The 72,089-nt window shown below is 46.0% G+C and overlaps 2 protein-coding genes across 2 annotated transcripts in view; both read right to left on the bottom strand.

Moving 5' to 3' along the window:
• LOC144123566 (corticotropin-releasing factor receptor 1-like) overlaps nucleotides 1–9,830 on the bottom strand; it is a 52,830-nt gene extending 43,000 nt beyond the window's left edge. The window contains exons 1-3 of the mRNA XM_077656383.1: nucleotides 9,715–9,830; nucleotides 8,261–8,417; nucleotides 6,894–7,024 (exon numbers count right to left, since the gene is read on the bottom strand). Of these exons, the coding sequence (XP_077512509.1) occupies nucleotides 6,894–7,024; nucleotides 8,261–8,372 (243 nt within the window). The 5' untranslated portion in view covers nucleotides 8,373–8,417; nucleotides 9,715–9,830. The remainder of the gene's footprint in view (nucleotides 1–6,893; nucleotides 7,025–8,260; nucleotides 8,418–9,714) is intronic.
• Nucleotides 9,831–25,070: 15,240 nt separating this feature from the next.
• LOC144124334 (diuretic hormone receptor-like) lies at nucleotides 25,071–49,632 on the bottom strand. Its single transcript, XM_077656968.1, has 3 exons — nucleotides 49,365–49,632; nucleotides 31,201–31,286; nucleotides 25,071–25,181 (listed from the first exon to the last, which is right to left on the bottom strand). Exons 1-3 carry the CDS (start codon nucleotides 49,630–49,632, stop codon nucleotides 25,071–25,073), a joined length of 465 nt encoding a protein of 154 aa, XP_077513094.1.
• Nucleotides 49,633–72,089: the final 22,457 nt, after the last annotated feature.

The raw sequence follows: 72,089 nt of genomic DNA, 5'->3' as shown, positions 1-72,089 counted from the left end.
TACAATACACCGGTGTGGCGTACTCTACGCGATATCGAATGTGCACGTCATTGGCAGGTTGCTCATCGTTCGAGAATAAATCAAAATTGGAAACGTTCGCGTACGTAAAAGATTTTCTTGGACGGAGTCCAAAGTGTTAATTCACTGAGCTATTTGAACTGCATCTGATGCGCATTTATGAACGCTCAAATGGTGACCTGGCCTTGTAGCAAGCGCTCTCTGCTCATATGCCAGCACAAGATTTATTCAATAAAAAAACTTGGAGGGTGCACTTAAGCTTCACCTTAAGAGTTTTATGTGATAGCGCTGATGGGTTAAAGCCCATACATGCGGAATGGGTCATTCTTGACTTAATATTCATAGGGCCCTGGGTGTCCTCATACCACCCCTGGCGCAGTTGTGCAGCGGTAAAGCGAAGCGATGCGCCACTGCTCTGCGATGGCAGGTGCTGCCACCGGTGGGGCTTGAGAGTCCCAGGTCGCTCTTCCCGAGCAACCTCTCGCCACCTGCCACCTGTTCGCTCACAGTCCGGTGGGCAGGTTGTGGTGGCGCCACAACGTCACGTGATCTAGGTGGCCCAGCTAGATTGCTGGAGTGAGAACCTATCATGAAATTTCAAAATAGCACTCCAGCAGTAAACCCTATGGAGAAGTGCCGCAGCAACTCTGTTCTCCCGGAGTGTCCATTGTAAGATACAGCATGTAAGCGGTCGTGTCACCGTTCTCCCGTGTTTTGGAAGCTAAATCGGAAACTGAATTGTTGCTGCATGAAGATCGTTGATTGGCGTACTTTTATTTGTACTATTTTTCGTGAGGAGGTGCCGTGAAGTGTGACGGGATCGTAAAAAATCTTCATTGATCGCCTACACTGAATTCGCTGATAGTACGACTGCCATGCAGTTTTGTTTTTTGCGCCGAATAGTTGTTTCGAACAAAACTTTAGATTTGCTTATTGCGCGATTTACTTAAGGCGCTATAACGCCGCTTTCAAGTTTAAAGTACATGCAGAAAATAATCGGCAAAGGAGCTGCTGTTTGTTTAGCAGCATTACAGGTACTGCTTCATTAAGCGTGCGCACGCTTTTCGCTGCTATTCTAATACCTGAATGCTTATGCTGTATGCAGTCTGGACACCGGACTCAGCGGCTTGCGTCACGCAGTGCCTAGTATGTGTGAGCAAATATGCGTATGTCATTATTAAGTGCTTGCGGAACTTCCTGCCTCGCATGATGTGACAACAACGAAGGCGAACTTTTGCATATAAACATAAAGCATGCGCTTGCCATGTGTTATAAACAAATCTAGTTTTTGTTTTCTTTGCCCACTTTCATTTCTGGCATCACGCTTTTTTTTACATCTCGAGTAAAGGAACGTTCGCTTTACGACCACTGCCAGTGACCTGGAATGCGGTCAAGAGCTCTAAGTCTAAAATCTACACCCGGACAGCAACACTCCGCTTTTCCAAGCCAGTGCACAGGTTGCGCATGGCCTATGACGCAATGCGCAATTTTTTTCTTACAAGACCTGTGCACTCCGTAATTCTGGCTGGGGCTTCACCGTCACTTGAGCGTGTAGTTGTCACCTAATCTTGGAAAGTATGTGGGCCCTGTAGCAAGCTTCTTTATCAAGACTATGCGTTAGGCAGATTGGCACAGTAACCGCACTTTACCTGCCTTCGCGGCGTCCACGCACGGCAGGTGTGTTGCAGCTGCCAAGCTGTGCTTTAAGAGAGCTGCGCTTGATCCCTCAATCGCGACGGCAGCACACTTCAGAAACATCCAGTAGAGACTCGCGTTATTTTCTCTGACTGGGGCAAGCCTCCCGCGTTGCGCCTGATTTTTGCACCCAAAACCTGTTCGGCGGCTATGGCGCTGGTATACGCCTGTGCAGGGAAGTTCTCTTCCAGATTTCTATAACCCGTCCGCTATGCGCGCACACGGTTTTCGCCGCTGTTCTGATCACTGAATGCACAGCTCTCGCAGTACACACGACGACACTGTCATCCGGAAGCATATTGCGTGGCCAGCCCTAACCACCTCTTCGCGTTCTACTAAATCCGACGAATTTGTGGCTCGCTGCTTTAAACTGACGAGCCAAGCAAAGGCTAGTTCCTCCTGAAGCGGGCAGCCATATTGGATTACCAGTACCGCACCTCTGGATCGTGAAAGTTGCGAATGGTTCAGTGAGATGAGTAAAATCAGTGTTGAAGATGAAAGATAAGGGCCCGCCGGATCTAATGAATGGCTTTCAAGATATAAGTCCCCGCTGAGATGCAGAATTGCCCCCCGTCAGCGTGTACCAGGTCAGCATGACGCGCGAAAGTGAAGGTTCTCAACCAAAACACGCACTCCATTCACGCTACAGAGGCCCGTTGTCAATTCACATTGGTGAAATGGCGAAAGAGAAGGCTTTTAACCGATGTGGTGGCTGCTATACATATATTATACTAGGCGGCTCTCGCTACGGGCTTTGACTCAGACTCGTGGAGACTGGAGTGCGATAAAGCCACACAAAAAGATAAACTTTTTCAAGAGGAGGGCTTAGTACAGAAGCTTCTTAGCTTTGAGCCCTTGTGCAAGGTGTTCGGCGTGCTTAGCGGCGAGCGGTTTAAGCAGCCTCTTTGATGAGCAGACCCTGCCGCGTAAATAAATTAACTCCATTTGCTGCTATGTGAGCATGTTCTTTTTGTCGGGCTATGACAAGCATAGTAACGGGATTAAGCCGTGCGAGCTACGGAAACCCACGGGCGCTTTCCGGCACGGATCGACGATGCACGTTTGGGTATGGACCCTGCCTCTGCTTTTGGCGATGCCAAAGAAATTACGTTGTTGCAGGTTGTAGCTGATCTAAAAGCGTAGCATGCCCCCCCCCCCCTTTTTTTTGCTTGTATTTCTACCAGAGAAGCTTTCAGCTAGTTACTCGCTGACAGGGTGCTTCAATGTTATATGAGATCACCGATGCTTCAAGCTTAGTAGCGTTCCCTTGTTTTTTCTCCAAAAAACATTGATGATGCTCCCACAAAAAGTCCCCGGATAAACTTCACCGCGTATTTCAGAATATATCGACGTGAGTGCCGGGTCAAAAGAGCTGCGCTGATTTCATTTGCTTAAATATTCTTAGTAGAGAGAGTAGCTTAAGTTAGGTTGCCTTGCGGGCCCAGGAAGAAAGCAAAATTTTCCTTTACACTGCACTGGGCGAAGAGACGCGTTGTACTCCACAAGGGTGCTCCACTGCATTATTGACGACCGGCACGGTCGCTCTACCTGTGACCTGTAAGCCCCAAGAAGGCGATGTGTGCTCAGAGTTGGAAGCCTATACGCTTCATCAGCGTGCCCCTATACGTCCAGGCTTTTTCAGAAGTGCAGAGCCAGAAGTGCACCTTCCACACCGTAAAACAGCTCTTTCCACGCTGGTCCCAGGAGCAAAGAACCGTGAACAAAGAATCATAGTTCCTAGTTCATGACTTGACTGGACGGTGATAACGATGACGCGATCGCCTTTTAGCGCTGGTTGCATTTCTGCTCTTTTAGTACGACAGAACGTCGAGGGACTGCGAAATGGGCTTAAAGTCGCTAATAAATGTGGACTCATAGTTACTGTGAATGCGTTTGAGCATTCACACTATGAGTACTTAGAACGAAACCGGTGATTTATTATTAATTTTTAAAAACCGTGTTTACCGAAATTCGCTGGCACACTGATGTGCGTTTCATGACGGTTTTTGGAAGTATTTCTCTACACGCTATACGTCACGACTATGGTTATGTCATGGTGAGCGGCAGAGAGCTCGACACTGCTATTCGCTGCTGGCGCGCCATCACGGCTTCACTTCCGTTAGGGGGAGTGTCGTCTCTGTGGCCGCCGCCCAACCTCTCTGCCTTTCTTATTTATTTATTTATTTTTTTTATTTTTATTTATTTATTTATTTATTATTTATTTATTATTTTTATTTATTTATCAACAAACCCTCTCTCTCTCTCTCTCTCTCTCTGTGTGGCCGCCGGGCGATGCCTCTGCGCCACCATCGTTAAAAAGACGTTTCTACGCAGGACATACAGTTGTAGGGTTCCAACCCCATATCGGTGGTCATATGCAGAAGTCGCGCCTAGAGATCTGGGTCCATGCTGCTCTCGCAGTGACAGCGGCGAAATGTACGCAAGCGATTGTGACAACCGCCGAGTAAGAGGGTACTGCCACTGGCAGTAAACAGTGTGGCGAAGCAATGGCATATTCAACGGATGAGGCGCTGTCCCATCCTGCTTTCTTCATTTCTTTTTTTCGGGCGCGCTTGCCGGCAACAGGCGCCAGGTGCCCAGAACAGACCTCCAAATGTGGACCTTACGTGTCTCGACACTTTTTTTTCTGTTTGTTTGGCAGCCTTCTCTTTAATTAGCTCGCTCCTAAGCATTGCGCCGCCGACGTCGTTGACATCGGCGTCGTTACGGCGTCGCTCTTCGCAGCGCCACCTGCCATCTGCCTCAGTTGGCAGGCGGCAAAATAAAATTAGGAAAATCCGCTTTCGACTTTGAGGAGAGATAAGGTAGATGGATAGTGGAAGGCGGAGAAAGGGCTGCTGACGACGAGTGGCAAAGGGGAGAGAGGGTAATCCCCCCATTACTTTTTATAGGAGAGGAGGAATAAGGAAAACGGGAGAGGGAAGAAACGGAGGATGGGGTGGGGCTAGTGGCTTGGGCGTCCGCATCGGCCGCGGGAGGTGGTTGGTTCAAAACTCTCCGCCGGATAACATTGGGTACAAGCGACCCCCGGCCCTGCGTCCGGTTTTCTTCGGGATGTGCGCTTGAAAGAGGCTCTGGAAACCCCGCTGCGTCCTTTCCGGGGCAAACCCAGTCTCGAACACCTCAGAGACCTCAGCCTGCAAAGTTGGTTTGTGGCACCTGTTCAAACGGGGTTTCCAGTTTAGTTCGTATGCTCTAATCAGCGTTTGTAAACAGACCTACAGATCAAATGTCCCTGCTGTAAGCAATTTTTCAAAAGAACTTCACAGTATCACTGCAGTCCTAGGAAATGGCGGATTAATCTCTGACTGTCTGATTTTACGAGAAAAAAAGCCGGAAATGCGTGTGAAATTTCTTTGCTTTCACATTACAGCTAACGCTCAAATATTCGGGTTACGCAGGCTATTCTTCCGGTTTACCTCCGTGCCTTTCATCATCATCATCATCATCATCATCATCATCATCCTCCTCCTCCTCCTCCTCCTCCTCCTCCTCCTCCTCCTCCTCCTCCTCCTCCTCCTCCTCCTCCTCCCTCGGGTTACGCACTCGTAACCGTCCTGTGATTTTTTTTCATGGCTGTAGCAACCTTGTTTCTTTACATTTTCTGAACGCCTCAGCGGCATTTCTGTCTTGGTGCTCCTATTTGGTCTTATTTGGCTCATCTTTGGCAAAAGCCTAGCATGAGTTGCGAGTCTGTCAGATATATGTTCTCAAGAGGAAAATTTCTTCGCGATGACAGAAGTCCACGTGTGACGGAGGTCACCATAATGAGGTTTGGAGTGTGTTTTGTAGTGTTAGCTGTGGATGGTGTGTCAAAATGCAGCTCTAATAGACGTTGAAAAACTCCCAAAAAGTTGGTACTTGTCCGCAGTCAGTGCTTTTTGCTGCTGTTCTTCAGCATTCATTCGACAAGAACTAAATAAATTCGCTTCTTGCGATCTAGAAACACTTGGCGGAATTTTCAGGGATTTGAGAATAAACCGGAACCTTGTGTTCCGGCTGAAGAAGGGGGTCGGGTGTTATTGTATTAAGAAAAATACTTTTGTTTTCATTCAAATTCCTGTCCCTCGAAAAGAATGAGCGCGAATGAGTTTATATTCTGGTCTTCTAAAGCAAAATAGCTTCCAAAGTATCTGTTCAAGGAATGCTATTACAACTTTTGAACAATTTGTGCTAGATCAAAGTACCGGCTTTGATAGGAGAACTGACAGAGAAACTAGTTTTATACGTGTTTATAGAAGGAATGTGAGCAGAAAATTAACATGGTTTTGCTAAAGCCGCTGAGTAAACGTTCGCTCGACTGTCGTTTGAGTCATCATCAAAGCATAGTTTTTTGTGCTGTATTTATTGATAGCGTGTTTATGAAGAGCAATAAACATTTCCAATTGGTGAAGGTGCAGGAATGCGTCTGGCGACGATTGCAGACTAGATGTTTCTTCAACCCATACGTATTGAGCAAAATCTACCCGGACATTCAGCCGGAGTGCAAATGGTGTCACGAATTGGCAACCTATGACCACATATTATGGAGCTGTAGCATAGCACCGCCACCGGCGGACATTATGCGTGATCCTTCCCTCGAGCAGTGGGAGGCCGTGTTGGCCAGCTCAGACCCGGTCGTCCAGACCAGGGCCGTGGAGTGGGCCACCCAGGTCGCCGTCAGCCATGGGTTGATGGCCATCTGACATGGAATCGTCCACACATGCTCTCTGACGAAAATAAAGTTTTTGCATCCATGCATCCATCCCATCCCTGGAAATGCATACAAGTCGGCCGAACGTGGTAAAAGCGTGCTGCTCGCATTCTGCTTTAGTGAATGATGTAGTTGCGTGAGCTCGTAGTAGTATGGAACCGAGACTATACAAGAGGTTCTTGTTTTCTCTGCTCGAATGGCAACAGGAATCCTGAAGTTTATGGAGACAGGCTACAACAAAGACGTCGAACGGAGGTCGGGCGGGAATAGCAAAAAAGCGTGTTCTAAGGCCTGCAACTAAAATTTCCTTGCAACCTTCCACATCAGGAGTGGAAATGTGTAAACGCTTTTAAACGTTTGTTTATTTTTAAATGTGCACGCAAAACCTGTCGTGAGATTACGAATTAGCCAGAAGCTGATGCTAACCATCGCTAGTGGCACATGGCCGAGAAAAAATCGCGCTTACCAGTAGTGCGACCATCATGGGTCCGCTGATAATCCAGACGAAGACCGAGTGGCCGTAGCCTCGCCAGCAGTGACTGCGCATGCGCGACTCCATGATCAGGCTCCAAGCGAGCACGCACAGTGCAGGCAACCCTGCGCACAGATAGAAGAAGCTATTTCAGTGAGACGCTTTGCACACTACCCGCAAGTATCCGGCCATCGCTTTTAAATTCTCGCCTATTCCTGTCGGGTTTAGCCACGTGGTGCAGTGGGCTGCTTTGTGATCATACCAATTCGCAGCATATGTTTTCGTCAGAGAACATGTATGATAAAGCGAATAAATTAGCGCTACTAGAGACCCTTATTGATAGATCATATCTTGCGAATATAAGGGACTAAACCCATATCTGTGTTTGTTTGCAGCGGTATCATCGCCATTTGAAGAGCACGACTTGCTTAAGAAAGACCGCATAAATCACATGCCGACATTCCTTGTGGCGCACCTGTGCCCTGTGGCTCACTCGGCCCAGTTCTGTTCTCGGTTTAATGACCTGCAGGTGACGCCGCGACATAGTTGCAGAGAATGGATCGCGATTCACACGTAGCGAATTTCCAAAGATGCTGCCGGCGCAGAAATTGAGACATCTGCGCATCGTGCAGGCGCATTTGAGTCTGATATAGTGAAATAAAATCTCTTCGACCCAGCGCCGGGAACCAGTGATTACGCTACATATTTATTCAATAGGCGCGAATTATTGTGCTGTCTCGCAAAAATTCTCTCCGAAGTGCGTTGCCTGAAGCAAGCTGTGTTCAGCAACGCCGACGGATGGATGAAACTCCTTCATTTAGACGCGGTAATATTAAGGCGTGCAAGCTGGGAAAAACAACTTCGTAAGCTGCAGACCGGCCGATATAAAGATGTGATGGAGACATCTCAAATAGATTGCAAAAAACTGCCTCTTTGGCGGTGCCACCAAATGTAAATGGAGGAATCAGGTGTCGGCACCTGCGTGGTATATATTTTGAGCCCATGCAATAAATGCACAGTCATCGCAACCTGTGGGTCGCTGACTATATTAAAGCGTGGTCGATATAAAGATGTGACGGAGGCATCTCAAGTAGATTAGAAAGACTGCCTCCTTGGCAGTACCACCAAATGTAACGGGAGGAAGCAGGTGTCGGCACCTTCGTGGTGTATATTTCAAGCCCATGCAATAAATGCGCATTCATCGCAACCTGTGGGTCGGGGACTATATTAAAGCGTGGCTTGCATTTCAAGATGTGTGTAAGATTTCATGTTGTGGCACCATTTGCTGCCCATAAAAAGCGCTACTAATACACACCAAAAGAGCGGTTCGGACGCCGTGGCAGATAGCGTCGGGTGCTCACCCCATCCGATGACGTAGTAGAGCTTGAAGGGCGCGTCCTGCTGGAACACGCAGACGGCGATGCGTGAGTGCAGCAGCAGGCCTTCGACGAACATCCAGTTGATGGACGCCATGGCCGCGTACAGCTTGAGAGAGAGCACGCTCTTGCACAGCCAGTCCTGCGCGGCAGTCCATTCATTCATTCATTCATTCATTCATTCATTCATTCATTCATTCATTCATTCATTCATTCATTCATTCATTCATTCATTCATTCATTCATTCATTTGTTGATTCGTTCGTTCGTTCGTTCGTTCATTCATTCATCGTTACCATGATGCTGAATTTGTTGTGAAGGCCATTGCAGAGCATATGTGCCCCCATAGCCCGCGTTTCATTAAGTTCGAAAAGAAAACGGTTAGGCGACGCATACGGATCTGTAGTGAATAAAGCGTCGTTCGGCTCAGCAAAATATTTCAAACTGGGCGTCAGGGCACACCCGGAGTCCATGATTTAGGCTAACAAGTAAAGGATGCGGACGTACCGAGATTACCGAGAAATTAAATAATAAAGTGCAGCGTCCACTGCCGAAATAATCAAGTTCAGCGAAGCCAGTTAAGTCAGCTCAGCCATGAATCAGCTGGTTCATCAATATCTATTATCTATGTGTCAAAAACGAATAAAAAAAGTGGCATCAAGACCTTTCCTTTTTCTCGTGGTGGTGTCACCCCAACAGCGTTAGAAAAACGTCATGAAACGAAATTTGCCCTCGCCATAATCTCTATTATATGAAACAAGAGTATGCCACCCGAATTAATCTGGTGCGTTAGTTAAAACATATTTCGTATTTATTTTTTTTAATATACGCGTTTATTGTCCCTATATTTCATGACAAAATGTTTTGCGCCTCACTTAATTTCTCTCGCTCGCTCTTCTACGACTCTCCCCTGAGAAGTCTATTAGTAGCCCTGGTTTTTTCACGCTTAAAATGGAGTGCAGGAAAAAGTAAAATTGACAAAGGATTTACCTTGGTAAAGCCAAATGCGACCTAAGTGCGCGAGCACTAGCTGTCGTGCTCAGTTTAATTTGATTATTGATTGGAATTTGATGTTTTGATTCATAGATTCCTGGGAGTCCTCATACCACTCCTGGCGCAGTGGTGCAGCGCTTAACCGATTGGCCAATGGAAGGTGCTGCCACCGGCAGGGCTTGTAAGACATGGTTTGCTCTTCCCGAGGAACCTCACGCGATCAATCCCTAATTGAACTCACAAGGGGATTAACTGAACTCATTTAACTCACAAGGACATTAGGTCACTTGATTTAGGTGGCCAACCTGCCACCTGGTTTGCTTAAAGTCAACCAGGCTTCAGACAAAGATCGCTGAAATCGCTGAGTGCGAGCTTAAGTGCTAACGCACTAAAAAAGAAAAGCACGAACGATGCTTTCTGCGCGGGTTGTCAAGTCGAAGCTTTACCACGTCGCTGTAGGTCGTCCAACTAGGTCCCAGTACGGCGGGAAAGGAGATGACAGCCAGGAGGACTGAGTGAACGATCAAGGACGCCACAAGGTTCTTGTGCACGCGGAGCCTGGAACACTGCAGAGACCTGCGAGTAACAGAGGAGAGGTGACATCGGCGTTTTTATGGAGGAAAAACGCTAAGGCGCCCGTGTGCTGTGCGATGTCAGTGCACGTTAAAGATCCCCAGGTGGTCGAAATTATTCCGGAGCCCTCCACTACGGCACCTCTCTCTTCCTTTCTTCTTTCACTCCCTCCTTTATCCCTTCCCTTACGGCGCGGTTCAGGTGTTCAACGATATATGAGACAGATACTGCGCCATTTCCTTTCCCCCAAAACCAATTATTATTATTATTATTATTATTATTATTATTATTATTATTATTATTATTATTATTATTATTATTATTATTATTATTATTATTATTATTATTATTATTATTACTATTATTATTATTATTATTATTATTATTATTATTATTATTATTATTATTATTATTATTATTATTATTATTATTATTATTATTATTATTATTTTAGTCACTTTCCTCCGCCTCCCACTGCGTTTTCTTGTTCTTGGTACCAATCCTCTGAGCTTAATACAGCTTTTATTTGCTCAGTGCAGACACAGGACATGAAGTGTGCTGGCTGAATTCATTTAATCCTTTTGCTTTCTATCTTTCTTGTGAATCGTAACTAATAAAAATTCCAGCATGTTCACTGAAACCTCTATTACGAGCAAGTTGATTCCGAGAACAACACTGTGTCTGTATATAAAGAACGCTAATACGCTTGTAAGGGTGCGGTTGTATTGCTCGGGAAACTGTGTATGTCCCACTGCAGTCATATCGTAACTCCAAGTACAGGCACAAACAAAGCCATGGGATAAGAAAGCGAAGCTTTGTGCTGCACCTCATTGCTAGGCCTTGAGAAATTTAAATCGTTTACACAAGATAGTGTTGCGAATGGATTTTAGCACAAGTGCCAAGTTCCTTATGATTTCATCAACGCCATCAATATTACGAGCTATGTCTCAGCTTACGACGTGCAAGGAATCAGCTGCGCGAGGAGCTTCCTTCTTTCACAGTTTTTGTACCGCTCCGCACGAAAGTTGGTGCTGATGTAGCCTGTAATTTTCAAAAATAGTTAACTATATGTGAATGCACACACTTCAGAGTTTAAGAGCAAATTTTACAAACAGTTCTCTATAGGACTGGTTGTTAGCGTTTATATTTATTTTCCCTTGGAAATGACCATCACAGTTATTCATCTCAATCATGCCATGATAATGTGCGAACAAATGACCGCATAAGGCACGTGTGTTCACTGTACTCGATTCGGCTCTCAAAAAGCGATTAACTCTATAATTTGTATTCCGGGGAACCGATACCACCTCAGTTCTTATTTTTTAAACTGTGCTACCATGCGCAGGTGGCACCTGCATTTTCTTTTAACCAAAACTGCTCCCATTTCCTGTTGAATTGGCAGCGTATTAGTCTCGGATTTTCTGAAAACGGGTCAAACCTTCCGCGCATTTATTGCGCTTCCAGTCTTGCATCGCTGATCACTATTCGAATGGAACGATTTAATGCTAGTATTATTGAGTTATAAAGAGTGAGAACCATGCTTCAGCAAGCCTTAATTAATTCATGAGTAGTCTACGCGAGACTTGTTCAAAGCCTCTGCCGGAAGGCCCTTTGAGAACCTCAACTTAAGCATGGCAGTCTTGTCCAACTGTAATCGTAATGCCACTCCACAAGCGCGTTAACAATGAAAGCATTGCGGAGACTTTCGATGTCCATGTGGTGGGATGAAGGATAGAGCACAAAACATTTCTTTAAGAATATAGCAGAATTTAATTCAAACTAAATTTTGCGTTTACTGGTGGAATGTGCTACGCGTACAGATCAACTCTAGCCGGTCTATCTGCCGTATATTTTACAAAAATTCAAAATATGGGATTCGCATACAAAAACCAGGTAGTCTATAATTTCTTTTTTTTTAATCGAGCAGTGCATTGGAAATCTGTGACTGCTTGCTTCTCCTCGATCGTCCATCTAATACTTACCTTCAATCAGTAACCGACAAGAACATTCTTTTTAGCAACGATTTATTACAAAAATCACCAGCATGGTTATCAAAATGGATATATTAAGGCGATACCTGTGCTTAAATCGGTCCAAAATTTTCTCAAAATGCCCAAAACTTACGTTGACTGGTTCTTTCTGATGCAGCAGCGTCAGACAGCCAGTTACCTTAATTATTTCTTATTTAACTTCGCTAATTTTCTTTCGGAGTTCAGTAAGGCGATTGAAAACGCTTGTTCTTTTGAGAGGAAAAATACACTTTTTGATAGGCTGTCTCTCAGTTATTTTGACTTATTTGCGTCTGTTTTAGCATACGCAACAAAAAGGTCAGGAGGGATTATCTCACAATTGCTACATCGGGCTTTATCGCAATTTTTGTCCTTTTTTTCCGCTACGCCCAAGCCACGTTTTTTTTTTTTCGCGCACGCATTCGAGAGATTGGGTATTCCAAAAACAGCCATTATTTTCATTTGACCGGTGGTTCATCACATACACTGCCGAATACTTCTTTCTTTCCAAAGACCACCTAATGCGCATCATATATGCCACTCAGACATCAATTTTCATTAATCACTTAAGATAAAAGGAGAGAAATGCTTCTTTGAGTAGAGCTTTGGAAAGAAGAACGTGGCAAATTGACAGACGATTACGATAGTCGCTAATGCGAAATTTGAGCGCAGCTCTACAGCAGTGGTAGCCGTGGCCACTACCACCTACCACGACTGGCAGGTGGCGTGTTACGCTGCTAGCCACCCTCCAGTATCTTCCCGGGATAGCCACCTTCCGACTGTCCATTCTTCCGCACTCGTCATCACCTGGGTCCCAGGACATGCACGTCTCGACGGCAATATTAGGGCAGATGCCCTAGCTCGTGATTACACCAACCGAGCGGGGCACACTGACTCTACTTTCTACCCCTTCTCAACCCATTCTTCAACCCGCCTAGAAACCCTCCGCCTAAATAGGCGTCTCTACCCCCCGCCACATAAGAAACTTTCCCCGGAGGACTCTAGCTACCACCTAAGACGCGTCGAACACTTACTTTCCCCAATCTTCACCACCTACACCGCATTCACCCAACATTATACGCAGATACATGTCCTTGGTGTGGCGATATTTCCGCATTCACACACATCATTACATGGACATGCTCAGATAAGCCGAACCACTTAAAGCCGCGCAACGCGGCGCTGGAGCAGTGGGAGGTGACGCTGGCCAGCGGCAGCCTGAAAGACCAGGACGCGCTAGTCGCCATCGCCAAAGCGTCGGCGGAAGTCACTGGAGTCTTGGACTGAGGATCCCACCCAGGCGCGATCCACTCGGGTCTTCTTTTTACAATTAAATGTTTATTCTCTCTCTCTCTCTACTACCTGCCAACACGGCACCTGTCACACGCCTACACACGCCACCCGTCAGATGGCGTGTTACGCTGACTACGCCGAAGTAAATCAGAGAACTGTCGGAAGATTAGCACTAGGTGCCCACGGGAAAACCATAAACGAGGCAGTACAGGGGGATATGGGCTGGGCAACGTTCGAGGCACGGGATGCTCAGAGTAAAGTACTATACTAAGAACGCCTGAGGAAATTGGGTGATAACAGGTCAGCAGCTAAAGTATTTAAATACCTGTACACAAAGAGCGTTGACACACAGTGGCGGAAACGAACTAGAAAGCTGCCCAGTAAGTTTGTCAGAGACGAGGAAGGAGAAAGAAAGAGCATTAAACGACAGGTTAAAAACGTCGAAGGTGAAAATTGGATAGATTCAATGGAAAAGAAGCATAGTGTAGAACTATATCGGTGCTGGAAAAGGCAGATCAGGAAGGAAACGTTTGATGATAACTCAAGAGGCAGTGCCCTCCTCTTTGAAGCTAGGTCAGGGTGTCTTAGAACGAGCAGCTACAAAAAGAAATTTAACGAAGAAGATGACACATGTGCTGTTTGTGGTAAATCTCTAGAAACAATAGAACACCTCATCCTAAAATGTGATGGTATCCATCCCGATGTCGATGCAGGCACAGTCACTTTTCTCGAGGCCTTAGGGTTTAGAGATAACAATAGTCATGTAAATAAATCTGCGGTGGAAATGAGCAAAAAGCGATTGGAGGATTGGTGATACAAAAGCAGAGAGGTGACATAAGTTTTAAAGTGTAGGAAGACGTTTTTTTTAACGGAAATGGCGAATTGTATTAACAACTTACAGCAGAGTAAACAAAAATAAAGGGAAAAAACTAAGCGTAGTGGCAACAACCACTGCCACGTTTCAAAGGGGACCCTTTTACCTTCCATCCATCCATCCAGCCGACGACGCCGACGACGCTGAAGACGACGGGGAACGCAAAAACGGGCGCCTAAGAGCCGCGCTCTACAATAATTTCTGTTTCATTACGGGAAAGAACAGCCATTCATATAGGCTCAAATATGATGTCATTTTATGCTGCCTGAAATTCCAGACGTTTTATGAGTGAAAGCCTTCGCTGCTAGTGGCACGTGCACCGTACATCTCTAGAGTGTTCGCTCGTCGCTTAGCGTTGCACGCATATAAATCATTGCAGTTATGACCCAGAGTTATTGGAAATATGGCCACGTGTGTTTTTCACTCAGATAACGAACGCAAACAAGAAACGAGTGCGCTTATTTTATTACTACTTTCGTTGAAAAAACCAAGGATGTCACATCGGATTCCTCTTTCGCATTATTTGCGTCCTTCTTGAAGTTACATTAGTGTTGCTTATATCGGAAGCATCTAGTCATCCAAGCTTGACGCTTACAGCTTTAGTTTTACTGCAAGTGGGAAACTTTCACAAAAATGTGAATGGTTTCATTAGTCCAGTGACACGGTAAAATGGAGGACTGGGCGCTCGTGCCTTGACGCTGTCAAAAGCACTTCAATTTGCGGTGTGAGATGAGCTTTGCTAGAGCGATACGTAGTTCGACATCCCTTTTAAACAAGGGCATCTTCCTTCAAGAACGTAGTTAGGAAACAAAATGATGTGTACTTTTGAATATACGAATAATAAAGAAAGTACCTTTTAAGCTTCCAACATGGCCCGAACAGCAACACTTTTTCTGGTTTACTGAAGGCTAAACATCAGAGCGGGCGCTTAGTTTTTGTTCCTATTGAATTTACCATATCCTGGCTCTTTTGTTTTTTACTACCCAGTCTTTCATAGCCAGGTGCTGCGCTTTAAAGAAACTGCAAAGTACCAGCAGTATAATGGTCCATCCTGAAGGGGCTTTCTTCCTATGTCCCCCTGTGGCCGTTCGCATCGATTACATCCAGCTCATCGATCTCATGTTTCTTTATATTTTTTTCTGAACACGTTCGCTTGAGACTCACGCCTACAACATGGTATTTATTTAGTTATTTAATGTATGTTCTTTCTAAGTACTGCAGACATGGCGCTGCTACTGCGTTCCGGAGTATTCGTTGCGCTTCCTAATCTGTGAACGCTTTTTCTTAAGAGTGTGTCGTTTCCAGCATTCCGAGAAACTTACCACACTTTTATTTACTTTCTTAGTTTTCTTTTTTGTAGGTAAGCGCAAGCCGTGTCGAGCGCTTGTAAAGCAGGCTTAGAGTTCACGAAGCCACTCGCGGGTTTGAACGTGATTGCCCGCCACGTCTTGGGCATTCTCTGAATTCCGTGGCCTGGGGTCTCGCATCGGATTCCCTCGAACAAGACGAAAGCTTGCTCACTGGTCCGAAAGTTGCAGAGAACGGATCCATTTTTGGCCGCTAGCATTCCGCGGACTAGTAGGAGGCTGCCCGCCGCTTTGTGTTTCGACAGCTAGCAGACTCCAGCTGTCGGGAAAACTGATGTTTCGCGCTGGAGGCCATACTAAAGAGTTTTAATGTAGTGCATTTACAGCATGCCACTACCATTCCCGCTACCGTCAGGGGCCAGCTGCTCATGTTCAGCTGCTCATTGCAGGTTCGGGAAAAAAACTAGATAGTGCGGTAGAGGCAAGTTTGGACAGTTTACATGTATAAAAATGGCCTATAAACAGTCTATAAACTTCTTACAGACTCTATTGCCTTCCTGTAGATGTTTCTTTTTGTCTATTCATAGTCTGTTGACTGTCCATAGACAAATGTCTACAAAAAGTGTATGGCCATAAATCTATAGATTGTCTATAGACTCTCTATAGGATTTGTATTGCCTATAAACTGTTCTCTAGGCCTTGTCTATTCAGTCTAAAAACTTTATAGACGGAAGTCTATGGACAGTTTATAGACTGTCTAAACAAATTTTGTATGAGTACTCTCTGCAAATGTGGACAGTGCAGTACGCAGCTAACGCTTTAGGTTGCGCTCACGATTCATGGTGAAAATGGGGGCGCAAACAAAACGGAGACACAGAAAGAAGACAACAGGACGAGCGCCTCTATTTTCGTCATGAGCAGCTTCCAACCAGCCCAACTTTTCTTTACGCTCACGGTACCGGTGTACAATAACGCTGTTCTCAAACTCTCTACTTAGTTAGACTTCGTATTTTTCTGCCGAATTTCCGTCTTCCCGCCTGATTGCAGTGTGCATTTAGCCTTCACAGAAATACTCGTCGCGATCGCTTGGTTGGTTTTGCGTTCGGCTACTGATCCCAAGATCGAGAAATCGAGCTCGGGCCGCTGCGCCGGCATTTAGAAGCAGGCAAACTACATAACAGCCCGTACGCTTTGCGATGTGAGCGCCCGCTAAGGAACCCCAGGTGGTCTATTTCTTTTCTGGAACCCTTCCCTAAGCCGCTCCTAGTAGCCCAAGCTAAGCTTCCGGACGTTAGGCACCACATACTCATAGCCCCTTCACAAAGCCTCTTTTTTGTTGTCAGAGCCATATTAGCGCCTTTTCACAATTTATTTCGTTGCATCTTTTTTTTTTTCAACGACAAGAAAAAGCAATCTGAACATGTTTAGCCGTTCATGATCGCAAAAACTGGCGCTCGTTATATTTTCTACATGATACGGTTAATAGAATGTTCCGTTTATTTAGAAAAAGAGAAAGTTCTATGCAGCGTTTCCTCGAAGCGCTCGCACGAGTTGAGCCGAGTATACTGGTTTCCGCCGAATACGGTCGCACAGATATTCCAGCAATCGGTCTGCATGAGCGGTACAGTAAATGCCACGCAAAGGCAAGATGACCTGGTATTGCGCACTGCATCGCACGCCCTCATCTGATTCCAATCCCTAGGAGGATTACGCCAGAAGAGAGCGACGCGGAAGATTGATTCGTCTGCCGTCTTTCGAGCCTGTGTGATCGCACTAGGCCAGCAGAACGGCCAGGCAGGAATGGTTACCCCGGTATAGGGTCGCTTTCTGCGCTCATACTAAACACGCGTAGTTAGGTAAGCTGTACGAACAACTTTAGGCACAGAACTCGCGCCTGCACTTCGAGTGACAAGTGTACCTCACACGAGCAGTTGGGTCATCGCTCGTGAAATCACAAGTCGGAAGTAATCCCCTGTTTCATGCTTTCTTTCGCGCGATGTCTTATTTCATGCTGTCCCTTTCCTGTTTCTTTTTTTTTTTTGGCGGTCACCTTGCCACGGTCCTTTTTTAGTAAGCGCATATGTGAAAGCAGAAGAGTAGAAGATGGCTTCTGGTTTGGTTTGGTTTATGGGGGTTTAACTTCCCAAAGTGACTCAGGCTATGAGAGACGCCGTAGTGAAGGGCTCCGGAAATTTCAACCACCTGGGGTTCTTTAACGTGCACTGACATCGCACGGTACACGGGTCTCTAGAATTTCGCCTCCATCGAAATTCGACCGCCGCGGCCGGGATCGAGCCCGCGTCTTTCGGGCCAGCAGCCGAGCGCCATAACCACTCAGCCACCGCGGAGGATAAAAAAAAAGATGGCTTCTATCCAACCTATCATCAACTAGGGTAAAGGGAAGAAGATAGCAGTGGAAGAACAGAATGAAAAGCTTTAGCGTTCCTCGATAAGTGGAGCAAGAGGTGAAACAAGGAATGGGGTTTCCGTGGGAGTGCTGCTCTCTGCGTTTTCTTTCCCACTGCATGTACGCATCGCTGCCGACAGTCGGGTTGTCGGGACCAGCATTCGATGCCACAGTTAGGAAAGCTAATTGCACGAAAGGACTATTGGATAATAGTCGCTGGTTTGGATATCACATTCTTGGTGGACATGTGTCAAAGAAGGAAGAAAGGAAAGGCAGAAAAAATTATGCGAGAAACTCAGTGGCGAAGCTGGGGAAGGGTGCGTGGTGGGTGGGGGGAAAGATGCCGGCAGCACACCCACTACCCCTAAGAGATCACAGCGGATCGGGACGACTTCCAGGCATCCTGCGGGCCCGGAAGGTGCACCCGCCATAAGGTGCTCAGGGGAGGCACCATCCTGTCAAATTCTGAAGGCCGCGTTTTAACAAAGGTAAATTCTGGGCTCCGTATAACGGCTCTCACCGCAAGAAGGAAGGAAAAAAGTTTTTTTTTTTTTTCAGCAAGAGCCCCCGAGGCTGGGTTCGGTTTGTTGGCTGCGGGGTCGCCGGTGGTGCCGATCTATCTATTCTCTCAGTTTTTCTCTTCCCTTTAGCTCTTCCCCAATCTATTTCAACTTTTAATTTACAAAACAGAACCAATTTTTATTTTACCCGGGGTATTATAACGATTTGTTTTGATGTATATTAATGGCTCTATTTTCTCTCTGATTATGATACAATGGTTATGCGGGAGGGACCATCTCTTTCCTATCCGGTGCTAAAGCACCCCCCCCCCCTCTCTCTCTGCTTTGGTCGACATGACTGGTCACTGTACTACCGCGTACCATTCAGGAAGCTTCGTAATACTACCAGAATTTTTAATTTTACCCACGAATTGGTCACGAGCACATGTTGGGTCCACAAATCTACTGGATGAACTGCGAATAATTTTGGTGTGAAAAATAAACACTCTCCGGTAAGTTTAATCTTAGTTTCACAATAATGTTTGTGTGATCAGAGTACCTCTCAAAAAGTTTCGAGAAGCACTGCAATGTTTCTTGCCTTGAAGCCGTGAAGGACACACGAAGAATGCACAGTCAATGCCCTTTCCAATAATACTGAACAGAAATAGGATCACGGAGACTTGACATCACCCCCAGCACCTGCTGTGGGTCCAAGTGAGACGCGATGGTGCGAAGAGCAAAGTGAGCCTCCTACATGAAGCTCGCAAAATTTCATATATCATATATAATGAATTGGCTCTAAAGCGAAACAGGCGGCCACATTCTCAGGTGCACCTTCCCACGTTCTTGTTATTTTTCGTGGCATCCATTATGGCGACGACTCTAGATGACAAGATATTACTCTGCGAAATAAACTCAGGTAGTGCTAAACTGGTAGTAGCTATCTTTTTCAGATAACACGATCCTAACCGGTACCATAATGTGGCCGTTACTCAGACTATTGATCAAGGTTGCCAAGATTAAGGTTTTCATAAATATAAATATATTCTTTGCCAACAAATGTTAAAGCCTGTTGAAGGAGTGGGTCGTTAATTTTGTTCCGCTTTCCGCAGCGGTGGCCTAATGGTTTGAACATCCGCCTTGCATGCGGGAAGTACTGCGTTCGATTCTCAGGGCTGAGAACCCACCATATTGATACAATGGGCACAATCTACCCCCCCCCCCTCCTCCCCCTCTGCCTGGAATTGTGTTCGCTTAACCTGAGTGAAATTCCTGGAAAATGGGCCTATCACCCAACCCTGTGTATTTAAAAAAATACTTTGTCACGGTAATGGCTCTCTTTGTCAAAAACCTGCCCTTGCGTCATGACATTTCATCGTCATCAATTTTGTTCCTCTCTTTGTGTGAACGCTCAATGATGGCCCCACAAAGTGTTGGCGCAGTCTGCTTACAGCGCTTACCACATTGCATATATATGATCAAAACAGAAAGCCGCCGACAGAGCAAAGTGATGACTCAAGAGAAGAGGTAATGTAAGCATGGCTATGGCGGTTAGCTGACTCGTGAAGGAACTGTACGCTCAGGGTTTGCGGTGCATGAGTTGCAGCACTGAGGGGAGCATAGCTTTTCACCAGGCTTGTTATTCATTGGAGTAACGCAAAGTATAAATCAGAATAACAGTGAATGAATACGTACGACTAGACAAATGTTTACTGTTTTCACTATGGCCCTGAATCGCCCGTAAAGTTTTGTTCCTAGTTATCATTACGAACCAACCAAAAAGCCCAACTAATTGTACTGTGCCAATCGTACTCCACCTTCTTGTGGAGATACGGCGTATACCACATGAACAACAACCATGCTTACAACATAGCGCCTGGTTCGCACATAACACTACAAAAAGTTTATTTGAAATTAAAAGCAAGGAGCTCGGCTGCAGGCATGAGTCCCTTGCCGATTCGATCGTATCGGGGTCGTAAAAAGTACACGCGATATATATATATATATACGAAACCAGACCGTTTTCGTTTGATTCAAATATAGAGACATAAAAAATAAGCTGCAAGGACACTGGCCACGATGGCCTCATGAAATGAAACTCTTTTTGAAAAAAAGATACAGCGGTGAACTGAGGCCGAAACAAAGCTTTGTGCACCTTTACGGCTGCTTTCAATCCGCCCTTGGGTTCGATTTACGGTTTGAATGTTTTCCCGCTCGCTTTCCACAACTTTTACAGAAAACTTTAGCTGAATGTCCGGCGTCATTGAGATCGATAATGCTTTATTTCTCTCTCTATAGGCAATACTTACCCTGAGAGAAACTCGGGATAAATGAGAACATTCCGCGTGCGTACGTGTGGCATTCGAAACCGCAACGAAGCCAAGGCAAGGCTGAGCGAGATTTCGACTTTTCTGCTGTTGACAAACACTGGTAAGCGACGTGAGTAAAATTCGGCGCAATTGTTGTTTGCTTGTGCACATAACAGGCATGGCTACAGTCTGTAGAACTTTATGTAAACAAAAGTTTCAAGCTAGTTTTCTCATTGTGCAGTGCACCCATGGGGCGGTTCCTTCCTTAACAAAAGCCCAGTAGGTCCTAGAACGGAAAATGAAAATGTAGGGCACCATCTCAAAATTCATGCATATATTAAAGACCACAATGTGGTTGTGTCGGAGTGACCCTCGGTAGAAGTACAAGAGAGGGCGAACGCGACCCATAGAAACCAACGCAAAGATGACTTTTCAAATTACTTATCTCATTTCACACTGCACCTATGAAGGCCGTTGGCTCATCGACAGCTGGCGAGTGCTTTTAGAAAGAGCAAGAAACAAACGCAAAACCCATCTCGAAGCTGGGGCCTTTTTAAAATGTCACCATAAATGTGTTTTGTGACGACGGACATACCTCTCAAAACATAAAAGCGCATTGACGAGTGGGTGTTTCTCCGAATTAGACAAGGTTCTCGTGTAGTCCGACATACTGCCGCGTGCGCTACATTTGCTCGCAAACACGGCTGTCGAAGCCAGAAGCTGAGACAGCTCTACATCGAAGGCAGTTCTCAAACGGCGTGATAAGCGGACTGTGCACCTAGCAGGCGACGGCCCACAGATGCCCCTGACCGCTTCCTCTGTCCGAGAGTGCCCCTTATGCTTGTAAACACAGCGTCGCTATTATTTTGCTTCTTCGTGTGCTTTTCGGCCTGCAAGCCAGAGTAACATAGCAGCGAAAAAATTCAACAACTGCATCTCTGTCATCGAAATTTCTGGTTCACAGACGTCGATTAACGAGAAAGGCGATGCTCAGTAGAGACAGACTAGATTGAGACCCTAGGTTGTGACTCTCCCGCACCGCTCAGTAGGGCATATTGTCACGAAGTGGTGACTGCAGTCCGGAGAGCCGAAAAGCTGCGAAAATGGCGTCTAAACAAAACTCTTTATCTGGGCTGACTCGCGCTACGGTGGCGGCGTAGCAACAAGCGTGCTCGGCGGTCGTCGAACAGAATGCCCGCCGCTGTCGACCGTGCCCAATTTAAAGCTGATAGCGAACTTTCGAGATAAAGAGTGCAATGTTACTAGAACATTCTGGCTGGAACAACGTAGAATCAGCTCTGTCTGGATGCGATCAATCGAGATAAATCTGGTCACGTCTTGCATCGCAAACAAAGCGATAAAACGGCGTGCCGGAAGCTTTGAAGAATGAACAAACACTGCAAGATTCGCGGCAATATATTATATTGGGGCAACCTAAAAAGATTGAAAAATATAAGCCCCTGCCTGCACTAGCAAACACCACAGCACTGAAGACCCATCTACGAGAGGCAAGGACACATGCAACAAGACGACGGATAGTCCCAGGCATCATCCGCAGAAACACCCCGCTTGAAGTGGGAAAAGTTTTCCGCGGTGCTGAAGAGAACCGGTTATGCGCAATGATGTCAATTTCAATCGAGTGGGCGCGTAAGTACTGAGCGCCGGCACAAAAAGATACGTCGAGCGTATATACTCAGCGCAAAATGGCCTTTGAGGTTCGCTTCGGTTTCGTTATATCCGCTCTGCAGGAAAATTTTACTGCGTAAAAGATGAGATATAATATACAAGGGCTTCTCTGGGAGCTTCTCGGAGTGATAGTTTTTTGTTATATGCATTATTTCGTTGTAAACCGTTTTGTTTTTTGGCAAGGCTTGAGTGTGATGATGCCAGAGACAATTTTTTGCTGGCTAGGAAAAAAGGACAAGCACCATAACGTATACTGTGTCGCAGCTCACATGGACATTCGGTATTTTCCCCCATTCCTGCCTTCGAGCGCGGAAAAGGAACGACCGAAATGTGCAGCTTGAAAAAAAGAAAGAAATCTACATAAGCAAACACTAGCCAAAAAACGACGCACAATAGAGTCAGAAAAATGCGCATAATATATCACCTTGCCCGTCTATATTGCTGCAGCACAAATCATGAAGAACAGGGTGGAAAGCGGAATGCCGTCAGGAACCCCGTTATCTTTGGACAAGATTAGTTCATTTTATTTGCGTGTGCGTGTGTTTGAAAGAAGTATTTTAGAAAAAAATTCCTCATTACCTAGTGCCTTATTTATTGAACTGATCTCGATTTTAACGGTTGAACAAATTTCACAAATCCATCATCTGCGGACTCCAAGCCGGTAGGATCAGCACTGAAGCAGAAAAGTGGCCTCACTCGTTTCTATCAAAACGCCCTTTCATCCCACGCTACCGCTGCCGTAACCTTTGAACGGCTTTTTCGGGTCGTGCCTTGCAGGGCTGGAGAGTATGGCTTCCGGATGGCTGCTTTGTTCACTTGAGCGCAACACTTAATTTGTGCTTGGAAAGAAAAGCCGAATGAGACGCCTATTACATTAAAAAAAACTTACAGGGATGCTGACGCTGCTATGCTGCTATTATTCCCTAAAGGCCGCAGGTCATGCGGATCATTTGCTTTTTCTTCATCTATGTTTTGCGCCAGTTGTTTACAGTTTAAGCCGCTGCAAGGTTGTTGAATGCTTCAGAAGAAAAGTTCAGCAGACGCTTACGCACTGCGAGAAAATTCTCCGAACGAGAGGCACTTTAGGAAATTTTTGAGCATATTCCAAAATAGCGCCGGCCCAGGAGCGTCAAGCTTTGGACTTGACCTAGTCTTTGTGTGAGAGATGAGTGCTTGTATTTAAAAAGCCCAGGTACATTATAGTTAGATTGATTTGCTGTTATACTGTATTGTAAGTGTTATCGCAAGAGGTGCTTTCTTCTGTAAAAGCACTCATGTTCACTGCTCTTTCGGAGCATGGATACACCCTGTCGCGAGTAAAAGAGTGCAATAGAAAATAAGAGCCGCTTGTTCAATTCAATTTAAAATTATTCTTACTCAAAGAAGCGCTATAGACTGACTCCTAACCTAAAAAAGTTTCCCGCTATGTCTTTGTCAAGTACTTGATATAAGACATTAATTATCCTACCGCAGCCGATAAAGAGTGACGCGTTTGGAGTCCACCCCTATTTTTGCCCCAGTTGGCGGCTTAACTATTATTATTATTATTATTATTATTATTAATATTATTATTATTATTATTATTATTATTATTATTATTATTATTATTATTATTATTATTATTATTATTATTATTATTATTATTATTATTATTATTATTATTATTATTATTATTATTATTATTATTATTATTATTATTATTATTATTATTATTAATATTATTATTATTATTATTATTATTATTATTATTATTATTATTATTATTACGTATCCGAAACAAGTCACACTATACATATATTTTTGCCATACATCCCGTACACTGCAGTTGGTTTTCGTCTCCGCATAATACAAGGGTGACTTAAACCAGCACGAGGAAGCGCAGTCATCACGGAGTCCGAACGTCTCTTCACGAGCCTCTACCCCCCTCCCTCCACAGGTGGCATACGGTGACGTCTGTGGCTGCCCATCGGTCACGTCACCATCATTTCTGGAATGACAGCGTGCTGCAAACTGCAGCTGGCTCTCTCACGTACAAGTTTCGCGAACACGTAGGCATAATCATCGACATTTTATGCTCAGTCCTTCAGTTACACTCGTTATCGTACTTTTGCGTCCTTTTCAGCAAAGGAGCCGGTCAGTACTGAAGCAAGAAAACTGGTTCGCAGTATTTTTCTCGACTGGCTATACAGAAGCCGCTAAGTCTGGCAAATGTTCGGAATAATTTCACACTGACCTGCAAGAACATTGCGTGGGTTCGTTCAAGATATCCTCAAATACTTGTTCTTCCCGTCGCCGTTTGTTTTTTGTCTCCACTGCTTTCGCCTTACTCTCTGCATTGCTAGCGTTGTGAACGGACCAAGAGCAGCTGCGGCACATATGAATAGAACGTACACGCCCCTTACTCAAGCATGCATCGTGAAGCCTGCGTGCATCAAGATGCATCATGACGCAGCACGATTCACCGTGCGGCCTCATTTTCCTGCTCCATGCCGTAAGTGACAATAAGAGCTCTCTCGTTTTCTAAAACAAAGAAGGATAATTTGTTCGTATAACATAGCGTAACTGTGTTTCGATGATTTCAGGCAACGCTGAAAAATGAAATGAATAGGCTTGGCGTATTTGCGCAGCCACACGCGATTGTCGCACCTATTCTTCCGTTTTCAAACGCGCCACCACAAGCCACGAGTTATGCTATGTATGCAGGTAGTGCAAATGACAGTGACAAGTTCCTCACTAGAGCATTGTCAAGGGTAAGCAGACGCATTTGTCTCACTTGCTCCCAGGAGGCAATGGGGTTGCTTGTTCTCAAGCAAGCAAACAGAGTAAGAAGGATAAGGCTTCCACTTACTTGAAGTGGGTGAAGATGAAGAGCGTCACGCACAAGGCGACCAGGGATATCAGGGAAAAGACGAGCAGGATGTAGCTCGCTATGGCGGGAATGTTGCTGGGCCCCGACTGCGAATGGAAAAAAAAAGGGGGGGGGGGGGGGGGCGTAAGAGGAGAAACAGCGCACACCGTTCGATATCAGTGACTGCGGATCCGGTGCCTTTGCTCTGCCATTGTTTTTACAGAGGAAAGAGAAAAACTAAAAGCAATGCTCATGCTACCACACGACACTAGAAATGAATTCATTGTCGTTTTTTTTTAATTCTGCAGTCCAAAGTTCTGGCACAATAAAGGGCGGCTTCGTGTAATAAAATACCAACAATTCAATCAAAGAACGCAAGAAGTAAACATAAAGGCAGCACGGTTCCCAGAAACTAAATCATGGCACTGCAGCCTATATTAACAGAATTATTAATGCGACGGCAACTAGATCGCTAATCGACGCGAAAATCTGGCGTCGCTCTAAATGTGGCGGCATTACAAAACCAGCGATCGATCGAAACGATCGAAAAGGGCGTGATGCTAGCCAGTAATATTCAGCACTAGAACTTACAACTGCGCCAACTACAAAGGAATACAATAGATTCAGAGTAGAATTTGAATAGAATGAGAATAAAATTACAATAAAGTTTGGAATAGAAATGCAATAGGATTGCAATATTTGCGCATTATCGGCACGTATGTTCCTAAGGGGCCCCTGGTAATTTTTCACAATTTCCAGGTAGCAACAAAGCGCGGAAACTCGGCAAAGCTATTCCCTTTGCAAAAGCAATTACAAGGCCCGAGAAACTATGAATGTAAAATCCGGAGCGGTAATTCCTTCACAGAATAATTGGGTCTTGATGCACTTGGCGGCGAATAATTTTATTCAGAGACTGTACGTAAGAAAATATACTCAAGTTTATATGTGGGAGCAAAGATTGGGCCTTATGAATATTCGTAAGCATGCCACGTTGATCTCGTACGAAAACTTTTAACAGATGCTACGATGTCAGCCTAATTTATCGCGAAAGGTGGTAGGGAAGGAATTCAAGGCGGCCAGATTTATTCCTGCTTGTAACATCGGCGTAACGTTTAGCTTCGTCAATGGCGATAAAAGATCTGGGCGTTTATACTTCACAAAATTACGGCTGATGCATTGTAGTCGATCCCGCTCCCTTGGGCTCAACAGCTGGAAACGCGACTTGTGAAACAAATTCCTTTACCCTCACATTAGTCTGTCAACAGTAAATATTTCATTCGGTGAATTACCTTGACCAAATATGTAAACATTGAGAAAGAGGCTTTAGAGTCTAGGACTACCAGAGGACCAGCTGGTCCCGTGGGACGAACTGGTTAAACCACCTGTTACAAATGATTTAGAAATAACAGCACAAAATATATTAATGCATAGAGGTGAAGAGTACTAACGCTCGACTACCGTTATAACAGAAAGCGGCTAAGCGCACACATTTACAGAGCGGCTTCAGCCCCTGTTGTGCATTTCCAAAGACACCAACATGGTGCTTGCACTTTTTTCGCGGTTTCAGATGGCATTGAATTTCGATATGAGCAACCTTTGAGTCCTTTGAAGAAACCAATAGGCCTAAAATCATCGCAAAATAGAGGAAATTTCCTTGAAGTGCCAGCTTTCAGTATCCTTTCGAATCATTCTTGAATTTTTTTTTAAATGACGGCAATACCGAGAGAATTGCTGAATTTTCTGCACTTCACTTCATAAGAAGCACTGTGGGATGAAGTCTCTAGCATGCAAGCGAATTCTCGCGCTAACCTATTTCACAATAGAGTAATTATATGCGTATCCTTGTAGACTAATTTATGTAAGGTCATCCTGAGTACGCCCGGAGGTCGTATTCCCTCAGTCGTCTCACCTTTATAAGTGAAAGCGATTTCATAAAAGCGTTTCTGTTACCAGCTGTTGCGGCAGAGACCAACTTTTGGTGACAAAAGACGTGCAGAACAACAAAACGTTGTTATAAAGGGTCACTAACACAGAAAAAAAGTAAACACGTTTTTCTTTTTAGCTGCTAAAAAAGGCTCTCTACGAAAGAATGGATCCGTAACTATTTCAATGGTAAGCAATGAAAAGAAACAAGGGTAAAATTTAACGCGCCATAAATACGAATTGTTAGCATGTTCTGCTCGAGCGCTTAGATAAAAGTTCAAATACAGTGGTGCACGTTATTTAATGCTAACTAAACCATTTCTTATAGCTTTAACAACCGCAGAGAAAAATTTAGCAACCGTATTTCGCTTCGAAACCAAAAGCTCACGGATCACAAAACCTGACCGAGAAAGCTGACCACGTGCGAAAAGAAAGAATATGTTAGGGCAATATTCAATTTTTCAGTGTGCTTTTTATGTTTTGTCTATTTTATTATCTATTTTTCACAAACAAGCTCAGTCACCCAAAGCGAAAACAAAATGAGGGGATGAGGAACCGAACAGTTCCGAAAAAATTTGATTCAAATGTCACTGAACAACCTCAGAGCAATCGTGTCGTTTTAAATTGTTTTCTAAATTTACTCGGGAGGGCTTCGGCTGATGGACTTCGTAGAGAATTATTTCTTCACCTAAACTATTACTCGGCCGCCTCCCAAATCACGTTGCGGGTAGAAAGACAGACGCGAGATTAAAACCCTGAATTGCTGTAATTATTGAATGAGGCGCCGTTGGTCTAAACACTCTTCCTTCTTAATAGCCTTTATGCAGTAATTACCCGCTCATCTCTCATATCTATGAACTGCTGCAGCAAGTGAGGCAAGTTCACCCTCAGTAATGCCCTCTGACCCGCTGGTGAGCTAATGCGAACGCGCAAAGAAAAGTACGACAGGCATGATTCAAGACGAGATATCCAGAAATCAGGAGAATTGCTAATGGCCGATATGGAAGTAATTAGTTGAACTGCTAATGGTGCATCTTCTCTGCTCTAATCATCTTTAGAAATTAGGAACGCACAAATTAAGATAGCCGCGGTCATTTAGAAAAAACCCACATGGCAAATAGGTCACGAAACCATCACGTTATGATCGTCGTTCGAGGAAAGAAAAAAACTGAGAGATTAAGGCAATTACTTTTCAAGTTACCGCCATGAAAGGTTTAAAACTATCTTAGCAGTGGAAGCTGTGACTTCAAGACAGGCTCGATGAAGAGTTTTGAGAATTATCCTTAACTCACCCTTTACAGCGCCTATTAAAATCGGCCACTTCGAACGGTAGATTAAAATGGCCGATTCTGCGTGATCCGGGCCACTTCTCGACAAGTAACGACATCCAGTATGCGGCAAAAGAACTGTGCTTCTGTTTCAGTTAGACTGCTTTCATCAAGCATATGATAAAATATTTCCGCTTCCAATAAAACCTGTCAACGGAGAGATCACTGGTCGCATGGCCTGCCCACTGTGGTGACTCAGTGGTTAGAGTTCTGCCGACGGCTACCGATCCGGAGTACCCGGGTGCGAACCCGACCGCGGCGGCCGCGTATCGGTGGAGGCGAAACGCTAAGGCGCCCGCTGCGCTGTGCGATATCAGTGCACGTTAAAGATCCCCAGGTGGTCGATATTATTCCGAAGCCCTGCACAACATGAACCTCTTCCTTCCTTTCTTCTTTCACTCCCTCCTTTATCCCTTCCCTTACGGCGCGGTTCAGGTGTCCGCCGATATGTGAGACAGATACTGCGCCATTTCCTTTCCCCCAAAACCAATTTTCAGTTTCATTTCCTCCAAGGTGGCGTCCGTGCTCAGTGTTAGCCATTCTGCAGCATTGACACTCGACTGCGTAGATGCAAGCGCCAGCTTTGCGTGGAAAGATAACGTGCGCTTGTCTGATTTTGTTTCGAACAAAGATGACTGCTCCGCCCAGCTCGGGCTATCGGCAGGTGCCCGTCTGTAACTTCCGTTTTCCAAGTTGCCGAGGACATTCGCTGATTTCTGTGCCTCTCGGAAGGTACTGATCATGTTCTGAAAAATTCCGTACCGTTAGAGACGCAGCGGATCGGGGTTTTCCCTAGACGGTCCTGTATCAACCTTGGAACTGCACTGCGGAGTAGTCCAAAATGGTTCGCGCAAGGAGCTGATTTTTTTTTACCGGTGGGAAAGTTCAGCAGTAAACGTTCTGTAACTTTTAATAATCGTTTGTCACAACTTTTTATTTTGTTATTCTCTGACTGGATGTATTTAATATGTTTGTGCGAATTTCGCATATTTCACCAGTAAAAGACTTTTTCTTCATAAGCAATGCACATCCTGTTCTTTCTTTATGTTATTAAAAAGTTGTTTTTTTTTGGCTGCACTATGTTCTGAAATAAACCAATATTTTTTTAAGTTTATGGGCGAATAAATTTTTTTGCAAGACCTCCTGAAATTGCCTGTTTTTCCGCGGTAAGGAAAGAGTTAGTGTATGCTTAACGCCCCACATATGCCAATAATTATAACTTTGAGTGCAAGTTAAACAAGCTTCTGGTCGAAATACCGTGACATAAAATCACGCTTGATGATGACTTGTATCAGCACTTGCGGCGTCTTCGTGTAAGCCCGCTCGTACATTTACTAGAATATATCACGTAACTAAATATACTGGCCTGCGGATGCACTTTTTAACCCCCTAACTTGCGTTTCCTATGGAAAGCCTGGCTGCGCAGACGAAAAAATAAATGGCACTACGAGCCTGACGCTTTTTCGAACGACTAGGGACTTATAGGGTGCGAGGCGTTGTGGGTACCTAGAGATAGCATTTATTTAGTTGAAGCTATAGTTTGTTAATGGTGTGGCAGCTTGTACTAAACTTAATGGCGTACTATCGAAAACAAGAAAGGCTTTAGTGTGTAATTTGTGTCTTCACGGAAAACTACTGCTTCGTTGGATACTTAGATGCAGCGGTGTTTTTTTAAAAATGCCCTAACACACACCATTATACGAAAACTTCGGAGAGTTTTAAGGTCCTCAGGTAATGGGTACACCTGCGAAAATTATCGCAAAAATTTATCCTGCGGAGTCAGATTTACTTGTGGGACTGAAATTCCTCACTGATTTAAATTTCCCTTTACCGACGTAGCTGCCCCTTGTCGACCGTAGTGCCTCGTTGTAGAGCGTTGTGTTGGGAAGGGGTCAGGGACGGCATTGCGTGTTCAGTCGACTTTAGACCGTTTTAGGCCCATCACAGACGCGGTAGTCTGCATGCGTATTGGTCCCGGAAAAGTAGGTGGTAATAATAAAGATATGGACGTCAGCAATGCAAGACCAGCGGCTAATCCATAGTCTAGCATGCGAAGATATATTGGTTGATGCGTCTCATACATTTTAATTTAACTTTCATCAACGAAAATCAAATTAAACCTAATCATGTACGATCAAATAGCTTCGAAGTCTGCTGGCAACCGAAGAATGGCTTTAATAGAGCGCAGATCCCTAAATCAAAACGAAAATCAAATTTATTTCCTCATAAAATTTAATAAACAAGTGGCGCCTATTGGCAGCTATGGCTGCTTCATTTCGGTCTGGGCTCACCTGAAAACAAAATATCTAGACTTTCATAGTTTTCGCTCCTCATATGTTCACCATACCTAGGATGCAAAGTGCGATTCACACTAGAAGAGGTGTCCCTCTGTGATGCTGATCAAACGGGGGTCAATGACATCCTAGTCGAAATCAAGTGGAAGAAATGTGCTTGGGCAGGGCATGTAATGAGAAGTCAAGACAACCGCTGGTCCTTAAGGGTAACAGATTGAATTCCCAGAGAAGAAAATCGTAGCAGGGGGCGGCAGAAAGTTAGGTGGGCGGATAAGATTAAGAAGTTTGCGGGGATAGGTTGGCCGCAGCTGTCACGGGAATGTTAATAGGAGAGACATGGGAGAGGCCTTTGCCCTGTAGTGGGCGTAGTAAGCTGGTGATGATGATTATGCTAGTTCTGCAAACAGTTACGAGCCCCAGCGTTTATTTGCTCCTCCATTTTGCATTTTAGCGCTGACTCCCTATGTCTAGGAACCTATTTTGGTACAAAAACCTGCAAGGCTGACCAGACAACCCATTATAGGAAGACACTGCCGGCAATACGAGCGCGGTGATCGAGCGGTCTTTCGACCGAGACTCACCCGTGGCAGTAGCTCCAAGCACTCGGTGTAGTTGGTCCAGTTGCCCTGCAGCCAGGTGCCGTTGCTGCCGCACTCCCGGTGGGCTTCTGGACAAAGTATTGATGATAATTTGGCTTTAACGGCGCATGCGCACATTAGTCAAAGAACGCTATGAACGAGGGGTCTTAGTACACACGAGTTGGGGCGCGCAACAATTAGGTACGAGCTGGTGGCGACAGCCCATGTCCAAAGTGACGTTTTTCTCACTAGAACGGGAGTGCCATTAACATTGTTAAGATGCTATCACCGTTATCTTGGAGCCAACTACGCGCCATTTTTGCGGGCGGGTTTTTGGGGACGATAATACCAAAGAATAAAGTTCTTTAGAGACATCCTGCGCTTCTGCAGGAAAACCTAGAATAATTGTGGAGAAACGAATTCATTGAGCATTATTGTGAATGCAGGAACGAATGGTCTTTTATCCGACATCGTCAAGCTTTGACACGCTGGCATTTATGTATGACTTACTGAGAAAGTGGTTGTTAGAAAGTGACTATGAAATGTTTGACGGTATCGATATTTGTGTGTTGTTTTTTTTATTTATATAATTCTGAAATTTTGTCCCTAGTCCTACCTGCTTTCCTTTGATGTGTTTTTGAGGCGAGGTGTGCTTATGAATATCTATTATTGCACGCGCGCTTTGTTACTTCAATCTTTGTGTACTTATGCATCCTGTTCGCTGTGACTGCTGGATGAAGCAAGAGCCATTTCCAGGCTGCGCCTTTAGCTCTTGCCTTATTTTTACCCTTCCTCTTGTATTGGCAGGACGAATAAACTACGAACTTCAACTGATTTATTTTTTCCTAACCATTTCACACTTTTTGTGTCCACGTCCCAAGAGTAGAGTGCTAGTGGAATCTCAAGCCTTTCAGCCTCTTCCTCATTTTTATCTGATTCTTTTGTTTCAGTCTGTGCCTGTCATTTTCCAAAACCGAGATCAATATTGACCCGTTCACCCGACTTTAAGCGCTAATAATAAAGTCTCTAATTAAGAAGCCAAGTTTTTCTCGATATTTTGGAAAGTGGGTGGTGGTGAAGGGGACTTAATTCTTCGAAATGTTTTTTTTCCGCCCGCCGTTTGCTTGGTAAAGGTACGTAATTTAATTTCCTTTAATGGGGGCTTAATTAATCTTTGCGTCATGATCACTGCTAGAAAAAAAACTGACTTGCATAACAGGGATAAATTTGAGAGCAATTTGTTTTCTCATTTGCGTATGGCTAGGATTATTTTATTCTCTTGAGGATTTTTCACCGTATTCAAACATTTTCCGCATTACCCGCCCCGATGTACTCTTGTACACCAACATCAATTACTTCTTTTTCATGCCGCTCATTACTTTTTCATGACTTCTTTTTCAGGCAAGAAGGGGGGATACACTTGCTCTCTTCCTTTATAGTTGCATAACAGCTTCAATGCAAAAGGTATACCGCGGCACAAGAACAAAATTTGCGGTTATCTGTTCTAGCACGCGTCTTCAATACGTAGCCTCGCTAACTAGCTAGTATCGCTAAGGCATACTCGCTAACTAGCCGCCGATGTGGCTCAGTGTTCATGGTGCTCCACTGCTGGCCAGAAAAAATCGCGGCAACGGCAGTCGCATTTCGACGGAGGCGAAATGGCAGAGGCCCGTCTACTGTGCGATGTCAGTGCACGTTAAAGATCACTGGTGGATGAAATTATCCGGAGTTCTCCACTACGGCATCTCTCATAGCCTGAGTCGCTTTGTGACGTTAAAACACCATAAACCATAAACAATTCTCGTTAATGCAGGTTGCGTGTTTATCGTTAGCAGCAAAAAAAACAACAACTCATTTTTACTTGATGCATTCGCGCAGTTGGCAAATTTTTGTCTGGTCACTAGAACGGCTACTGTAATGTTGCAAGCTCATATATATAATCAAATACACTGAAAATAAACACTACGTCGTTGGGTAGAGTAAGAAAGCGACCTTTCTGAACGCGGAAAATTCCACTAGCCCGTGCATTTTACTGCGAAGGGACGAGGGCATCATCATCTGTAGCGGTGTTTTTCATCGAGGATCATTCTGAGAATATTGACTGAAAACGCACATAACGCAAACTACATGTAAAACTGACCAAGCGCTCAAGAAGCAGTCGTTGCTTTAGTGCAAGGTTGGTCACAACTTGCCACTTCTGATGGTTACATCGTTTCCTTTGCTTTTCGGCGGGGGGAGAAGATGCATATGTAGCATTCTGCCAGGGAGCAAAGGCTGATTGCCGACGAGAAAAAGTGTTTGGGGAGACTGTGGAGGAAATCTGAGATTTTTCGAGAATTGAGTTGCTCTGCAAGAATTTTCGCGATTTGGGAACTAGACAGAAGGCTAAGTTTATTTACGCTTTAAGAATCATGTGCTCAGAAATTGTGCCGCAACCAAGGGCTAGCTAGCATTGACCCCGTGGCACTCGATCACTTCCCCTGCTGAGGTTTGCCTCATGAGGTAGCTATATGGACAAGGAAACAATGGGCATTAAGACATGGCGCTAGAGTTAAACGAGACTACGCTTTATTAGTTATTAAGGGAGCCACACGCAACCCGCTTTGCCTTGCAAAACATGCGCTGCGCGCGCAGGTTTGCCAAGTAGGTGTACAATGGAACAAAATGTTTCTCAACCATGTCCTAAAGGAATTCAAAGTTGCTACCTTTTTATAAATTTGAAAATGCCAATATTCAAAATCTCTTTTGTTTACTTTCATTTTTGAATAGCTGGCGACTATTTTTACTCTCGTGCTCTCTTTATTTTAATATTTCGCTCGCACTTTTTACCTACGTCTGCTTCTGATGGCATTAGCTCACTGGAAGGAGATGCTGTAAAACAGCTCCTTAGATGGCCATCCTAGAAACCGTTCCTTGTATCACATAGCTAATGGGTGTAGGTCCTCTGCGCAGCTCGCTGAGGACTCGTCGGCAGTCGCATGCGCTTGATTGCAACCTTGCCTCTTTCTGCCAAAAAGAAAAACACATTTATAGAACTACAAAGAATGAAAATAAAAGATTGAAATATTAGAGGCAAATTATTAACAATGCCGCATGCAACATATGTTCTCCGATGGCAATTGTGGCCCAGATAAGAGGCAAACAAACACACGTACGCGGACATACTATGATTACGTTTTTGAGTGTGTGCACATTAGGAATTGCTTTTTTTTAAATAAGAATTTGCGTTAAAAATTAAAATGAAGAACTGATTAAGGGACTGACTGATCTATCTTCGAATGGGTTATCAGGGTACCGACAGAGAATACGATTAGTGTCCCATTCGGAACTGCAGACGTCGCACCGCAACACTACTGGTCATTCCAATGTTCTTCTTGCAATGCAATCCCAGCCACAGCCTGCTTAAAAGAGATGCCTCGCGTCGGGAGCGTCCGGTTGAGGCGATGCTGCTCAGAAGCTCCCAAAATAATTAACCGGCTTAGTGTCATTTGGGTGGTAGTTTATTTGGCAGAAAGAGAAGCTACCTAAGAGCACCCGGCCTTGAAAGTGAAATTGGCTGGTAGTGTTCAATATAGTGAGCTAAACAAAATAACGGTATAGTAAATAGAACAAGCGACTGACCCAAGCATGCAGTGAGCAGCACAGTTACTAGCTACCCATGCAGGCCAGCGGAGAAAAGTGGCGCCAGTGGCGGTCACAAGAACAGCGCTGCAGTAGACTCTTCGTGCGTCGTCTGCTACAACCATATTAAAATACTGGGGTGCGATGCGCGGACGCGGAGTACCCTACACGCAAGAAGTTTTTTTAAGGCGAAAGCCTTTAATGGCTCATACTCGCGGTGACCGTCCATCCGTTACATCCAAGCCTGGAACAGTGCCAGCTGTGCCCCTCCCCCCCACCGACGCACACCCTCCTCGCCTCTCGGCGACAGGTGGCGGCGCAGAAGCGCATGCGCAGCTGCGCATAGCAACAGTGCCGTCACCTGCACCGGCAGGCGGAGCGAGTACGAGCTGCGACGGCGCTCCTTCGCCAGACGTGTCGTTGCAGTCAAGTGAGCGAGCCGGATGGCTCCCAAGCGGCCCAATGATTCCGCACCAAGCGGTTCGGAAAAACGCAGAAAGGCGGATTCCCCTAGTAGCAAACGGCGGAAGATCAATGAAGCAATGAATGGCCACAGGCTCTCGCCGAACACACTTTAAATATTTCCACAGTGTCCTCCTAATTTTTTGTCCTTTTCTTGTTTACTGGTATGTATCTGGCTTCGGCGCAAGCTCTTTGGGTCCAAACTATTTGCTCTCTACCCTGGCTGAGAACCTATTGTTTGTTTTTGCCGCTTGTGGTTCTGGGTCGAAGATGTGTTCTTTGAGCTGTTCCAAGCAGGTGCAGAAAACTCCCACGGTCGTTAATGAGCGCTTCAGAGAAAGTTGACTGCAAATCGTGGATTTGTAAGGTAAGGCGGAACAGATGAGTTCAACCCCGGAACAATCGTACGCAGGAGATCAACGAGCACTTGCGCATGTCGGTTCCTATGAACTAGCTGGAAATGGGATCTATTACCCCCGTAAGAATGTCATAGATGAGAGAGCTGCCGTTCGAGGAAGTTGAACGTGTGCACAAGCGAACTGAGCGAATGAGAGCGAGCACTCATTGGCGCTTTTCAAAATATTTTTTTTTTCGGCCGTGCGTTCCAGGGAATACCTGACAACCCCTGGAACTTTCTGATAGGGCGTGGTTAAGGGTCCTTTAATGACAAAATAACTGCGCGAGCTGAGAGAGGTGTTTTCGTGAATTCGGTTTCGTCATCACGGTCTCGCTACAGAAAGAGAAACCAAGAAAAACCTTGTCAAGATCAGAGGGGCTGATGGTAATTATCGCCCATAATAACAATTCGGGGAAAAAAGCTTGATATTTTAGTCCCTTTCAGGGTTGAACAGCACTTTTGCTCGTGATAAAGTTTCACTGGTGTGGGCGTGCTTCCAATAAGGTCTTGAGCAGGTCGCACTATGGACACCATATGGCACATTTTCCGATTTATTCTAAAAGCGGTAGCGTGCCTTAGTGTCGCACTCAACCTAAGCGATTTCTACTCAGCTTCCCCATCAGTTCAATACACAACACCATTTTCTCTTTGCAGAGTTAATCTTGTTCGCCTCTCTCTTTTAATATCATTTGCCATTCATCTATTCCCCCCTCCTTTTTTTTAACCTTACAGATCATACTAAATAATATTCTGCTCTTTTGAATATTAGTTTGTTATTGTGTTTTTGCTTCGTTTTCATCACCTCGTTCACTCTGAACGCTGTCTTGAAGCAGAGCACACTTCTGGCTCCGCTGTGCAGCGGCGATTCTTTGCCCAGAGCGGACCGCGCAAACTTGGGCTTGATCTTGCATCGGCGATACGCGAAGCGTACAGTTTCCTGCTATGCACTTCCGCACTTACGAGCTAATAGAAGAAGAAAAACGAAAAGAACCTTTATGGCTGCGCTCTTTATCAAAGGAAAAAAGAAATGGTGCAAACCACGCATAAACATCACCATTCGGGATATCCGGCGATTCATCTTTTCTTCCTCTTTTTACTCGAAGAGTGGCAGTGTGTTGGTTTGAAGAAAAGAAAGATCCGACAGGGATAAGGCTACGGGTGTTGTCGGGTAGGCCTGTCTTGACTCTCTAGGGGACCGCCAACAAGAGCGATTTCTCAGGACGCATGGGGCTGTTCGAGCAGCAGTGCCATCGGTGAGAGTCGCTTGGGGGCTCTACAGCTACGCAAAAGCCGAGCTGTGCTTAACGGGCGCCGGAAGCACACGGCCATTTCTCACGGCAGCGCCACAGCAAATGCAAATCCGCCCCTTCGCCAAAGTATACACCGGTTTGAATTGATTATGCTCGGTGAGCCTTACTCTCCGTAAGTTCAGGTTGTGCCCAGGAATTAGGGATGCGTTTTAAACGACGGTACGAAACACTAACCAGAGTTTCGTAGTAAAAGCGCGAGACGGGTGCCTACGCGAGGCACTGGTCTAAGAGACAAGCCGGGAAACTGAATCAATTCGGAACGCCTAGCTGAATTGTGAACAATGCCGTCACGAAAAGCATTTGAACCACAGCGAATAGTTGCAGCATGCAGGTGTGTTAGAAGTGCATAACTGAAGAAAGCAACGTCGGGTATAACGTGTCTCCAACTCAAGACTTTGCCACTAATAAGTTAGTGCCTTCACTATAAAGCTTGACATGCTTGTGGGTCCCATTCTCGGCAAACTAGCATGGGCATCGTTCGGAAGCCGCGGCGAACCTGAAGTCATTAAGGAGAACTTTGGAAAAACTTAATTTATTAGGCAAATCCGAAAATGAAGGAAAACTTATCCGAAACAACCCGAAATTTTCCGTCCGAGTAGTATCCAGCAGAAGAATAAATTTCAGAAACTCTTCGCTCCCCTAGAGCCTAGTGATGCAGAAATGCAGTGTGGGACCATCTTCTGCAAGATTGTAGACCAACACAAATATGGAGTAAATGAGGTCGCTTACGCTATGTTGCGTAAGCCGCGAAACTCAGTCAGTGGATTCTTAAACGTTGTATGTTTCTAGAGCGAAAGTTCTTTATGGAAAATTTTCCGCGAAAGAGCCACGCATGACGCCAATCACGCGTTTAGCGGCACCGCCACGGGGTGGCGCTCTGGGCGCTCACCTAGCACGCGGCGAAGCGAGAAAGTGAAGAGGGGTGCATAAGCCGCTGCGATAGCGTAAACATAGCATGGCGTATGGAGCTAAGCGATTGAGTAACGAGATCCGCACGGGTAAGAGGGGAAACGAGCAAGTGTGGCGCCGGGCTTTCTTTGCCAATAATAAGGGGCAGAGGGAGAGGTGACGTCGACACCGTATGTGGTAATGCTTTGTGTACCAATGAGCGTGCAGAGAGATCTACACTTCCTACTGAGACTTTAAAGACTCCAACGAGTTTCCATAGACACGTATACAGGCACTGACGTTCACTGCACGAACCAAGTGGAGTAGGTGTGAAAAGTAGTGACGTCACAGCAGGGACATGAACAATGGGTGAGACGTTGCAGATACGAGTCAGGGAAAAGCGCGGTAGATTTAGCTCAATCCAGCTATTCACGCAGCATAGCGCGAAGGCTGCGCAATCTTTTTATACGTCTGGTCCTTTTATCTCTTCCTTAATTCCTTCCTTCTCAGATATGGTCCAAGTGGCAAACCACTAAGGGTACACTGCTATACCCCGTTTCCTCGTAACTACTTATAACCACTACATAAACGCACATGGAGCGTTCGAGAGGTGTTTAGAAGCACTTGGCGGCGTCTTACGACCGCATGTCCCACCCGATGGCGACCATTGCATCGAAGAACACAAAGGCCTGGCGCTTCTACAAGATCATAAAGTACGAAGTGGAGGCCAGGTGAACATTAACATGTCTTCTCAGAATGAAAATGTGAGCATTATTCCCTCGTTTAAAAGATAATGTAACTGCAAAGTGAGAAGGTGGAAGGTGGAAAGCGGAAACTTTCCGGGACCGCCAATAGTTTCCAGTCTTTTTCATCGCCTAAAAGGCAAACACAGGAAGCTGTACATGACTTTGGCCGAACGCATCTACCAACAATTGCTGCAAATTTACCTCTCAGAGGACTACACGGAACGGAAACGCAAATCGCAAAAGAAAACAGGAAGAAAGTAGCCGAAAATCGACAGATGGCCAGCACTGTCTGGCCGACCTCAGAAGTGTGAAAACAGAAACAGGAGGTGGGCACAGTAAAACCGTGGTGGCTCGTGGTTGCTAAAAGGCAAACAACTTGGACAACCTTCAACCGGAAAGGCTGTTTCATGGAGTTGGTTAGGTTTGGTTTATGTGGGCTTACCGTCCCAAAGCGACTCAGGCTATGAGGGACGCCGTAGTGAAGGACTCCAGAAATTTCGACCACCTGGCATTCTTTAAAGGGACACTGAGGAGAAATCGAAGTTGGCTTGTATTGATAGAATACCAGCTCCTGATCACAAAAACGCTACTCTTACTGAAAACAAAGCTCTTGTAAGGTAGAAAATAGCAAGAACCAAAATACAGGTATCGCCACCACAGGCCAATCTCGCAAGTACAAGCGTGGTGACGTCTTAGGACAAGAGACGCCACCTTGGAGGAAATTTCCTTCCTACATGAGCCGCGAATCTCTGAGGCTGACAAAGGAAGGTTGCGCGGTTCAATATTGAAGTAAGTTTTGTTTTAAAAACGATAGTGCCCTTTTATCACACAAGGAAGGCAGACAAAAGACAACCTGAATGTTGGAAGCAAAGAAAACCGATGCTTGGCGGCGCCACAGGCGGCCAAGAGAGTTTCGATTTTTTATGGTGCTTTGCGTCTATGAGCTTTACGTGCCCCATGGTTTTGTTTTTGACGCGCCTCGATTTACAAGCGCCGAACAGCAGAGGAACTCCAAGTACCGCTCCAAGTGCTGGTTAACCTTTGAAGGGGCCTGTTAAGGCTTGTGAGATGATCGCCACGGTCGATGAAAAACTATGATGGCACGATGGTCGGTGATCGTACAAGGCAGCCCTTGCGTCTTCGCACGCTCGCCCGGCGAAACATTCCCGGCTGAGCCAGTCAACTTCAAACTACTTAACGGAAATCGTTTATTAGGGACGGGATCGAGACAAGGTACAAGGCAGTTAAGAAAAAAAAATTGCTGATGGCCTAGCTCTGTTAGGCCAGGATATACGTAGCGATAGCGCGGAGATTTCTGCATCGGAAGAGTGCATTCGCTATATGCGCCTTTATTAATGGTTATACCTTGAGCCGTCGTGCCGGAGTGATAGCGTCTCCGCCTCAAACGCCAAACGCCCTGGTTCGATCCTGAGCCTCGGCACAAGATTTCTTTTTTTATTCAGTGAGCGGTCGGGGGGTTTCAGTGGCTCCCATAGATGCCGCCACCGAATACGTTGGTCAGCGCTGAAGCGCAGGCTCTGTTAAGGCTCGTTTATGCTCCGGCGTTATGCGCGCGCGCGCTCTGCACGGCGACGTCACGTCGGCCAAAGCGAGACCTTCTATATTCCAACTACGCTTGATCGCCGACGCGTTCGGCGGCTTCGGCGCACTCTAACCGCACTGGCGGCGACTTGGAGCATGTCTCTATTTCGCGCCGAGTGCGCCAGCCGCCGCGGCCCGGCCAGACTGATTCGACTCCGCGGAGAGGTACGCGTTGCGACGTAATTCAATAGCTTCGGCAGTTGGGCGGAGCTGTTCTTTTCGAGCTCTCGGCTAATTTAATCCATTCACAGTACACATCTGAAGGTAAATGCAAGTGGGCGAGAGAGTCCGATCCAGTGGACCCGTTGGATCTGGCGGGATTAAGCTGTTGAAGCGTCGTGCGCCGGCTTTAGTTTCAAGCCGCCAACTTTAAACGCGACCGCCCTTGAGCACCCGTCCGTTTTTTGTGGCAAAAAAATAAATAAATAAATAACTTGGCCCTTCCGCGCCGTTCAAAGAATCACAAACCATTGGCCCCAAATCCCCGGCCAGCCTCCGATGGGCGCAACACGCCGACCTTGTCCTGGCCCCTCGCGACTGCCCGCACTGGAGTTATGATATTTAGTTTGCAACGGCAGCTCACTGAGGAAGGGGGAAACGACCCGCCGGCGCCTAACCTAACCGTGCTTCCTCTAAAGCATCGCGCGCTCTGTGGGGCTGAGGTCGCTGAAATGCAGGCCGGAGCTTTTGCGAGAACTACGTCGTTGGGTTCGGGAACGGGATCCATCGTAACGCTGGCAAGACGCCGGTGCAAACGTAAACGAAGCGACGGTGGCGACCCCCGATAGATGCCTTGAATGTGCGGCGGCGGTAGCTTTCATTCCGGCAGCTGCTAGACCGCACCGGCAGCCGCCAGAAATCACGGAGTCTGCGTTTACGTCACGTATCACGTCACTCCGTCTTGTGACGTCATAAGAGTTTTCCGTCACGTCATAAGAGTTCTCGAGTTTGAATCAGAGCGGCGGGAAAAACTTTCAACTTCCAATCCGAATTTCTTTGAAATAAATGCATCTTTCGCTCTTGGACAAGCGGCAACAAAGCCATGAAATGCCTATCTCTCAGATTTTGCTAGCAAAAAAATCTGATACAGTTCTCCTCAGTGTCCCTTTAACGTGCAGTGACATCGCACAGTACACGGGCCTCTAGCATTTCGCCTCCATGAAAGTGTTCACCATGTCGGAAATCGCATTTTATGTTGCGTCAGGACAAGGCTGTGTTTCCGCAATGTCTTAAGCGTAAAGCGCTTTAAAGTTAATGAGGCTAGGAACAAAGTAAAGTTAACAGAAGAAAACGTGAAATAAAAAAAAGCCATCAATGGGACTTCGAAGCAAATGGAACGTTCTCCGGAGTGTAGGAATCACTTAAGCGTCTGCGATCACTCAAATCGACGGCACTTTCGCTAAAGAAACATTAATAAGACATGTTTTTCTTTATGTACGCTTAGACTGTCCGACTGTGTTCATGGAAGAGATGTGCTCTGCACTTGTACTGAAACGAACATGCCTGCGTTATAACTGTGCCTCAAGGAAATGGCGATGAAAAGAAGAACGGGCAGAAAAAAGAAAAGATAGAGGTCGGTAATCCAACAGTAGGCGCTATTTCGGATCTCAGGTGATTGCTGGGCACCAAAAAAAAAAAGAAATATGAATCCTTGTGCACAAGGTTTTGTCTAATAGAAGCAAGCTATGACGAGTAAGTACAAGATCTCGTTCATCTTTCCTGCATACACTTCCCTCCGTTGATCCACCGGCTTTTATTTATGTACTGCTGCTGCTGCAAAATGCAGCTGTGCTGCAGGAGGGCTCTCTGCGAAACTGACTGATTCGTGTCCGCCTATTCAGGGACAACTACAAAACAAAGCAACGAGAGGCAACTGCTTACTGCGACAGCTGGCGCATTCCTAATGCGCCCCACCGGCGTTGGCTGAATCGGTGTTACGCAGCTTGGCAGCAGCTTTATAGGGACGTGTTTTTCTGGGGCTTTCGTGACTCGCAATTTCGCTGCGTGCGTTGGCATTGTTCTTGCGGTCTTTAGGCTGAATAAGTCAGAAGCAAGGCCTGATGCCGAAAATATTTTAATATCCGCGGAAAACATTCGAAACTATGCTTTGGGATACTGTAACCTTTGTTTCAAAATGTCATCGTTAAAGCTGATGTTGATGATGGTAATGATACTAGCGACGATAGTGGTGGTAATGCGGATGAAGATAATGGGTTTTCGTACAGAAATGTCTGGCACGGACGTTTAATTTCGGAAGCGAGAAATGACATTGGGCGACGAGAAAGTCTTGCACAAATTTCGATTGCTCATGCACAATCCCATAGGAACAGTGGCGTGCCGACATCGACTACTGTTATTAGGGGTTAAAAGGGCTGCCATTTAAAAAAAACTTCCTTGTTTCTTGATGTACCCTACAAACGAATAGCGACGACAGCCCACACAGTGCGTGCTCTGCTGCACACATACTATACGAAGCCACACTACCCGAACACATGCTATAGAACTATACAAAACTCATTGCTTCACTAAGCAGGCACGTGATAACTGAACCCTGCCGCTAAATTTATGCAATGGACACTAACTACGTAGGGTGTTTCCAAAAACCTAATTGAAATGTGTGCATTTGATCGCGGTTGGTTTTGTGCCACGGTTATGCATGCCCACCCCAAGCTCGCTGCCACCATGGCAGCGTCTTCTACGGTACTTAACTGCTAAGGGCAAGGATGCGGGGAGAAATTTGGCCTTTGTGCCCTCCGGCGTTTGCGTTGAGACCATGAATGCACTGACACCGCACAGCACGCGGGGCTAAAAAGCACCCGTGTGCTGTGCAATCTCAGTGCGCGTTAATGATGCCCAGGTGGTAAAAAAAATGTTTGTAATGCTTTCATTGTATAAATGAGGTCTGTTTAAACGAAAGAATAAATTTCCACAGCACCATCTTGCGCTCAAAATTTTTATTGCTGAAGTAACAGTGCTGCACAAAGCCAAAGATTTTTCAACTATATTTTTCATCGACTCTACTTCGACAATCAGAATCTCCGCGATCAAGTCTTTGCATGCATGCTTAAGTTTCTGAGGCGTCACAGACAATATTTCTGCACCCATTTTCTTGGGCATCCCTTTTGATAAACTTATGCTGGAGTGCGATGAGGTCTTCTCGAAGCCAGCTGTGAGGACGTTCCGTCACAAACACTGTTATGACCTTCCTAATGCCGCTTTAAATGAATAATAGATGAACAAATGAGTTTAAAGAGACGAAATACTCCGGCGCCGACGACAACACCTTTTATATCACGAGAAAACGCTTCTACGTACGGCTAACCCTTTAACATTGAACGACGAGATTTCTATAGGGGAAGTTCACTTAGGCTTTTCAACGTTTTCCATTTGTCTGTTCGCTAAAGTGTGCGTGGACTCGTCTCTGGAAGGCTACACTTACTTCACACACTTGTTTTAAGAAGTTCATTCGCGCAGACCGTTTCCAAAGCAGAGCGTGGCAGAAATAACCCGCGGCCGGCGAGGAGTTGAGTGCGGCACGGCAAGCCTTAATAACAAAGCTGTGAATACTAGCCGCCAGAATTAAAATGCATGACCTGCAGCCACTATATACGCATCCTTCGCAATGCTTCGCACAGGCCCCGCAGCCACTAACCGTTTGTCTAGCTTAGCACCGCTTTCATTAGCTCGTGCTTCTCAAACCATTCCGCCCACGACGCCGCACTGTTTCTTGTTCCGCTTTCTCGCCGCTCTTAATCCCGTTGCAAAGACTGCACCTATTTTCCTAAACGATTATATGAGCAGCCAACTCCCATTGCGCAAAATACAATGAAAAGTTAGGTCCATATACTCGGGAATAAAAATATTATGTGTGCAGTTGCTTTGCCGCAGACACAACAGATGAGAACGACTAGGATGTTTTTTTTTTTTGGCAATGTGGAAATGACAATGGCAACACTTCTTCACCTGCACCGCACTACAACTTCCTCTAAACCACAAGGCCCCTCTCCGGAATCGAGCTGTCGCGGACAGGGTTTACCCAGGAGAGGCTGCCTCATACAACCATCGCTGTAAAAGAAAAAGTAATTAACATTGCCCGCGTTTTCCTCTGCCTGCCCCCCCCCCCCCCCCCCCCGCCTCACCCTCATCCGAGGACGGCAATTTGAAAACGCTTGTATGTGTGCCTAGAGCGAGCGAAAGGCGGTACTTTGTAGATGAGAAATGAGTGTTCTTTAGAAGAGGGAACTATATATATGGCGCGCGGCTCACCTGCGACTTAGTGGAGACTAGTGGCCCGCGTTGCGGGCATTGTTTCGAAATTGACTTCGAGACCAAGCAGCTCATGATTCAACCTAGGCACCGAATTCCACCTTCTCTGAAACTATCTCGAAGCGCCCCACTAGGCAGGATGGAAGTGGGAGGAATTACATAGCGGCAGCACTTTTCCTGGCTGCCGTATCGCATGCGCTACTCTAGAATGCCAGGATTCTCATGACGCAAGTGGGAGAAAGTTTTTGAGACAGAGTTAAAGAAAAAAGTTTTCTTTTCATGCAAGCTAGAAAAACAATGGTTGGACTAACTGGAAAGTGAGAATCAAGGCCACATCTTTTCTCGCCGACAAAGAAAGATAAACGGGTGCACGCTTGATTGCACTAGAACGCTGCACTCAGAAAGTTTCACTGCTACTGCCAAAAAAACAAACGGTTACGTAGGCATTCCGGGATCAGCAGAAGCAGCACCATCTTATGCTGATGACGATGATAAGGAATTTTTATGGCGCAAGCGCATCTGCGGCCAAAGAGCGCCAAAGCACCAGGTATTTTTTCGTTTCCTCCAGGTCGCCTCAAAGACCCATTTCCCAATTACTTCACCCCAGATAAGCCAAGCACCAGACCAGGGGAAGCTTGTACCCATTGTACTACCGGTGGGTACCCGACGGCACTGGGGATCGAACCCCGCACCTCCTTCACTCAAGTCGGATGCTCAACCATTAGGCCACCCCTGCTTTTTTTTTTCTTTACTGAATAGACCACCGCTGCGGTCCATCTCATGCACTTCATCGAGACTAATTCTGGACATGATGGTGAAAAGGTGGTTTACAATAGCTTCCCCAGCGGAGTGGTTTCATTAAGCTGTCCGTAACAATTGTCCTAGCTGGGAACAAGGTCCGTGAACTGCAAATTAACGACAGAGCGACGAGACAGCAAACTTTTGTGATAGAACGTCTCTTCGTATGCAACAAGTCTGCATAGGAAGGTCAGTTATGGTAATTACGAAAGGTCAAGGTAAAACCGCAAGCGGACCGCCTTCTATGTAGAATATTTATTATTGTTTAATTTAATGATTTCGCCGCCGAAACTGTACCTCTAAACGACAACGTTTCATTTATTACCTATCGGTCACCGAAATAATAAAGCAATAAAAACAATTCGATCACAATGCTGGCTAACCTAAACATTAAAAAGCCAACATCAACATTTCGTTAGTGCTGGAAAAATTGCCGCAGTTGGCTTGTCTGAAATGAGCAAAAATTATCATTTAATACTTTTTTGAGGAGAAGCCCGAATAGCAGAAAACCAAAATCGAAGGCCTCGAAACAATTGGAAGGTTCAGGGACAAAAAAAAGAAGTTTATATCTGGCGAATTTCTTCGCATTTTACCCACAAAATTAATCAGAAAATGAGAGACTAAGTATTTTTGGACGCTGGATGAAAGTCGCACATTCGGGCCTCGTTTCATTCACGGAGCTTGCTCGCAGTGACAACAAACATGTTTACTGGAAACTTCTGGCTACTGAGAACGCGCTGACGCCAAACTTTGTATGTAAGACTCATTTAGGAACCAGTAAACAGCGTGCAAATGGTGCGCAGCGAATTCGCGACACTGGGCCGCAACGCGATAATGAGGGCAAATAGTGCGACCCGGCAGAGCGCCCGTCCCATACGGAACAAAGGGGTGCAGGCAAACACTATTCCGCACAAATACTGACTCATCTGGGAGGACAGGAGCGCTTTACTTTAACGATTATTATCAAAGAACTTCCAGCGTTCACGGGGGCATTAAAAAGTTGCACAAAACACCGACCTACCAAGAACGTAGCCCTGTTTTTTTGGGCGCACACGACACTCAGCCTCATTTTGCAGCGGGATACAGGCAAGGGGTGGAAAGCACAAGCATTAGACAGCTAAAAGGCTTCCAACCTTGCGCTTCGTGTCGTTGTTTTCGCGCTGCTCTTTCCTTCTACCTTTTTTTTTCCTTCGTTATGACGCGCTTGCAGACGAGATGAGATGATTAACGCAGAGACTTAGTCAACCAGTGCATGGCTTAAAGCGCATAAAGAGGCAAAAGGCACTGTCCACAGAGCCGGCGACGAACGGGCGGCTGCCGCTACTATGGCATCATATGAAAGGCGCCATCGGCAGACGTCCGGTAGAGTCTCGCCGATAGAAGCAGATCCATACGGAGTGCGTGTCAAGTGTAGGGGATCACCTGCCACCGACACCATTGGAAAAGAAACCGGGGAGTGGACTGCCCGAGCCCCATTCTGATGGGGTCTGAAAGACACAGCTCAGATGAATCCTGCATCTGGCTCGTGCGATGTTCTTGGCTTACTTCTGAAGCATCCGAGAAACGACCTTAGCAGAAAGGGAGATTGAGGCAGGGATGACCCGAGACCTTCGCCTTTCATTAACCCTTTGACGCAGATAGATACCACCCTGAGCACAAGCATAAAACATTTTTTTGAACGTTCACCGATATGAACAGAGCCTGTTACTAAGCTCAAGAACATCGATGAAGTACGGGTACTTTTGTACCACACATCTAAACTTCGCAACGTTTAGGCGGCAGCATAGACATTAGTAGAGCTTTGGGCAGAAATAGAGTTTAGAAGGAACACTTTGTAATTAAAATACCTTATCTGGCTGCACGAAATGAGCTGTGAATTCTCGTTTTGTTCCAAAAAAACAAACCACAGGTGCATTGCGAGCTGTGGCATACCTTCCATAAATATTTCAGTGAATTTTAAAGCAGACATTTTGCCGTTTATCAGGCTCGGATAGATGGCTGGTGGCTTCCGCAAGTCCATTTCCTCGGATGAACGTTATCAAGAAGCGAAATATTCATCTTTATTCGCATTGGTCCTGATAATAGCTTGGCTTTGCGCATACAGACAAAAATAAGATATGATACATGAGCCACCTTTTTGTTTTTCTAATATATCTCGTGTTTTTGAAAGTACAAACTGCAGAAGATCAGCCGACCGGCGCAAATGCCATCCTTCATCGTGTTTCTTTTTATTTTTGTAGAGCGGAATAATATAAGCACATTTATATTCACTTCCTTAATTTGAAAAAATGTCACCAGAAACCAAAGTAAGAAGTACTTTGCGCTAAGACGGCTTTCTTTCCTCAGTTTCAATAAGGCGAACCCTGAGTTTCTCTAAGAATTCGTCAGCTTGTTTTGTTTCTAATTTTCATGATGGCAGAAAGGAATAAGAGCACGCTGAACATAACAGCAATTACAGTAAATTCGTCTGCAACAAAAGAACATTGCTAAATTGATGACCTCCTTGAGACTGAGAGTGTTACAGCTCTACTTCGCCGCTTATTAAGGAAACATCCGGATATCGTTATTGCAGCTGTCGCTGTTGGTGCTGCTTCTTTTCATTTAGTTTACATTTACTGATATTCTCGAGCCTTTCAGGCTCTTAACGAGGGGGGGATGCCAAGTGCAAGAAATTAGAGCTTATATTGCAGTCGGATCTCGATAATTGTTTCTCAAGGAACACTGAAGTTTGCTTTAGAATCTGACCGAGTTGGAATTGTAATACACAGAATGTAGACGCGACCAAAGCTTTAGTTCGAACAAGGAACTAATTAAAAGTAAGCTTGTTCTAATTAACGAGATTCCACTGCACAATAATAAGACCGTGAAACATCTCATGAGACAAGCGAATTTAACGAACAAAAAGCCCACGCGCTAAACACAAACAAACATCCCCTAGGACTAAATAACAAAACTCAAAGACAGGCATAATTTGCAGCAAAAGTTCTCTAGTTGTTTCTTGTGTGCTGTGCGATGTCGGTGCACGCTAAAAAACCACAGTTGGTCGAAATTTCCGGAGCCCTTCACTACGGCGTCTCTCATAGCCTGAGTCGTTTTGGGACGTTAAATCATCACAAACTATCTAGTTGTTTCTTGTACAAGCAGCCGTTTGTTACTGCTCCACCCTACGAATAATTGTATAGAGACCCGTGCACTGTCCACAGTGGCTCCTCGCAGAAATGCAGAGACTACTACTGCAAGCTTCGTTTCAGGAGTGGCTGACGTATGAGCGTTTTATTTGGCTCGGTTTTTGTTAAATCGAGAATTCCCGACCAGAGTCACAGATTTGCGCGCCCGTTCTGCTTCCGAGCGGGTCCTTGAATGCTTTCCACGTGTGGGAATTGCAGGCGTCGGATCCACACACACACACATGCGCAGCCACTCGTGCAATATTTAAAGTACGTCGGCCTCCGACGAAATGACGCTGCGTGCATCCAATGAGGCCAAAACTGAAGGCGCATTCACTGCATCAAGAAGCGTGTGACTGCTGCAATTAAGGGCACCGGCTTATGTCGGTTAGTGCTCTCGCAAGTATTTTTTGCCGGCCAGAATAGTTCAGCGCAATAAGCCGGAACTGAGTCCACACAGATGAATGCGAGTCATGATTAGCGTAATTTATTACTCAATATACTAAAGAATAATTTATCACCCTGGCTATTTTAAATTTTTTAACGACTTAGGAGAACGTGGCTAGGATATTATAGAGGAAAGTAAGCTATTTTTTTTTTTCAAAGAAACATTGGGGTTTTTCATCTACTGTACTGCACCGCTAAAGTGTTCTTTGTTAATTCGTTTTTAAATCAGCAGCTAAAAGCGAAGGTACTGCGCAAAATCAGTTCGCAAAACACACAATGTTGATTTCGCGAATCGCATATTCGGAAGCGGGCACAACGGCGTTGAACATAACGCTCAACATATTCAACAGCCTGAATCCATGGGCTTCACAGGGTGCTTTGAAAGTTTTCAGACAGAGCAGAGCTAATACGGCCACTGGCTGTCATCGTGCACATCATCCGTGTTCTATATAAGCCCACTCACCTGCTCCCCAGCGCACGTCGTGCTGCGTGTAGTTGAGCCTTCCGAAGACCTCTCGGCAGGGCAGCGTCAGGATCTTCCCTGCCTCCACGGGCGGCCAGCAGTGGATCGAGTCCCACACGGGCGGGCAGCGGGGAGGAGACGCGGCCGAAGGGGAAGAAGGTGACGACACCAGTGCCTGTGCCCCTGCGGAGATGAAAGTGGCGAGCCGGTGCTCCCTGAGTGAGTGAGCCACCACTAAATCGAAAAAAAAAATGGCGTGCTGGGTCATGCCTATGTATCTAACGGCAATCAATCTTCTTTTATGCAGTGAACCAGTCATAAGCTTTTGCTACTTCACATCCGCCCTCCTCTACATACTCCTGGACCTGACAGTTTGGTACCTGAACTTAATGCTGGAAGATCCAGACCGAAGAGTATCCTGGGAGGGGCACCGTGTCTTCGTCAACCTGCCAGATCGCTATGTAAGAGAAATGATTGGGAGCAGGTGGGCATGGTTGAAGACAGTGTCTGGTTCCAGAATGAAGTTATTGCCTTAGCTCTAGCCGTCATCTACGAGACTACTCAACTAAGAGACTTTGGCAAATTCATAAGCATCGTATGGGTTGCGTTATCAATCATTCGAGTTTTCGGTCGAGCTCTAATCTACTTGGTAACCAGCACTCCTAATAACGCTGTATTTATTTCGAAAAAAATTTCTTCAAGAGATTGTTGCCTCACTCGCACGCAAAATGCGTAGCCAAATGCACATGCAAATTTCCATGAAGCTCGAGACTACTGCAACCTGGCAGCTAGCTAGATACTGCAGCGTAGGTAGGTTTTGGGGAAGTCATATTGTGAGAAGAAAAAGAATGTGTGGTGGCAGTAAGTGCAGGAACCCTTCACCCGTGTATCTGCGTTGCCTCATGGCCTCATATATTTATTTTTCAGCAAGTGCGTGCAACGCGCATGTGATCGGTAACTCTGTCAGCGCACTGCTCGCTTTTGTTCGTGCTCTAAGATTCAGCCGTGGCTTCACAAATAATGCTGGCCGACTGCGACTAAGTGTCAGGGCCAGACAGATTGAAGAGCGAACACCTACCTTTTACGTGCGCTCTCTGCAGACTGACGCAACGCAATCGAAGCCACCTCTAGGAGCAAACTAGCACACACAACATACATCACGCCTTTTCCTGCTCACAGGGGAAGGGAGCATTGTGTTTCTTCGCGCAAACGCTACAGTAAGCACAAAGCCCAGCTCGTATGTTGTCGCTGACGCAGTCTGCCCCAATGTGGGCTGTGGGATGAGTGGCTCGAGCCCGGATGCATGGAAGCTTGCCAACACAAATGCATCTTTCCGCATCGCAAAAAACAAAAACAAAGCAAATAAAAATAGAGTCATCGATGCGACGAGGCAGAACAATAAAAAGGGAATGACAAAAATTCAAGGACAAAACAGATCAAAAAACGCACGGGGTGATGAAACGCAGTCCTCGATGTTTAAATGAACCGACGAGCTAGAGCACTCGTCCGCAAAAGTGGCGGCGATTATTTCCTTGTCAGTGTTTAGCAGCGCCTTCTCCATCAAATCAACTTCTCTAGCCTCGAGATCCGGCTTGCAACGAACGAGAGAGAAACGTGACAGCTCGGGGTGGGACCGGATAAAAACGCAGCTTGCTTTCTCTCTGCGGCCCCACGGGTTCTCCTCCCTCTCTTCGCGTCTCGCGCCATTGCTGCTTCCGTGCGGGTCACTGTTTGCCAGTATTGTTAGCGTGCACAAAGGCATCCACCCGCAGATAGACGCCGCCGCGACGTCAGCAAGCCGCTGTTGCGTCAGCTCAGGTTCGCAATGTTCTTTTTTTTTTTTGCATCTGCCCGGGCAAAACTGCGGAGCCTGCAGCTCAGGGCGAAGACGCTAGCACGGGGCACGGGGGAACGAGAATCGGATCTTACGCTCCGTCTTTCTTGTTATGGACTCCCGCTGCAACTACGTAAGATTATAAAATAAAAGTAAGAAAAAAGTGTCACCCCTTTGCTGCCTGCAGGGGGGGCTTGGTTTAGTGTGTCACGTGGAGTCAGTGATGAAGAACAAGGAGAGCCACGCACGTGACCTTGTTATTCGATGTTCTGTGCGTAATGTCTGTGTCCGCCCCCCCCTTCCGCCCCCCCCCCCTCAACGTTGGTAATCAAAAGAGGTGGTGACATATATGGTAGGCAGTCGTAGGTCGGTACGCAGAGTTTTAAGGGCCGACGAAACATAACGACTCTTTATTTTCAATCAGTCAATAATCAATCAATCGATCGATCAATCAATCAATCAATCAATCAATCAATCAATAAAAACCTCTTTACTTCGCAGAGGTGAAAATGGAAGATAAGGAAAAAGCCGTACAGACGAAGCTTGACCGAGCCCTCCTCCCCGATAGCAACAGTGACGAAGGTAAACGTCATAACAAAGCAGACAGGTTACGCTATCGGCACAACACAATGAAATGCAGGCGTACAGGGTTGGTCAAAACCACCAGACCCGTGTGTCTGCTTTTGCGCCGTATTACCGGGAACTTAAGCTGCCTGTGAAGCTCAGATTTTTTTTTTCGAATGGCGAAGAGACGACTCATCTCACACCTGACAAACTTGGTAGCTTCACAGGCACCGTAAGTGCTTGATTGTACTGCACAAAAGGAGACATATGGTCCTGGTTACTTCTGACCGACCCCGTGCTTATATAAACACAAGTAACAAGAATGTTTTCAGATTACACGTAAGCGTAACACAGAGAATCAAAGACTCACCTACCACAACAGAATGTACACAGACATTACAAATGATAGTAATGATATATCGATTACCGAAAGCCACTACAAATGTGTTGCTCAATATGAAATACAGGAATACAGGAATACAGGAATTTTATTGCAAGATATGTATATACAGTGCATAGCGTGTGCCCGCAGAAGCGCAAGCACTTGTGGGCGGGCCACGGCAGTCACAACAGCATGCGGTCAATACAAAACGCTGAAATTGCACAATTTACAATGCAAATCACTGAGCTTACTAGATAGTGAGTGTGAAATTCTTTTCCGTCCTTACTGTGTCCGCGATAATGAAATCCTCCAGAGCACTTGATTATGATGCGGATGTAAGTGAGATGTTCTCTGCAAGTCCGCGTAAATTTGGGAGCATCTTTATCGCTCAGTACTGAAGTTTTAAACCTACTCATTAGATTATTATGCATTTACTATGCTGCTTATATAAAAAAGAGACCGTGTGCGCTCTGTAAGCGAAACAATTTTTATAGCCTGAATTGTTTTTTTTCTTTTTTGTAACAAGGTCAGCATATTAGGAAATTATGAGATATGTTTCCCCAGCTTAGTGTGCAATACTTCAGATAAAAAGAAATAAGCAATTATAAGGGAGGGGCGGAAACAGATTACGGCACTTTATAAATTAATCGACGGCTTTCCAGACTTTCAGCACACTCAACAAACACCATTTTCCTAAAGAAATTTAACAAAATATTACGCCGAGGGTTTAGCCGATTCACGACTCGCAATTTCAGTGTCACCTAAACTAATGTCTCCAACTGTAATAACCGTTTCGCAAGCTCTATAAGGAAATAATTTCGTTTCAGATTGGTTTAATAAGAGGCCGCTTCTCAGTGGCTAAGTACCACTCATGAATCACACAGTATTGATTTATGAATCAGTCTATTCTGTATTACCCTTACCGTTTGTCGCAGCGGTAACGAAAGTATGAATCCCGCTTGCGAAAAGACCTTAAATTGAATAGGATTAGAATATTATTTTTATTGTGACAGCACTTTTCATCACCAGCGCTGTAGGGGCCTATCCTGTTGTTTTATTAATACATAAAACTGGAAACAAGTGAAGCAAAGAGCAAGCACTCGAAGGGCTGTTTCGTATGAAAAAAAAAACATGAGTCATCCTCCCGGCACTGAAGAAAGCTATAGAAAAGGTAAGCAAAAATGTTACTAAAATCTCCGGGCTTGTCATCTAATGTTTATTCCCAACTCGAGGCTCGCCGCATACATCTAGGCAAATGGGTCGCAGGGCTTATATCATAGCCAGACGCCTGCGCTTATAAAAAGTCTGCGCAAGCGTATTCCAGCCGTCAGTCAAAAGACGCAGAAAAGTCTCGGTGCCAACAACGACACTTTTCAGCTGGAGACACGGCCATCTCGCGGGCCACGGGAGACAGGCGCCTGAACAATTCCTCGTGCGCGGAACGCTCCTGTTATTCGGCCACCCGTGTTAAGAAAAGTCCCTCATTGTTCCCACAGGAAGAAAAAAAATATGTCGCCTTCTTCCGTTGGGTGTTGAAAAGAACACACTCTCTTCATCTTGAGTTCCCCTGCCAGAACTACTTGCGTTTTCACAGCTGAGCTGCGCTTGTTTCAATCGTGGCTTCCCGACATAATCAGCAAAGATAGCAGTGAGGTGAGGAAATGAAAGCGGCGCCGGTTGGAGCGCATCACACCACTGGCGCGCCTACGCACGGCTTGAAAAGACGGAAACAAGAACATTGCTTTCAAGGTTAGAGAACAATGAACAAGCTGTGTAGGCGAGCAAGAGATGCTTCTGTTTGACCTCAACTACGTGGCTTTGTTTAATACTTTTTACTTCCCGTTGCTCTACGTCAGCAAATGCGGTTCCTTCGAAAATGTGGCAATTTGCGCAGCTTTGTTTGCGTGAATAGATCGGTTCAGGTACTGCGCTAGGTTTTTCTTCTTATGCCGAACCAACACCGGTTGAAACACTGTTTGTCAGAAACGTTGTATGTCAGGTTTCAGCTCGTCAAGCGTTACACTATTCTGAAGACTATAGCAGAGCGATCAAATCGCTGCACTAATTGTCTGCAGCATACAGCCCGCGCAGTGGCTTACAAAAACTGGTTCCTCTCGCAGTGACGTCATTCATTCCCATCGGTCATTGGCACCTTCCCCGAGAGTCTTCCAACTCCACAAACCTCTGGCCATGCCTTGCATGGACAAAAGAGAATACGCGCAGCCTTGCCTAGTCTATGTGTTCTCTTCGCCGTCAACGATAAATTTTGTGAGGTTACCTTTTGATCAGCTTCTTGCTCCTCGGGAACAGTGGGTGACATCTTACAGCAAATCAGTGACGCAGTCTATTATTTCAATAGGCCTGTTTATCACACCGAACGAATTTAAACTACTCTTCATCGCAAAAATCCGCGATCAACACCAACATAGACACCTCATCTATCTCACGAGGACAGGTTAGCCATTTATCGCGTGCACTCCTGCCGGATTTTAGGGCTCCATAACAACGCACCATCTAATCAAGCAAATCTGACACCGATGTCAAAGTTTCCCATCAGCCTACGCATCTCGTCCTTCGCGTTGTCAATAGGCCTGCGGTTTGCAAAGATCAAGTCAGGCAGCTAAACCACGCTTTAGTCGGTAACAACATTCTCTATACAGTTTCATATCTCACTTCATAGCCAAACAGATGACCGAGGTTGCACTTCATACGTTGTACAAGGCCGCCATTAGCACTCCCATATTCACGTGCACTCAGTGTATACTCCACTGAGGTCTTTTACCCCAGGGGGACCTTCTACAGCAGCAATGAAACCTGCAGAAGGCCTGTCTTTCATACACTAAACAGGGACAGCGGATCATCCAAGCTACTTTTGATTTCATTGATATCCCCACCATTGTCCCCACTTCCCCATGCCCTGATATCCTTCAATCAACTCTCATTCCAAAGCATGTCGCAGCCGACACGAAACCAGGGAGAGCAGCTGCTCAAGTTGTTCAACGTATCAGTCTCTCAAAATTGCCGTTTGGACGAGTTGGTGTGACGTGATTCGAAATGACCAGCGCGGAGACAGACGGGGACACAGCGCCCGTCCTGTCGTCAGTCTTTTCTTCTCGTGTCCCCGTCTGTTTCCGCGCTGGTCATTTCGAATCGTATCAGTCTCCTTGATTCGAATCTAGTTTCCACAGACGCTTTAAAGGCTCAGATTAGGGATGGTGCTTACACCACTCTGCGCGATGGCAAGCTAGTAATATCCCTCTTAAGTAATTGCGTTGATCACCCTCAAGCCTCTGATCTCGAGACACTCCTGTCAGTAATTAGTAACACCGCAAAACAGCACAGGACTGAGGCAGGCGACAACACAGGGCGGTACTGACAACTGAACCAGTTGTCAGTACCTCCGTGTGTTGTCGCCTGCCTCAGTCCCGTCCTGTTTTGCGGTTTTGCTCTTCACGATGTCCTAGCAACTGGCCTACAAACAAGTCCTTCTAAATTAGTCACAGGACCTCACCCAAGCACGTATCCTCTCCGGCCATGTGATATATACCGATTCTATGCAAGCTGCATACGCAGTTCATATGGGTCGCATATCTCCATGACTCGGAGATAATATACAAGAGGCGCTCACCAAACTTCACCCCCGGACAGTCACACTGAGGTATATTCCTCATCGCTCAGGGATCCAATGTAATAATGTAGTGCTGTGGTGCGTCACGTCACCTGCGAGCTTCAGCACCGGCCGTCTGGTATCTTCTGGTCTTATGCACCAACAAGGACCTACTATGCATTACAAACAGGAAATCAATCTTCCTATGGATTGAGAGACTCCATTCGTGTTGTTCTTGCTGGTGGAAGATCTCTCGCCACCTACCTACGCATTATTCGATGCATCCACATCAACACACACTTTAACCCTGCCCACTCTTTCCTCTAATGCCCCCAGTCATTCCCCGCATGTCTCAATTGCCCTGAACCCTAGTTAATCTGAAACATTCTTTTATGCTGCTTCGTTGCCGTTAAATCCATCACCCGTACACCTCTCCCCAAAAGGGGGGGGGGGGGGGGGGGGTTTGGCGAGCCTTGGACCTGCTCACAGATCGGTTTTCTTCACTGATTTTGGCGCAGAATATCCTCGACGTATAATGCTATATCGATGTAAAGTTATTTCTGCCTCTTTACGTTTTCCTTGAACTCCACCCATCATCGGTCATGTTTCGCTTGACTTCGCTTTCACAAGCCTCAGATAAGCAGGTAGAACATCGTGATAGGCTATAAGGCTATATATAATGAGGCAAAGGCCTTTTCTAAGGTGTCCAGATAAGCGCTCACAAGCTATTAAGCAAAACACCCACAAATCCGTCCAGAGGTTCTTTTATTTTGATGTGCCCAGATTAAAATTTACGACGACAGGTTATGAGGACGACCTTTAGTTCGCTCGGATTATTTCAATCAGCTTGGCTAGGCTAGGTAGAGAATGTGTATAATGGGTTTGCTGAGTACTCGGTTCTTGTAATCCACTTTAGGGTGAATGTCAAAATTTTAAACCATTGAGAGTTTTCTATAAGTCTCTTTTGGAAACCACTCCTAGACTGCACTTCAAAACCGTTCAAAACACAGGCCTATAATAAACTCAGCTGACGCGTAACCAGGGTCATAAAAGTGCCCTTCTTTTTTCTTTTTTTTTTCCCGTTATACATCTTCAACGCAGACTCTTATCTATAGAGATGAAGTATCCATCTATATGCCATTAACCAAAGTGTCCTGGTAATAGTTGACAAGGCATTTTCCCTGCCACTTTTTAAAGAACCAAAGCGACGCCAAAAATGGCCAAAAGTGCCGCAACCTCGCCTCCGACAATATCACGAAAGTGCGGTAAGCACAGACAGATTCCGAAATGGGCGCTCAGATGCAGAGGACGCTAAGGACGCCGCGTCCCACGTGGGCGAAACGCGCGCAAGCTTGTTCCCGCGCAACGCCCCATGTGAACGCGTCACGCGCTCGCACCGAAAAAAAGCGGCCGCAACTTTTTTGCCTGACCGTTTTTCTTCCTTTGTTTTCAACCCACTCTCTCCTCCCTTTCTTTCGTTCTTTTCGTCGAGGAAAGTCACAGTTGTCGTACGCCTCTCACGATCGATGGCTCGAAGAAACGAGTACAGTATTGAAACGAGACGATGACGCCAGAGAAAGATGAGGCAGCCTTCAAGCCAGGTCGCGGCGCTAGGAGAGGATTGGAAATATGGGATGAAATAGGCAAGCAGTGCCTGCGAGATCTGCATGGAACGGATGGCTGGCCGTGTTGGCGTGAACACGAATTCGATACAGATGGAGCAATCGCCCCTGCGACGGCGTCAAAACCAAACTATACAAACACCGGCCTAGTTTCACGCGAGGTTGTAGAGAAGGACGTGTGCGCTTTTGTTGTTGTTGCTGTTGTTGTTGTCTAGCTGCATTTCGCTTTACAACTGTCTTTTCTTTCCGCTGGCTGCCGCACCCATACGCATTCCCATGTCCGATCCCTCGCTGCATTATTAGCATACGGACCTCGCTGTGTTCCTACTGACAGTCCTGTCGGCTTCATGGCATAGACGAAAACAAGGAGATTACGGTTGTCCCACGAAGACTGTGAGGGAACTAAGAGGCACAGAACAGATGGCTCAAGATTCTCGAGTAGTGAGCGAAACAAGCCTCGGCTTTCGAATGGCGAGCGCGAACGGGAGACGAAATGGAAACAGGAAACTGAGGAGCAATCCGGATTTTGACGAAAGGATATATGAGGTCCGATGACGATGTCGAACAGCCTTGCCTTGCGTGAAAACAGAAACAAAAAATAAAACATGTAGCACCAAGAGCTGTGCGTGTGTGTGTGTGTGTGTGTGTGTGTGTGTGTGTGTGTGTGTGTGTGTGTGTGTGTGTGTGTGTGTGTGTGTGTGTGTGTGTGTGTGTGTGTGTGTGTGTGTGTGTGTGTGTGTGTGTGTGTGTGTGTGTGTGTGTGTGTGTGTGTGTGTGTGTGTGTGTGTGTGTGTGTGTGTGTGTGTGTGTGTGTGTGTGTGTGTGTGTGTGTGTGTGTGTGTGTGTGTGTGTGTGTGTGTGTCAGCCATTTTGAAGTAATTAAAAGCGATCCGTTCAGCAATTAGCTTGAGGTATCCGCATGTGCTCTCCCACAAGACATACCCTTGAGCAAGCCAGTACAAATTAAAAACCTTTTTAGAGCATAAAGAGGGAATTTCGGTGGAAATTTTTATCACGAAACGTGAATACTCCCTCTTAGAATTTTACATAATGGGGCGATAATTCTTGTGGCCAGGGAAGGATGGCTTTTTACACTGTGGGTGCACCTGCTACACCTATTTTTGTCGTCTGCACAAGTCTACAGATGCAGAGGGAATAAGCAACCTTCACTGATGCAGTATTCTTGCTGACCGTCGAGAGAGAGAGAGAGAGAGAAACTTTACTGTCCAGAGGAAATTTTCGGGGCATGCCCCTGGGTCCCCGCATGACCCCACTTCACTCAAGTGTTTATGTCCCTAAGGTCCATAACACTGGCAGCCCGGCCTGTGGCGATGGTCTGCACGGCCGGGTCCTCTGAGTGCAGCAGGGTCTCCCAGTCCTCCCAGGTCTTGACGTCCTCTAGGCCGCGCGGGGGAGGGTCCGCCGGGCAGAGGGAGAAGATGTGGAGGGAGGAGGCGAAGGGTTCTGGGCACAAGGTGCAGGCAGGAGTGGGGAAGGAGGGATGATAGTGGGCTAGGGTCAGGGGTGAGGAGAGTGTGTGTGTCTGTAGTTTTCGCCAGAGTGTTGCGTGTTTGTTATCTAGGGAGGGGTGGGGCGGGGGTAGAGCTGGCGCGAGGCTCTATAGGCCTGCGTCATCTCGCTGAACGAGTGCATTCGCTCCCTCGCGAATCCCCGATCCGAGGCCACCTGAACCCGGTTTAAAGAACCTCGGGCTAAAAGGTTGGCGGCCTCGTTTCCGGGACTCCCGGAGTGCGCAGGCACCCATATAAGCTCTACATGGCGGGGTGGGGGTGCATCGGGCGAGTCCAGTATGCGAAAAGCAGGGACGTGGACTCGGCCGCACGCAAAATTTAGAATTGCAGTTTTTCAGTATGTTAAAATGTACCAGGCTTCCGTGCGGGTGATGGCAATTGCGATGGCGGCTTCCTCTGCAGCCTCTGGGGCGGTGTCTCGGGGGAGAGGTAGTGTGAGGAGGGCGGATGAAGAGGAGTCCACCACGGCTGCGGTTGCTTCGTCACCCGTGCAGGCGGCGTCCACCAATACGGCGTCCGCCTCGGAGCCGTATACTCGGTGGAGTGCCTTCGCACAGGCTCTGCGGCGTTGCTCATGGTGGGAAGGGTGCATATTTTTTGGCAGTGGCTTGATGACCAGCTCTCGGTGAAGGGATCGAGGAATGGGGAGGAGGGTTGGGTCGTTGGCCGGTATTCTGATTCCAAGGGAGCCCAGGATATACCGGCCTGTGGAGGTTTGTGTAAGCCTTATGTATTGGGCCTGTCGATGGGTCTCCACTAGTTCCCCGATCGTGTTGTGGAGGCCCAGGCCTAGTAATCTGTCTGTGGGAGTGTTGAGGGGAAGATGAAGTGCGACTTTGAATGCCTTGCGGATCAAGGCACCCAAAGCATTTATGTCGTGTTTGGACAGTTCTAGGTATGGGGTAGTGTAGAGCACACGGCTGAGGACAAAAGCATGAATGAGGCGACAAAGGTCGCGCTCCTTCATGCCTCTATGATGGCCCGAAACTCTGCGGATGAGATGCGATATCGCGCCTGCAACCTGCTTGAGTTTCTTGAGGGTGGTGGTGTTTTTGCCATCGTTCTGGATATGCAGGCCCAATACGCGGAGGGTGTCAACCTCCGCTACAGGGTCCCCATTCGGTTCGATGGCAATGGGGGAGCGGGGGAGCGGTGGTTCTTAGGCCGGATGAGGAGCAGTTCGGACTTCTCTGGGGAACAAGACAGTCCGATGTTCTGTACATAATTTTGGGTGAGGGTGGCTGCTTCCTGTAAGGTGTTCTCTATGTCGCCGTCACTGCCGTGGGTGGTCCACAGTGTGATGTCGTCGGCATAAAGAGTGTGCTTAAGGTGGGGAATAGTTGCCAATTTTCGGGCGAGGGGGATGAGGGTTTTGTTGAAAATGTGCAGCTATATATGCATCAGGCCACACCTATTAGCTTACTTTAATAATCGATTGACGCATCAGCTGTATTCTTAAACTTGTGATGGCTTCATTTAATCGCATTTTATGTGCGCCACTTAAAATTTTCCGGACAGCCTCAAAAACACGATCTTATCACTAAGCACGTAAATCTTAAACACCAAAATAGAACTAGAGTCGGAGAGCTCCGTCAACCATTAAGCGATGAGTCACGAACAGGCAGGCAGACAATCAATAAATCAATCAATCAATCAGTCAATAGACCACTTAATCAATCAATCAAATTTATTTCCCCTGAAAAGAAGCTATGGTCTCCTGGGCTAAAAGCTGCTCAAGCAGCTTGACTGAGGCGCAAGAGACCACTACAAGACAGCAGCAGTCGAATAGAAGGCACAGCTATAGCACCAAAAGATATAGCACCAATAATCATCAAATAGTGAGTTAATGAGCAAGGACGCTAGCCCCTGTTAGGGGCAGACAGTAATACATCAGCCTTGATGCATGCAGTTTTCCACAAAGCAGGCGTTGAGCTGGGCTCGTCAGCGGCATCACGGACTGACATGAGTGCCTACCCCTGCAGCCTGTTAAACAAACGCGTCGTTTAGCGCGAACCGCCCGGACACCGACGGTAATCATCTCGCAGTAGCATAGAGGCGCGACAATTTACGTTGTAGATGTCTGCAGGTACGGGCTGATCAGCATTCACTCCCGCTAGCTGTGAGAAATTTTCTTAGCAGTAAAGCGAGGCAAGTGAGCAGTGGTACGCGTCAACTTTCCCATGTGCAATAATAGCAGCACAACCCACGTTCGGGTACTTTTATTTTAATGTTTTTATGCGAAGCATAATAGGGACACTACTTAGCTCAACAATAGCCCAGCCTGGCGCGGCCGCGACCACTAAGGCTAACTCCCGCTCCTCCCGCTAGGGGCGCTGCAGCCGAGCACGTGGTCTGACGTCACGCCAGCTGTGGAGAAACGGGGCTCAACTCGCTCGGTCGCCGCGCGGCCGTGACCACCAAGGCTAACTCCCGCTCCTCCCGCTAGGGGGCGATTGTCGTCGCGGCATTGCATAAAAGAGCCCCGCTCCTCACGCCGAGGCAGTCATACAGCGAGATGCCGCCTACAGACAGGGATGCTTCGCATCCTAGGCTTAACCTTAGCTAAGCCAGGCCATTTTTTTTCTTCTTTTTTTTCCACCACTTCTCTTCGAAGAAGCAAATAACTGTTTCGAATAATCTACTTTATTGAAGAGAGGTTGAATGTACCTGTCTGTCACAACACGCACGCCTCTTTCGTCAAGCGAGCGCGGTTATAACGGACGCAATAGGCGCAGTACATTGAGAATTCGCCTTGCATTGACTACATATGAAAGTTCTCTGCCTCTGAGACACAGCACGTGTTCGTCCCTTGATCTTTAAGGGACGCGTAGCTCAGGCATTGTGTTCGCCCTGTTTATTACGCGTGTTTCGTTCTGACAGCCTCTTGTTTTCCGGCTGTGTAATTTTATCTAGCGTTGAGGATCTGAAATGATTTATGGAGCTAGTCGAGAGTCGCTGAACTTATATCTATCCTCTGATTAGCATATGAGACGAAACTCGTGGAGCTTTGTGGTGTCCGTAAAAAAAAATAAAGGCATCTCGGGCCAGCTTAAGTGATACGGTGGACTTTAATTTGCCGTTAATTTCTGTGCCGCTTTCATGGTGATAAAACCTTAATAACATGCGCGATCTGAAATGCGAGGACCACGGCTTATTATCTCGGAGTACCGAGAAACGCTCAAACAATCATTTATGTTTCCAGAGTCATTTTATAAAAAGGGTTTTTGCAGCGCTCTCAAGCAGCGTTAAATGTAGTAGCCTGGAAAACAAAAAAGAAAAAAAGCTGTAATGCTTCTTTAACGACTAGTAACAAGAAGATATCAGATACGGTCGAAGGTTGAACATTCTATGTAACTCAGTACGTATTTTTGGCTCATGTAATTCACTATGATTGCTCTCTTCCACGCGCCATTTTCTCGAGTTAAGACGAGTGTATAGAAGCGTAGCGCTCCATCCGCCCGAACAAGGTAAGAAAGAGAGAACTGCGGATCTTTCTTCGCTCGAAGCAAAGACTTCGGACAAGATTTTTGCCGTCGATTTGAAGGACGCGTGCTGGCTTTAACAGAGAAGCCAGGCAATTTACCAAGACCGATGAATCGAAAGAACGATCGCTTCTCGATTATTGCCCTCGCCATCGCCTAATCTCCGATGTCCGAGGGCAGTGGGCGAAAACAAGGAGCGCCAACGGGCAAAAAAAGGAAAAGACAATTGGGTCGCGCATGAAAATGGGGAATCGGAGTGAAGATTTCCTGGGGATGTCTTTTTTTTTTTTCTAAAAGAGACTCTCGTTACCAGCTCTTTTTCATCCTATTTAAGGACGAACATTGAGGAGGTATTCTGGCGACAGAATCCATGCGCCGCTCTTTTAATGTTCCTTTGATCGTTGTAATGAGCAGTGGTTCTCTGGTCTTGCCCTTTATCAGTAGCAATAAGAGGCCAGGAGCTTGAACAAAAGCAGCGGAGAACGAAACAGGAAGTGTAATACAGGATTTTTTTGAAGTGTGTACTGTTTCAGACATGCGCTGTAATCTAATCAAGACGTGTAGGATGCACAGGCTTTGCGAAAGATATGCAGCTCACGGGTTTTTCTTCTGACCCTGGCAGTGCGGCTCGTTTCCCATCCTCAGCGATCTTAATCTCTCGATGGCGGGAGAAACTCGAGTCCTCAACCATTCCAAGCTTAAGTCTTCCCAAATGCACTTTAGAGCCTCACTATAGGGCTTAGGAACAAACCCTTTGGTCTGTATATATTTTACAGAGGATGAACCTTCGTTAAGCTCGGTGCATATAAAGCCACTGGATATGCATCAACGTGTTTATATTTTTAAACATCGCTAGCTGTCAAGAGACACCGTTAACTTTGTGTTTGCAGAAGTAAACAAAATTGCGGTCAGTTTATGCAGTTCCAACAAGTACCAGAGACACAAACGTGTGAGCCGCACGTTTACACGCACTTTCTAAAGGGGAGGCACAGGGAAGTACTGGACCGACTGCTTTGCTCTCTTGAAAAGTTGTGCTCCATCTAAACTTCATTAAACGTCAATTATCCCGTTCACTCCTGCTCTTTCAGGTAGTACAGTAGCCTGCGCACTCCCCCAAGAAAGGAAGGAGTTAGTTGTGGTTCTACACCCTCCTCATGAATAATGACACGGCCGTTGCGCTCCCATTCGAAGCCTCGTTGGGCACGGCAGGTATTAATCTGCGCCAAACGTGAACACATTGCAATGCCAGTCCTGTCGCAGCAAGCTTGGGAAGGCGGGGACTTCCTTCGCAAGATGTGCCACGCGCGGGAGAGGAGAAAGAACAACAAAGAACTCACGTGTGTTCCATGTGTCTTTCTTGTGTCCTCGTCTTTCTTTGCGCTGTACATTTGCACCATAAACAGACACTTGCTCATAAAATCAGATCGCAATCAATAAACAAAAGAATTGGCAACCTGCACATAGGGTGATTAGAAGGATGTCGAAACTTGATAACCTACGTGAAGAGCAGACGCTGTATTGAACATAATATAAGCAGAAAAAACAGTCAATGGTGAGAGCATAAAGCGGAAGCAGATGGAGAGGAAGTGACGGTAATACGACAGTGTAGTAAGAAGGAAGTGACGTTACGCTGCCGTCTCGACAAGGCGCCTCTCTGACTCACCAGAATGAAGAGGCATCATGTAAAACGTGATGACAACGCGCCAGTCTTAATAGTCAAAATATAGTGATGACATGCAAGACGTCACGACGAGTCACTAATGTGATTCTCCAGAATGCTAACCGGTGATTGCTCCAAACAAAATAGCGTCAGCCGTGACGCCATTTTATTTTTTTTTGAATAAATAATCGTTCTCGCGTGACCACGCGTATTCGGTAGTCGAGAGTTACTCCGACTGCCGTACGAATCCGAGTAGCTGTCGGAATAAATCATCATCATCATCAAAGGTGTCGCTGAGGTTGGTTGCTGAGGCACGCCACAAGCATACAGGCTGGTTAACATCAGCTATGGACAAAGCAAGCACCCGAGTTCGAGGGTAGGGTCAGCCAAGAAAGGAATGTGTATGCCCTAGGGAAAAAATTCTAAGAGCTGGGAAAACCGAAAACCACTCTTTTAGAAGCAAGACCCTAGTCACCGAGAGTTGAAATCTGGGTTAGTTCGTACGTTGTCTTGAAAAATAAACCAGACAATATACGAGGACTGAGAAGAGACGAGGCTCACGTGTGTGCCTCGTCTCTTCTCTGTCCTCGTCTTTTGGCTTGTTTATTTTTCTTGTTACCGAGTCGGAAGGGCATGAAAACCCATCGTCGTGCGCAAAGTAAATGTCTATAATAAAACTTAAACAACGGATCACGGAAGCAATACCGGTGTTAATATTCTTCAACGCCTTTGCAGAACAAAATTTTTCGCAAGATGGGGAATTATCGCGTTAACAATGCTAATTTCTTGCAGATTATATTTATGGTGACGCCATACCCTCAGCGAAGTGATAACCCCTGTTTCGGCGTTGCTATGAAAGATGGGTGGGAACAACGCTTTGAACTAACACACTGCCGCGTATCGCGGTCCCCTCTGAGTGCGCGGTAAAAGACGTCCTCAGTGAGCATCTCTTGGCTGCGCATCTGCATCTGTATTGTTTTGCGATAAATGAATACCGTAGTAATGACGTCCCTTCCTTATTTAAAAAGTTCTAATTGACATGACGCAATCATATATCTCTGATTCATCTTTTCCAGTACGTTTTCAGATCCTAAAATGGAAAAGGGCCGAGATTTTCCTCCGACCAAAATTCACCCAGAATGTACAGTTCTCCGCCTGTACATACGGGCACACTAAGCAAAAAAAGCTTTTCTCCTTTGGCGCACATTGTGCGTTGTAGGTCACGCAAAGAATTGGAAAATATCTGTGCCAACTTGCCTTCATGAAAGAAAACGAGCACACGAGAACCCGCAGTCATGGTCAAAACTCAAAAAAGGACGAAAAAGGCAGACTAGAAGTCTGCCAAATCCATTTACAACACTCAAATCACTATTTCGCAGCCAACGTTATCTTTAATTTTTTTTCCCTTTTGTGGAGCTCATTGAGCTTCCGCTGTGGCCACCACAAATCTCTTTTTTGGTCTTCACCCAATCGCACATTCGACACCAGGCCATTCTGGCATTTCGTTAGTGTTTCTCTTGGATAACCGAAGACTGCTGGAAAGGGTCAATGGTGGTTGAAAAATCGTCATCCGCTCGATGAGAGGCACCAGCCAAACGTGAAAGAATCAAACTGTTTTCAATCCATCGTCTTTTTCGCCTCCCTCTGTCGCACCCCACCCCGTGTACTACGGGCTCTTTTTGTGAATCTTGTTCCTACCCCTCGAACAAGGTAGACTTTGAACAGTATGAGCTACTACTATTTGCTACGATGCCGACAATGACAGACTGTGCTCTGCATTTTCGCTGTCTACAAGACAAAAATCAACGGCAAAATGGGAAATATATGAGATGGTCTTTCACCTCGAGTTCATAGCATGAAAGCACCACAGCACTGAGGCCAAGAAATTTACGGTGGCCACTATGAAGAATAAAATAATGAGCAGCTCACTCTTAACTGCATATTGAAGAAGCTCTGCTTTGAAATTTCATGTTGAATAGCAGCACAGAGTGAATGAACTCATCAGGCAAAACGCAAAGGCAGTTCGACGATGGTCCGCCGTGGGCATGAAGTTTGAACAAGCTGTCCCTGAATGGTAATGGCCTTTGAGGTAGGCGCCAAGTAATAGAGAGGGGGGGGGGGGGGGTGGAATCAATTGCATGGCACTACACAGAGCCATTCATAATCGGGTGCTTGTTTTTTTAGTGTTCCTTCGAGAAGACGCGGCGCTGCCCACGTTCTCTTCTTTTATGCGGGTCGTCTGCAAGACGATTGAGCGCATTTGTCTGCATTGTATTCTCTTTATTGCAGGTTCTTCTACGGTAAGCGCAGAGGACAGCTAAAACATCAATGAAGTTCACTCAGCGGAATTTTATGAAATATGTTTAACACATGCAGCGCCAAGCACAAATTTATTCCTCTGATCATTGTAGAAAGAAATGAGGCCACTTTGCGAAGCGCCATGCACCTCCAACAACATGTTGTCAATGGCTTTCTTTTTTTTTTTGTAGCATTGAGTTAAGTACGAAAACACCACACACGTACCTGGCATCCGGTAACCCTTCCGTAGCTCCTCGAGAATGTGCCTTGCGTGAAGTGGCAACGCCTGGCGTATAGCACGGTGCGTAATAAAGCCATGGCGTGACAGGGCACAGGTATATCTCTCAGCCAGAATAGACAGCGCAGCTACGTAATGCAGCCTGCGCAGAGTTGGAGAGAATTTTGAAATCGTCTGTGGACTGTTTCGAAGGGGACCCTGCACAAAAGGCAAGAGGATCCGCAACTGTCTATCTGGCATCGCCGGTGCTGGCCTGCACGTCGAGCGGTAACTAGAATATTTGCACTGCACTTGTGAAGCCGCCTGCAATACGGGACAGAAGCAGAATATCGCCCGTCACTATAATTTCAGAAAAGGCTTTAGACATAACTCATGTAAGCAGTTGTCTCTCTTGCCTAATTCGCGATGAAGGGAGGTGATAGCAAAAACTTCCTTTCTCTTTCAGGCAACATGCAATTAGCTGAGAGAGTTGAAACCACATGCCTGACTGTGTCGGTAGTGCCTTCATCCCTTCAGAAAATTACGCCTTTAAAAGCATGATACACTTGTAAAACTATGTCCCTCGGGCGCGGCGTGTACACTTCTACTATCATCGACAAATGAAACCTGAACACGAACACTTAAATTCCAACACAAACACGCAAACGTATTAGCTCGTGGATAGGAGTTACAAGCCAGGACGATCAATACTTTTAAAGGAGAGCCTTCGCAGCTTCGAAGTGAAATTAACGTGGGGTGGTGTTGAATTTCCCCGGCTAAGATATTCTCACTTTCCTGTCCGCGTTTCAGTTTTCTTGTTTCATTAGTTGCAGACAGTACAAGCGGCCTCAATGCTTACAAATCCTCGAGTACAAGGCAAAATGTCTACAGATACGGACCCTATAAAAAAAGGAGGGAAAGTCCACATACTTCGTGCAAGCATTTCAAAACAAAAATGCGACATAAACGCAAAAAAATAGCTGTAGTGAATGCGCGTTTAATTCTGTTTTATTTTCTATCCTGAATTACTTCAAGTGCCTAATTTTTGCTGACTTGCTTTAAAACAAGATCACATGACAGCGTTGAGCGTAAGAAATATAACTGAGACCCCGAAACCACTCACGATGTGGAGAATGAAGTTTCGACGCAAATTGCATAATGAAGCATAAGAGAATATGGAAATTTTCTTGTGTGCAATATCTATATGCTGCTAACAAAAATAGGATCTCAACCCGTAACTCCCATTCAATGATAATTAGCGCCTGAAGGGGCTATATGCGTAAGAACTCTGTAAAACAAGATATGCATAGAACGACGAAAAACAAAACTGTGCGCTCGAATACTTGTCCAGTACAGCCTGAATTGTACACGCAAAAGTTTACGACGGTGCTCATTGTGTAAGTCAGTCATTCATTGCATCGCATTTTGAAATAAACAATTGTAGAAGCTCGCTGCACAATCTCCGCTTCATTAGCAATCGCAAACATCCATCAGCACAGGAAAGCATTCAGTCGTTTTTTTTTCGATTGAAAAGTTTTGAAACATCTCAAAAATCTCAGCTGGCAGCGCAGCTTAATCTCTTAACGACGCATGTTCTTAGATGAAGGGCTCTGAAAAGGAAACAATCGCGGGTGGCCTGCTGTTCGCGTAGCTTAGGACAGCGTTCATGCCAGCTGCCGTTTAGAGATTAATCTGGGATTAGTAGGATAGTGATTAAGCCGGTCGATAAACACATGTGTGCATGCACTTGCACTTCAGTGTGCGTGCGTGTTTGTGCGTGCGCGCGTGCGTGGGGGGGAGGGGGGCGAAATGCTGCAACAAGTGTTCCGGTTTTTGAGTTAAGCCTGGAAGTTAAAATGAGTTCAGCGGAAGCCAAAAAAGAAGTTAAACAGGATTGGATTTTTTTATATTGTGCCTCGCAATATAAACAGCAGTTATATAAATTACAACAACACACGAAGCACCTTAACACAACTAAGAGGCATGGCAGCACTAAATACTGTTTCGTAAAAATTGTCGTGGTCAGTGCATTGGTTAGTCAGTACCAACGAACGTTTAGCAAAAACGCGGCACAGAGTAAAGAGCTTGCCTTGCTAATCCGCTCGAATGGAGCGGGGAGGGAAACAGCGCAAGAGAAGGGACGACATCATGATCTCTTTCCCATTCCTTCTCTCTCGTTGTTTCCCGCCATACTTATATTCAACAACCGGTGCAACATTCTCACCACTTATCAAGTGGTGAGAATGTTTCTTCGTGTTCGTAAAAGCAGGCCGACATGCTGGTCAACTAAAGCGTTTATAGGAGGGCCCTTAACCGTTGAACTCACTCTGTTTTTTTTTATATTTTGACACTTTATAATAGGCACGGTATTGCTGCACATTCTTCTATTCTTGTGCCGCAAAGACGCCACGTTTTGCTTGTGCTCTCGTGAAACCTGCGATTGAACCTTGGCTTTGGAGCTTTCCAACTAATGCTATGTTAGTCGTGTAGTTTGAACGCAACAGTGCGCTTGTCCCATTGCACTTGTTGGAGTGAAAAAAAAAAAGCTAAAACGAAAACTGGGGCGCTGAATTACTATTGAAATTCTCCTATCTTGTTTTTCATAATCTCTAGCATGCTATTTTTTGTTCTTCCGTTATTTTTTTGCTGACCTGATCCTCCAGCCATCGCTTATGATGTACAGCCTGCGTTTGTGTATGTTACCACTTATAATAAATCTGTCATCGCTCTGAGCCCTCTGAATATGATGAATATGGAGAAATTTATTGTGTTTCTACAGCTAATGTGTCCTAAGAAAATCTTCGCCCGCGGGCGCGCCTTTCTGCGTGACACTAACGAGTGTTGATCGTTACGTTGTTTCTTCCTTGCAGTTGTATCAACCGTGTATTTGGTTTTTGCTTTATCGACTGTTTCCTGCAATACTAGACCTGTTGCTGTTATTGTCACTTTTGTGTAGTTACACTGAACATCTGCACCCCATTTTCCTTTATGAATAACCCACTAGAGATGACGGTTACAGTAATAAGGGCAGGCTGACGTGTATAGCGGACTAATAGCGGCTGTAACAGAAGGAGACTGTTCTTTTGGAGAACTTTTGTCCTGAAAGAAATACGCTAGTGGCGACTATGACGCACACGGGGACAGGCGTCAATAGTTTGCCTGCACAGTACGCATAGGTTGTTCTTGAAGACGCCATCGTATTGCATTCCGACTCAGTCGCTGATTGATTGATATTTACGAGGAAAGCCCACAGGCATTCCGGTTGCAGGTACGCGTAATCTGATATCGCGAGCGTAATTTGTTACGAAACAAAGACATTATGAAATACAAATGCCTCAGCGTAAACAAAATTAAGCATAGGCCATGCAGCAGCATAATAGTAGCTATAGGATATGAATTAATACTCTTCATGCCATGCACGCAGTGAGCTGATTAACGCACCAGTGCTACATTCTTGTAACAGGAGACTGTTATTACGCGCATGCATTATTGCGCAAGAAGCATCCGTGCGTGATACAGTGTTAGCACTACAGCTCATGCTGGGGCGTAATAATGTATACCGGAAAACGTGCAACGCGCCCGGGCTGGGAAAAAAATAAATACAATCAGTCTTCATAGGAGCCGCTGAGAGGCTTTCAGGATCCTCTGAGAGAGTTAATTAAGGATCTCAACAGGCTGCGATCGATATGCGCTCCCACCAGCATATCAGACGAGTGATGTCTGCCGTAACGTGCTCCAGTCGCATACCCTTCCATTTGGGTTAGTATATTGTAAAAAGATCCCAGCTGCGACCAGGTGCTGTATATTGTAACGATTATTTTCCGGCGCCATTCTTTTTTCCTGCTACGACTGGCAGTTATGACTTATGACGTCATAATTTACAGTTAAGAAAGCAATGTATTTTGCTGGTATCGATACAGAAGGCGAGGCTGACCAATGATAAGGTAGCAAAATAATTATCAGGGATGAGAACGGTTACACACACAGCTCTTGGTTTAGTTATTTTTACAATGCTAGCTGCGAGGTAATGAACGCCAACTGTATCGCTGCACGAATAGGGGATGTGGTGTACTTGTGATAAATATCATCCACGTCCAGTTCAACTAGAAAATTCGAGTATAAGCCTAATTAAGCGTAATCTGTTGTCCTTCCCATTCGGGGAGTAATGTACACCCGCCTCCAAAAACTCTGTCGAAAGGCAACTCTGTCGAAAGAATCTAATTTATTCGCATCTAAAGCGTATTGCTTGAAATTTGTTGGTGCACTGTGTAATTCTCGCAACGACAGATAGGTTGCATATATCTACTCCACGACACACGGCAAGACGTAGGTTAAACTTAATTGCTTCACTAATATAGCCTTCCTTAAACTAAACTTTTGACGCCATTTGTACCTGCAATCGCTTTCCCGCCTTTACTGAAAGAAACAAGTTTCATGGCCCATGCATGAACAGACGGTTGTGGCTATGCCAACAGCTCTTTTGCCAAAGTTATGAGATTTCCGGCAAGGCTGACTAAAGAAAATTCGATCGGGTACACAGCGCCACCGTCAGTGTGTGCGGTACGGAATTTTACGCACGCGTATAAGCGACAGTGGGGGTTCGGCCTGCTACGTGCGAAGCGACCTGCGCCCGTGGCTCAGACTCCCCTAGGTTATGGCACGTGTGCGGTATTTGATTAGGGGCAAAGAAACTCCAATTTAACCAAGCCTCCAGCCAATAAGTAATGTCATAACCTCGGCCCCCTTAAGGTTCACTGCCTTCCTAGATGTCTTCCAAGCTTCCTGGGCCTTAACAAACAGGGAAGCACCTAGCGCTGGCTCATTATGATAATTACCATCACCATCGTCATTGCCTGATTCAACTCACTTTATTTTATTCCATCATCTATATGCCTGAAGCAATATTTTAGATGTTTTCTTTTCTTTTTTTATGCTTTATTTTGCCCGTTTTTTTTTTCAGCAGCCGACTGTAACGTTAAGTGCACCGGCTCTCTTTTCAAGGACGTGTGTTACAAAAAACTGAGAGGTAGAGGAAACCAAAGGGGAAAAAGAGCGCTTACAAAACACGGCGTCAGCTTAGAGTGTACATGGCCCGTGTTCCGTAGATAGGAGAGCGGGTGCCCTCATGTGAAGGCGGAGGTTCCCGTGCATGCGAATCACACGTAGTGGTTCGCAGAGGGCGCTTAAAATACAGAATTACAGCTGGGCGCGAACAGTCCAACATTTTCCATACGGGAAATTCTTCTAAAGTTCGTGGCAACCGCATACCTAGCTCTTCGCGTAGCAAAGGGAGAATGCCTTAAACATAAATGACAGCGGAGCGTTACCTTTTGTCCCTCGTTACATGGTTCAAATTATAAACAGTGTATGTCAGCTGAGAGGATAATGGGAGCACAAGGCTTTTTTTTACTGGGACAAGCTTAGCGCCGCTCACTGGAGTAGTCCTCACGCTACAAGGACGATATTTTCAGCAAGCTAACTGGAACGAGCGGAGATAGTTTCCGTGTAGCAATTTAAGCAGCTACAG

This window comes from Amblyomma americanum, chromosome 3, assembly GCF_052857255.1.
Source record: "Amblyomma americanum isolate KBUSLIRL-KWMA chromosome 3, ASM5285725v1, whole genome shotgun sequence".
NCBI lineage: Eukaryota > Metazoa > Arthropoda > Arachnida > Ixodida > Ixodidae > Amblyomma > Amblyomma americanum.
The sequence above is the reverse complement of the archived record's forward strand: the minus strand, read 5'-3'. Positions and strand labels throughout refer to the sequence as shown.

Coding starts and splice junctions, on each gene's coding strand:
- LOC144124334 (XM_077656968.1), bottom strand. CDS start 49,632: ATGACCCAGCACGCCATTTTTTTTTTCGATTTAGTGGTGGCTCACTCA. Junction 31,287..49,364: donor CGACGTGCGCTGGGGAGCAG/GTGAGTGGGCTT, acceptor TACTTTGTCCAG/AAGCCCACCGGGAGTGCGGC. Junction 25,182..31,200: donor GCTTGGAGCTACTGCCACGG/GTGAGTCTCGGT, acceptor TTCCATTCGCAG/TCGGGGCCCAGCAACATTCC.